The sequence below is a fragment of the Notamacropus eugenii genome, chromosome 7 (assembly GCF_028372415.1).
Source record: "Notamacropus eugenii isolate mMacEug1 chromosome 7, mMacEug1.pri_v2, whole genome shotgun sequence".
NCBI lineage: Eukaryota > Metazoa > Chordata > Mammalia > Diprotodontia > Macropodidae > Notamacropus > Notamacropus eugenii.
In genome coordinates this window covers 35,945,795-36,017,883 of record NC_092878.1, presented here as the reverse complement: position 1 = coordinate 36,017,883, position 72,089 = coordinate 35,945,795, and the positions used below count along the sequence as shown (strand labels likewise).

The 72,089-nt window shown below is 40.9% G+C and overlaps 1 long non-coding RNA gene and 1 pseudogene across 2 annotated transcripts; both read left to right on the top strand.

Moving 5' to 3' along the window:
• The first annotated feature begins 28,343 nt into the window (after positions 1–28,343).
• On the top strand, positions 28,344–56,862 carry LOC140513127 (uncharacterized). Of its 2 annotated transcripts, XR_011970080.1 has the most exons (5): positions 28,344–28,589; positions 31,638–31,789; positions 52,773–52,971; positions 55,083–55,182; positions 55,844–56,862. It is a non-coding gene; the product is annotated as an uncharacterized lncRNA (long non-coding RNA). The 2 variants fall into 2 exon arrangements; XR_011970079.1 differs by having other exon boundaries at positions 28,368–28,589; positions 52,773–55,182.
• Positions 37,238–51,390, top strand: LOC140513887 (TNFAIP3-interacting protein 1 pseudogene; annotated as a pseudogene).
• Positions 56,863–72,089: the final 15,227 nt, after the last annotated feature.

Sequence of the window (72,089 nt, the reverse complement as noted above, 5' to 3'; positions counted from 1 at the left end):
TCACCCTGAAAGTTCTGCTCTGAGGGCCTCTCTTCTGCATCCCTCTTCGGGGCCCTCACATTCTCCTCAAAACACAGGACCAAGAACTGACCATCTCATTGCAAGTAGAAAGCTCATCTAGTGATCAGAAGGTGCTGCAGTTTTCCATGTCTTAGTATATATCCTGTCTTACTCTGTAGGGAATTTTCAGGCAAAGAAACTTTCTACCAATGTAGGCTGGACCTTCCTTTGTAACAAATCAAAGAGAGTTGCCAAAAGAACTATAGATGTTAACCAACGTGACCAGAAGCACACAGTCAGTATGTGTGAGGAGAGCACTGAGCTTCGGTCTTTCTAATTCCAAGGCTGGTTCTCTTGTGGTTGACCTTTCCTTCTCAAAGAGAATGAGATCAAGAAGGTAATATTTTGACTTGCTCATGAATTGGATTTAAGTGAGGCAAAGCTGTGCAGAGTCATCAGCCTTACTCTTTTCTCATCAAAGTCCAATGGCAGGACAACTAGCGATGGCCCGGGGTGCAGTGGATGACCTTGATTTCTTCAATATCGAACCAAGCTTAGCTTTGAGAAAATGAATTGGAGTGGGGGGGGGTGGAGGGTGGTATTCCCATTTTCAATGCCAGGAACATAGTAGGTATTTAATAAATGCTTGTCAAGTGATTGACCATGATACTTATGTTGAAGGAAGTGTGAATGTTTAGAAAAGAGAAGAGGAAAAACTTGCAGGAACATGAGAGCTATCACTGAAGATTTGAAGGGCTGTCATGTGCTTAATCCCAAAGGAAAGAACTAGAATCAGTGGTTTAGAGATACAGGAAAACATATTTCATCTGAATATAAAAAAACCAAACAACAAAAATGTTTGCCAACAAATATGGGAGTATATAAAGTCAGGAAGCATTGAGCTTCCTGCCAACAGAAACATCAAAGAAAAGCAGATAAGTAGTGAAGTGAGGTGAACACTGGGCCCAGAGCCAGGAAGATCTGAGTTCCAATCCAGCTTCAAAATGATAGCTTTGTGACCATAGGCAAGTCACATAGTCTCTGTCTGCCTCAGTTTTTGTTGCTGTTCAGTAATTTTTCAGTCATGTCCAACTCTTCATTATCTTATTGGGATTTTCTTGGCAAAGATACTGGATGGGTTTGTCATTTCCTTCTCCAGTTCATTTTGTAGACAAGGAAACTGAAACAAACAGGGTTAAGTGACTTGTCCAGGGTCACAGAACTAGTGTCTGAGGCCAGATTTGAACTCATGAAGATGAATCTTCCTAACCTCAGACCTGGCACTCTATCCACATTACTACCTAGCTGCCTCAGTTTCCTCATTCGTAAAAGTGGGGTTAATAATAGCTCACACCTCCAGGGTTGTTGTAAGGATCAAATGAGATGACAAATAAAATGCTTTATAAACCTTGAAGCACCATACAAATGCTAATTATTACTACTGTAACATCCCCTATATTGTATGTGTGGGTCTAGTGTCAGCACTCTCTCAGTTCAGGTTTGACACTCAAAAGTCACAGAAATTTAACAAAGGAGAAGCTTGACTTTTTCTAACACTGCAAGGCCATGAAATAAGGATACACTTAACTTTTCTTGATTCCCTCACCCCCATCCTCTATCTTATCTCCATTTGGAAACCCATCTGATCACTCAGTCATCAGGATATGGTGACTCACTTGGACTCAGGCACCCACCAAGTCTGAGGCCCCAACTACCCAAGGTTGGAACCTGCTATGCCTCCAGACCAAGAATTCTTTCCCAAACCTCCTTTACTATTAGTGCTTTTCCTCTATTAATAATTTCCTATTTATCCTTTCTATATCTTATTTACCTGTCCTCTACCCAATATCCTGGAAGGGGATTGAGCGGGGACTGATTTCCGTCTTTGCTTGTTTCCCTAGCATTTAAGCACAGAGCCTGGCTAACAGTAGATGCTTAATAAATGCCAGATGACTGACATTGACAGGATACCCTCTTGTCAAGGATATTTTTGTGGGGATTCTGGATTCTGGCAGAGGTTGGAACCCCAAATTGCTGAGATCCTTTCCAATTCTAGTGGGTTCTGAATATGCTTCTGAATAGGACCTATTATGGTATTTGCTGAGAAATAACCATAGTGTCAAAACCAAAGAAAGCAAAATATTTTGAAGAAGTAACGCAAAAATCACCTGTAAAAGATGAGCTTCTAGCAGAATTTCCTCCACCAGAAAATGTTCCCAGGCAAGGCTCTCTTGACCTCAGAACCTTTAGAGCAATCAACAATAGACTACTTGGCAGGCTGAACCATACTGAATAAACAAACAATGGTGTTTGAGAGAGAGTTTAATAAGAACTATCAAGTACATGAATTTTCAGGGCTATTTCTAGTACAAGCAAACATACAAATCCAGTAAAATGACTTCACTAAGTTGAGAATATAATCTCAGAAACCCAGAGGAGACAAGACACATATGGGTTCCTGAAAGCAGGGTGGGGATGGGCTCTTTTGGGTTTGCTTGAGATGGAGGGAAAGAAGAAGGGACAAGAGGGCAGAAAGATGGGTGGGAACATATAGAGGGAAGGAGGAGGGAAGAGGGAAAGAAGAAGTAGAGACAAAGACAGAGGGGTGATGGCTTTTCTGCCACCAAGTAGGGACAACGTCATATCGACATGCTAGCCTCTTTGCATTCCCTCATACAAGATATTCCATCTTCCAACTCTAAGCATTTTCACTGGCTGCCCCATATGCTTGGAATTATTCCCCCCTGCTTCATCTCCACCTGCTGGCTTCCTTCTCTTCTTAGCCCAAGTCTCACCTTTTGCAAGAAGCCTTTCCTGATCCCACTTAATACTAGCAACTTCCCTCTGAGATTATCTCTAATTTATCCTGTCTCTGTCTTGTTTGCAAATAGTTGTTTGTGTGCTATATCCTCATTTTAACTATTTCCTGAAAGCAGGGACTGTCTTCTACCTTTATTTTTATCCCCATTGCTTAGCATGGCACATGGAATATGGTAGGAGATTAATAAATGCTTGTTGACTGACTGACAACCATCACTGTACTAACAGGGAAGGCTTCTGACAGAAAGAGTCAAAAACCTCTATTGTGTGGAAGGGAGAGGAGGGAAGGGATGAGGGGAGAGGGAGAGAGAAAGGGAAACGGAGAAGGAAAGGTAGGGAAGAAGAAGAAGAAGAAGAGAGAGAGAGATGAAGAGGGAGAAGGAAAAGGAGAAGGGAGAGAGTGACGAAGACAGAGAAAGAGAGGCAAAGGGGCAGGAATAAAGACTTCAGTGTGTGATCCACTCGGACTGGAAATAAAATTTAAAGACAAAAACCAAAAAACATTGATTTTAGGTTCAGAGGAATTCCAAGTATGGGAAAGTCAGTAAAAATGTACAGTCAGGAGATGGAGGGTCAGGTTTGAGGAACAGCAAAGGAGGCCAGGGACCCTGGATGGAAGAGGCTACTTATTTCCAGTGTGACCTTGAGTTAGTCACAACCTTTGTGAGATTCAACCTCCTCAGTTATAAAATGAGGGATCATTTCTAAGGTCCTTTGTAACTCAGTCAATCATCCTATTAGAAAAGGAGCTGTTATTGTCCCCTATGAGAAGTGAAAGAGGAGTTACAACACTAAAAGAAAGGCTGCCTATGGAGCTTGTGTAGATTAACCAAGGGGGTGGGGATGGGGTGGTCCTTTGAAGCATATAGAAATATCCCCTGCCTGTTTGCAATCCAACCATGTGGAAATTTTGGAGAGCTGCTTTCTGGACATAAGTGACTTAGGGGGTCAGTATCGTGTGGTGGCAGAAAATCAACTAATTGAATGAGAGTCAGAAGATCTAATGACTCATAAGTTGCTGAGCCAGAACTGAGCACAAAATGAGTACTTTGGAGTGGAAATGTCCAGGTATTGGCATTGTGAGCTTAAGAGATCCACAGACCACCCTCAGAGGTTTCAGCAACCAGGGGCAGTCAGGAGCAGAGATCCCTGGAGGTGATGGCAGCAGCAGCCACAACAGTAAGAAGATGACTGAGCAGCAACCTTGAGGTGGACGTGACCAGACAGTGACCTCGCAGACACTGCAAGCTCTGGAATGACTGCAGTTGAAAGAGGAGTCAGTACAGGTACCAGACAACAGCTGGCATCTTCCTCTTTCCTGATGCTCAAGTGTAAGGATTGCAGAGTACCCCAGATCAGCAGAGAATTGTCCCAGCCCACAGCAAATTTCACAAAGGACGTTCAGGAGCAGGAGCTGGGAGGCACCCAACACTGGCCACATGTGTTTTCTGCTAGTGTGCCTAGGACCATTGTCCTTTAAGCATTCTCTCCAGGGACCTCCAACATGCCAAGGGAGAATATACCTGACTGGTCAACTAGCATTATTAAACACCTACTATGTGCCAGGCACTGGGGATACAAAGAAAGGCAAAAAACAGCCCCTGCCCTGGAGCTCATGGTCTAACATGGAGGAGACAACAAGCAAACAATTATATATGAACAAGATGGGAGGGAGCTTGTCTCAAAGAGAAAATTAAGAAAGACTGAGAAAAGTTTCTTGCAGAAAGTGGGGTGAGAATTAAAGAAGGAAAGCAGAGATGAGGAGGCAGAGATGAGAAGTGAGAGAATGCCAGGCATAGGAGAGGCAGTAAAAATGTAGGGTCAGGTTATGGAATGTCAGGTTCAAGGAACAGCAAAGGAGGCCAGGGACCCAGGATGGAAGAATACATAGAGGAAAGTCAGATGTAAGAAAACTGGAAAGGTAGGAAGAGGGTAGTTTATGAAGGACTTTGAAAACCAAACAAAGGATTTTACCTTTGATCCTAGAGGTAATAGGGAACCACTAGAGATTACTGAATGAGGGAGAAGGGGTAATGCAGCTGGATCTGCATTTTAGGAAGATTCATTTGACAGTTTAATGGGGAATAGATCAGCATGGAAAAGAGTCTTCAGGAAAGAAGACCAAGCAAAAGCATATTACAATAGTCCAGGCATGAGGTGATGAGGGACTGCACCTGGGTGGTGGCACTGTCAAAGGAGAAAAGCAGAGCACACATAAGAGATGCTAGTTGGTAGATTCTACCAGGAAGAATTCTAGAAGAGTGAAATGATAAGATTTGACTCCTGGTAGATATGGGGGAGAGGAGGTGACAGAAAGGGAGAAGTTAAGAATGACAAATAAGTTTCTAGCCTGGGTGACTTGGGAGCAGTGGTGTTACTAATAAAAGTAGGGAAGTTAAGAAAAGGGGAACATTTGGGAAGAAAGGTAACGATTCAGTTTTTGACATGCTGAGTTTAAGATGCCTATGGGACATATAATTTGAGACGTCTAAAGGCAGTTGGAAATATAAGACAAGGTCAGGGGAGAGGGTAAGACTGGACAAGTAGATGTGAGACTCATCTGCATAGAGATGATTATTGAAACCATGGGTGTTGATATGATCACTAAGTGAAATAGTCTAAGAGGGAAAAGAGAAGAGAGCCCTAGCCAGAACTTTGGGGGACCATCATGGTTAGTGGGTATGATCTAATTAAGATCCAGTAAAGGAGACAGAGGAGTTCCATGTCATAAAAGCCTAGAGAAAAGAAAGCAAAGATCAGGTGACTGACAAGTCAACAGATGAAGAAAGATTGAGAAAGATGAGGACTGAGAAAAGACAATTAGTTTTGGTGATTAAGAGATCATTAGAAACTTGGGAGGGAGCAGTTTAAGCTGAATGGTAAGGTCAGAAGCGAAACTGCAAAGAGTTTGGAAGACAGTGAGAGAAAAGGAAATGGAAGCACCTTTTATAAATGGCAGCCATGAAAGGGAGGAGAAATATGGGACTATAGCTAGTGGGAATGGACACAACAAGTTAGGGTTTTTTGAGGACAGGAGAGATGTTTATAAGTAGTAGAGAAGGAGCCAACAGACAGGGAGTGATTAAAAATTTGCCATGATAGAGAGGGTAAACTTCTGGAAAAGACAGAATTAGATGAGATTGCTTATCCATGTAAGAGTTTTCCTTAACAAAAAGAGGAACCACCTCTTCACATGAAACATGAGTGAAGGAAGAGACAGTGATGGGAAGCACTTGAATGATGTGAGATGAGGAAGAGGGAAGAAGAGGGAGTTCTTGGGCAAATGACACCAATTTTTTCTTTCTATATCTTTTCAGTAAATCCCTTTTCTAAAAGCTAATGTGGTTTAGTTGGTTGACAATGGGGCTCACAACAGTGGGGGCTCAAGTAGCAAAACTAGAAACCAAAATCCTTCTAAGTTACCCCTGGAACTACGAAGAGAGAAGTACCCAGCCACCATCTGGGAACCTGTCTTGCCAGTAGAAACGAGAGTTGAGTGCTATACAAGAAGATCTGTTTTCTTTAAACTTTATTTACTTTATCAGGTTTGGTCAGATGGATAAAATGGAATCTTTACACTTGCTCCTCACTTTCCCTTGTGATAGTTAGAAGCAATATTATATTTTTTGCCTTCCAAATTCTTTGCCAGAACTGAACAGAGCCAACAAGGATTGTTTGGAACTATGTCTCAGATGCCAACATCCTTGGAGGGGAGATGTTTAATTATTCCCTAGGAAGAAAAACTTTATATCCCAAGCCCAACTTTGCAACTACAGACTCTGTCTTAAGCCCTGTGGCCACCATGCCCCTCTCATGGGAACTTTTCCCACCAGGGTGGAATAGATTGCACCTCCTTCCCTTCTCCCTGACTTAAAGTCCTCATGGTGGAACCTGAACTACATTGTCCCCCGAGGATCCTTACAATCAAAGTGGAACAAAATGAGGGGGTCAGTGTTGAAGGGAGAAATCTTCTGGCTTCTAGAGCTTTCTCTATCACTACCCCTCCCTGGAAGACTTAGACCTAGGTCTCTGCCAATAACTATATTCCTTTACCCTCTCCATCCATTGTACCCTCTAAGAATGTCCCTCTACTATATTGCAGTGGCAAAATCTTTGGATATAGAGGCAAAGAACATAAATTCAATTATGAACACTACCACCTGTGTGATAACTTCCTACCTGTGAGAAATTCATTTCATGTAACTGGGCCTCATTTTCCTTTTCTGTAGATTGAGGAGATTGGACAAGACAATTTTCCAAGGCCCTGGAAATCTCTGATCCTGTGATTCTTCCTCTCAAATTCCTTCTACCTTGTGGGACTCAATGTGATATAGGTTCCTCTTAAGGATACTACATCTTTTGGTCCTTTCTCCATGTCAATATGATCCTTCTATTATACCCTCTCTCTGATATATAGGATGATGAAGAGGAATTGGTATACTCTTAGTTATCCATTGATACCTTCAGACCCTCCTTCTGCCACCACCACTCAGCAACCACTTCTCATCCTTTGAAGTTGACCTGTCTAGATCAGATACTTATTTCTGTCATCTATATATTTCCATGTCCTTCTTCACCACTAATATAAGTCTTCTCCACCCCAACCTCTTGCATATTTTGAACATCTTGGCTCCTTAACTAACAAAAATACATCTCTCCTTCTCTTTCTCTCCTTTCCTCCCTGTCCCCCTCTCTCCCCCTCCCCTCCCTTATCTCTCCCCTTTCTTCTTTCCCTCTTTCTTCTGACTCCTCCCCTCTCTTCATTCCTTTCCTCCCCCCCTTCTCTCCTTGACTTGCCCCATTCTCTGTCATCAATCTACCAACATACTTCAAATACACTCAGGCATAGTTATACATTAGACCTTGCTCTCATTTTCTCCCTAATTCATCACCCCATCCCTCAGCTTAACTAAATTTGCCCCATGTACAAGAATTCCTAGTTGATGCTCTAGTTCCTTCAGGTTCCTTCACTGACCTGCAGTCTCTTTTTAAAGGACAAGTCAGATTTTGTTAAAATTCTTATTAATAACTATTGTTTTTCTATCACCTTAATTTTCAAATATATCCTTACCTCCTCCCCTCTAAAAAAAAAGAAAAAAAGAAAAGCTTAGTTCCACAAAAGTCACCAATGCATTAGCCTACTCTGATGGTAAATGCAATGATCCACATTCATGATTCCCCACCTCTGCAAAGAAGATGGGGAGGTGAGGGGCAGAGCCAAGTTGGTGGTTCAGAAGTATGAACCTACTCTTAGCTCTACCCTCAAAGCCCATAAAATACCTGTAAAAAAATGACTCTAAACAAATTCTAGAGTAGCAGAAGCCACAAAATGACAGAGGGAAAGAGATTTCCAGCCCAAGACAGCCTGGAAGGCCAACAGGAAAGGTCTATCACACTGGGCACAGAGCAGAGCAAAGCTCAGCCTTGGCTGCACAGCACTGCATGGACAGGACTAGAGCAGATGGAATCAGGGCAGCAGCTGTGGTTCCAAGATTTCTCACCCCACAAACACCAAAGACAACTTCAAAGGTCAGTGAGAAAGCTCTTTCATCTGGATGAGAAGGGAGCAGGGTCCAGCCCTAGCCTCAGGCCCTGGGCAGTGGAAGTCACTGCAGCACAGCATCCATTTTTGGAGCCCTCAGTCTAAAGACCCTGGGGCCGCTGATCGGAATCTCAGCCCCGAGTGGTGGTCCTGGGGTGAGGTGGAGCACTGATGTGGTGGAGTTGTAGGTGGTTGTGGAGAGGGTACTTGCAGATTTTGGGCAGAAAAGTCTGTGGATATTCCCAAACCAGAGTGCGGACCAGGAGTTTACTCCTCTCCTGGTTTGTGCCCTTGATTGTACCACTTTGGAGGAACTGAGAACTTATAGGTCCCTAGAGTATACCCAACTCTTGACAAAGGACCCAAACATCAAGTAACTGGTTGGGAAAATGGCCAGAAAAGGGAAAAAATGAGACTATAAAAGGTTACTTTCTTGGAGAACAGGTATTCTTTCCCTTCCTTTCAGAAGAGGAAGAACAATGTTTATCATAAGGAGAAGATATAAAAGTCAAGACTTCTGTTTCCCAAGTATCCAAAATAAATATGCAATGGGTTCATGTCATGGAAGAACTCAAAAAGGATTTTGAAAATCAAGTAAGAGAGGTGGAGGAAAAATTGGGAAGAGAAATGAGAGAGATGTAAGAAAATCATGAAAAGCAAGTCAACAGCTTGCTAAAGGAGACCCAAAAAATATTGAAGAAAATAGCACCTTTAAAAATAGGCTACCTCAATTGGCAAAAGAGGTTCAAAAAACCAATGAGGAGAAGAACGCTTTAAAAAGCAGAATTAGCCAAATGGAAAAGAAGGTTCAAAAGCTCACTGAAGAAAATAGTTCTTTAAAAATTAGAATGGAGCAGATGGAAACTAATGACTTTATGAGAAACCAAGAAATTATAAAACAAAACCAAAAGAATGAAAAAAATGGAAGATAATGTGAAATATTTCATTGGAAAAATAACTGACCTGGAAAACAGGTTCAGGAGAGACAATTTTAAAATTATGGGACTACCTGAAAGCCATGGTCAAAAAAAAAGGCCTAGACATCATCTTTCATGAAATTATCAAGGAAAACTGCCCTGAGATTCTAGAACCAGGGGGCAAAATAAATATAGAAAGAATCCACCAATCACCTCCTGAAAGAGATCCAAAAAGAGAAACTCCTAGAAATATTGTGGCCAAATTTCAGAGTTCCCAGGTCAAGGAGGAAATATTGCAAGCAGCTAGAAAGAAACAACTTGAGCATTATGGAAATACAGTCAGGATAACACAAGATGTAGCAGCTTCTACATTAAGGGATCAAAGGGCTTGGAATATGATATTCCAGAAGTCGAAGGAACTAGGACTAAAACCAAGAATCACCTACCCAGCAAAACTGAGTATAATACTTCAGGGGAAAAAAATGGTCATCCAATGAAAGAGAGGACTTTCAAGCATTCTTTTTTTTCTTTATTTGTTTGATGTTTTACAATCACTACCAAAAAGCTTAGATTTTTACCCCCCTGCCTATACCCCACCATACCCCTCCCTCCCCAAGGCACCATACAAGTCTATATATGATCTACATATATTTTCCTATTGAATACGTTTTCACTATAGTCATTCTGTATAGACGAACTAAAATAAATGGAAGAAATCATATAACAAATCAAAATATAATACACATACACATATATACAAACATGATCTGCTATATTCTGCAAATGCATTCCACAGTTCTTTCTCTGAGTGTGGGAAGTGTTTTGCCTTAGAAAACCATTGGGAATTATTATTATTATAATTATTATTATTAAAGTTTTTGTGTTATTATGAAGTTCCAAGTCTACCAGAAAAAACTCTCACACACTGTGGTTGTTGTTGTGCACAAACTTCTCCTGGTTCTGCTCCTTTCACTCAGCATCAGGTTATATAAGTCCTTCCAGGCCTCTCTGAAGTCTTCTTGTTCATCATTTCTTATGGCACAATAGCATTCCATTACATTCATTTACCACAACTTATTCAGCCATTCCCCAATTGATAGGCATCCCCTTGATTTCCAGTTTTTGGCAACTACAAAGAGAGCTGCTACAAATATTTTTGTACATGTGGGACCTTTTCCTGTTTTTATGATTTCTTGGGGATACAGTCCTTGAAGCAATATTGCTGGGTCAAAGGGTGTGCACATTTTTGTAGCCCTTTGGGCATAGTTCCAAATTGCTCTCCAGAATGGTTGGATCAGCTCACAGCTCCACCAACAATGAATTAGTGTTCCAACTCTCCCACATCCTCTCCAGCATTTATCATTTTCCTGTTCTGTCATGTTTGCCAATCTTATAGGTATGATGTGGTACCTGAGAGTTGTTTTGATTTGCATCTCTCTAATCAAAAGTGATTTAGAGCATTTTTTCATATGATCATAGATATCTTTAATTGCTTTAATTGCTTCCTCTGAAAATTGCCTATTCATATCCTTTGACCATTTATCAATTGGAGAATGACTTGTATTCTTGTACACTTGACTCAGTTCTCTATGTATTTTAGAAATGAGACCTTTATCACAGACACTAGTTGCACAAATTCTTTCCCAGTTTTCTGCTTCCCTCCTAATCTTGGTTGCATTGGGTTTGGTTGTGCAAAAACTTTTCAGTTTAATGTAATCAGTTATCCATCTTGCATTTCATAATGCTTTCTATCTCTTCTTTAGTAAAAGATTCTTCCCTTCTCCATAAATCTGATAAATACACTATTCCTTACTCCTCCAGTTTGTCCATGGTATCAATCTTTATACCTAGATCGTGTACCTATTTGGACTTTATTCTTCTGTAGGGTGTCAGGCATGGGTCTATGCCTAGTTTCGGCCACATTGTTATCCAGTTTTCCCAGCAATTTTTGTCAAACAGTGAGTTCTTATCCCAAGCATTCTTGATGAAAAGACCAGAGCTGAATAGAAAATTTGACTCTCAAGAAGGTAGGGAGACACATTTTCTCATCTATTTTCTGAGGCCCAGTTTAGTCCTAATTGCATAGAATGAAATTCTTAGGTTCTTTAGTGTTCACTTAGATTTTTTAGTGTTGTTCCTTCCATTTCCATCTTAGAAGTCGATGTGAATATTGTTTTTTGGTTCTTGCTTACTTCATTCTGCATCTGTTCATATAGATTTTCTCATATTTCACTGTATTCTTTAGGTTTATAACACAGAAATAGTTCATTACCTTCCCAGACTGCAGTTTGTTTCACTCTTCCACAATTGATGAGCTTCTACTTTGTTTCTAATGGGAAAGTCTTGTTATATTTAGGATCTTTATTTCTCTCTTTGATCTCCTTGGGACATACAATTAGCAGTGAAATCTTGTAGCTTTTTTGAACATTAAGAATCAGGGCTTTTTGGCATAATTTCAAATTGTTTTCCAGAATAATTAGACCAATTCTCAATTCTACTATTGTATATTATTAATGTGCCTCTCTTCCCCAAACCCAAACACTGAGCATTTCCATTTTTTTGGACCATCTTTGCCAATTTGTTGGGTGTGAGTCAGAACCTCAGAGATGTTTTGATTTGCATTTATTGTTAGTGATTTCTCTTCATAGAGTTGTTAATGGCTTGCAATTCTTTTTTTGACAACTGTCTGTTCATCCTTTTGGATCATTTATCTATCAGGAAATGGTTCTTGATCTTATACATGTACGTTGATTTCCTGCATATTTTGGGTTCCATGCCCTTGTCAGAGATAGTTGAAACACAGAGTTGTTGTTTTTTTTTAACCCCAATCCGCAGCTTCTCTTTTTGTCCTAGTTGCATTATGTTAGTACAGCAGCTTCCAATTTCATGTAATTTAAATTATTTATTATTTTTTATGATCACATATATCTTTTGTTTAGTTATGAACTCTCCCTCAGGCCATAATTGGGAAAGGTATCTGACCTTTTTCTCTTACAGAATAAGTCAGTTTTTCATCAAGGAGGCCATGCCCTTTTAAACCAAAAGCTATCTCCTCAATTCAGCTTCATTACTGATATTGGTATGCACTTTCCTGAGACCTATTGTTCTAGCTAGAAGTGAGGGAGGTAGGGATGGAGCCATTCTCTACTATCTAAACAATTGCAAGGTAATAGTGTCATCAGTGTAGTACAGATATAATTATCTACAAGAGTAGTTAAGCAGACAGGCTCCTAGTATCCTCTTTGTCCCTGAAGTCAATCTCTGGGTCTATTTAGCATCAAGTATTCACTTGGGAAAAAGATATTCGTTTCTCTAGGCCCTGCTGCATCTAAGGTTCCATTACTGATTTATGGATAGTGCTTAAAGACTTTTGACAATAAAAGTCTATGAGTCTCATTTCTATTCTACCAGAGACAATGTAATTCGGAGCCCTGATCATTACTTAACAACCCTTCCCCAAAAGGTCAAATGTGAAATCCTTTGGAGAAAAATAATGAGATCACAGAATTTCAGAGTCATCTGGTGTAACCCTTACCAAAATAATCCTGTCTAAATATACTCAACAGACAGCCATCTTGGTTCCACTTGAAATTCTCTAGTGATGGGTAACTCACTACTACCCAAGGAAGTCTGTTACACACTGGGACAGCTCTAGTGGTTAAGAATTTTTTTCTTTATATCAAAGCTAAGTCTGCCACACTGCAGCATTTTTGTATTGCTTCCAGTTCCACATAGTGTGGCCCAACAAAACAAATGTAATCCTTCTTTGGCACAACAAAGACTTTTTAAATGTTTAAATGCCTCTTCCCTCCCACACTTTCCTTCAAAGCTCCAAAACACTGAACTATGGCAATGTGTGCATCAATCTCATCATCTGAGTGGACATTCTGGGGAAGTATAATGCCAAAGTAAAGTGAACTTACCAAGCTGAAGGCTACAGAGCTGCTGTGCTGACCTCCTTGTTATATGCCTGTGAAACTTGGACAATGTACCAGGGCCATTCCAGGAAACTGAATCATTCCTATTTGAATTGTCTTAGGAATATTCTGAAGATCACCTACAAAATAAGGTACCAGAAAATGAGGTCCTGTCTTGGGGCTGCCAAGCATTCAAACTCTACTGCAGAGAGCACAATTCCAGGGGATAGTCTGGCTACGTTGCTTGAATGCCAAAAGTACATTTGCCTAAAAGACAATTTTACAGAGAACTCACACAAGGCAAGTGCTAATATGGAGGTCAGAAGTGATATAAGGATACTCTCAAGCTCTCTCTGAAGCACTTTAGAATCTGATTGTGAGAAAGGGGAGATCCTGGCATAGGACTTCTGTGCTCTATGAGCAAAGCAGAATTGCAGTAGCTCAATATAAACATGAGATGAACAAATTCAGAGAAATCTCCACTACAGATATTCATATGAACTATATGTGTCTAACCTATGGTAGACCTTCTGAACTCATATTGATCTGATCAGCCACAGTCTGACACACTGTACCTTGACCCCAACATAGTAATGTGATTTTTGTCCTCTTTGAGACAGAACAACGACCAACCAGATGCTTAACTACACTTATATTACTCCAAGTCTTAACCATCCCTCGTTGCTTGAAGACGAGTTCAAATCCTGTTATAGACACTATCTGTGCAATCTTGTACAATTCATTTAAACCCTCTTAGCCTCAATTTCCTGATATGAAAAATGGGGATAATCATAGCACCTACCTCACAGGGTTGTTGTGTGGATAAAATGAGATAACATATGTAAAGTGCTTTAAAAGCCTTAAAGTAAAATATAAACACCATCATCATCATCAATCCCACCATCATTGTTCAGTGAATCCTCAGATATAGTTATGTCTCTTAATGTAAACTTAGGAAGGTTTGGAATACAGTACAGTAAACATGGAGCTCATGTCAAGAGAGCAATGCAAGCTAGCTTTATTTTTTTTATTAATTTATTTAACTTTTAACATTCATTTTCACAAAATTTTGGGTTCCACATTTTCTCCCCTTTTGTCCCCTCCCCCCACCCCAAAACACCGAGCGTTCTAATTGCCCCCATCTGCGAATCTGCCCTCCCTCCCTCCCCACCCCTTCCCTTTGGAAGGCAAGCAATTCAATATCGGCCAGATCTGCGTAGTTTTGCAAATGACTTCCACAATAGTAGTGTTATGTAAGAACTAATTATATTTCCCTCCATCCTATCCTGTCCCCCATTACTTCTGTTCTCTCTTTTGATCCTGTCCCTCCCCATGAGTGTTGACCTCAAATTGCTCCCTCCTCCCCATGCCCTCCCTTCCATCATCCTCCCCACCCTGCTTATCCCCTTATCCCCCACTTTCCTGTATTGTAAGATAGGTTTTCATATCAAAATGAGTGTGCATTTTATTCCTTCCTTTAGTGGAATGTGATGAGAGTAAACTTCATGTTTTTCTCTCACCTCCCCTCTTTTTCCCTTCACTAAAAAGTCTTTTATGAGCGATAATTTGCCCCATTCCATTTCTCCCTTTCTCCTCCCAATATATTTCTCTCTCACTGCTTGATTTCATTTTTTTTTAAGATATGATCCCCTCCTCTTCAGTTCACTCTGTGCACTCTGTCTCTATGTGTGTGTGCGTGTGCGTGTGCATGTGTGTGTGTGTTATCCCACCCTGTACCCAGATGCTGAATAGTTTCAAGAGTTACAAATATTGTCTTTCCATGTAGGAATGTAAACAGTTCAACTTTTGTAAAGTCCCTTATGACTTCTCTTTGCTATTTACTTTTTCATGCTTCTCTTCATTTTTGTGTTTGAAAGTCAAATTTTCTTTTCAGCTCTGGTCTTTTCATCAAGAATGCTTGAAAGTCCTCTATTTCATTGAAAGACCAATTTTTCCCCTGAAATATTATATTCAGTTTTGCTGGGTAGGTGATTCTTGGTTTTAGTCCTAGTTCCTTTGACTTCTGGAATATCCTATTCCACGCCCTTCAATCCCTTAATGTGGAAACTGCTAGATCTTGTGTTATCCTGATTGTATTTCCACAATACTTGAATTGTTTCTTTCTAGCTGCTTGCAATATTTTCTCCTTGATCTGGGAACTCTGGAATTTGGCCACAATGTTCCTAGGAATTTCTCTTTTTGGATCTCTTTCAGGCGGTGATCTGTGGATTCCTTGAATACTTATTTTGCCCTCTGGTTCTAGAATCTCAGGGCAGTTTTCCTTGATAATTTCATGAAAAATGATGTCTAGGCTCTTTTTTTGATCCTGGCTTTCAGGTAGGCCCATAATTTTTAAATTGTCTCTCCTGGATTTATTCTCCAGGTCAGTTGTTTTTCCAATGAGATATTTCACATTATCTTCCATTTTTTCATTCTTTTGGTTTTGTTTTGTGATTTCTTGGTTTCTCATAAAGTCATTAGCCTCCATCTGTTCCATTCTAATTTTGAAAGAATTATTTTCTTCAGTGAGCTTTTGAATCTCCTTTTCCATTTGGCTAATTCTGCTTTTGAAAGCATTCTTCTCCTCCTTGGCTTCTTGAACCTCCTTTGCCAATTGAGTTAGCCTATTTTTCAAGGTGTTATTTTCTTCCTCATTTTTTTGGGTCTCCTTTAGCAGGGTGCTGATTTGTTGCTCATACTTTGCTTGCAAGTCTTTTATTACTCTTCCCAGTTTTTCCTCCACCTCTCTATCATGATTTTGAAAATTGTTTGGGCTCTTTAAGACCTTTTCCCAGAACTGATCCCATTGAGTGGGCTGGGATTTAAAAGCACTGACTTCCGTGTCTTCTCCTGATGGTGAGCACCACTCTTCCTCATCAGAAGGGAGGGGAGGAGAAACCTGCTCACCAAGAAAGTAACCCTCAATAGTCTTGGTTTTTTTCCCTTTTCTGGGCATTTTCCCAGCCAGTGACTTGAGCTCTGAATATTCTCCAAACACCCACCTCGCCTCTGGATCCTCCCAGCCCGCGGTTGGGGTCTGAGAATCAAATGCTGCTTCCCAGCTCAGTGCTTTGGGCGGGGGCAGGGCTGCTATTCAGTGTGAGATTAAGTTCAGGTGCTCAGGTTGGGGCAGTGCCGCCTCACGGGCTCAGTTCCCTCAGGGGGTTTATGCAGAGACCTTCAACAATGGATCCGGGCTCCTGCCTGCTTGGGGAGCCCCGGTCTGCTCCCGCCTCCGCTGTTGCCTTCCAAGGGGGCCTGAGTTATGGGGGCACCCCACTCCCCTCTCGACCTGCCAAAGAGACCCTCTCACTGACCCCTGTCACCTGTGGGTGGAGGGACCCGCGTGGCCGCTGGAGATCCTGTCTCTGAAGCCTGCTCGGATCTTTTCCTCTTGGTGCCGCGGCCACAGCAGGGCTGTACTCAGCTCCCAGTCCCGGTGCCCAGTCCATGACGCGAAGGACCTTTTGCGAGAGGTTTGCAGGTCTCTCTGGAACAGAAATCTCCCTCGCTCTAACGTTCTGTGGCCTCTGGGTGCAGAATTCGCCGTGAGTTACTTCTTTGTAGATGTTCTACGGGTTGTGGGTTTGGAGCTATGTGTATGTGTGTCTTTCTACTCAGCCATCTTGGCTCTGCCCCGCAAGCTAGCTTTATTGAGTGAAGATTGTTGTTAGTCCTTCATTTTTGTTTTGTTTTTTATTTTATTTTTATTTATTTTTTTATTTGTATTTAAATTTATTTATTTAAGTTTTCAACATTCATTTCCACAAAATTTTGGGTTCCAAATTTTCTCCCCATTTCTCCCCTCCCCCCACCCCAAAATGCCAAGCATTCTAATTACCCCTATCACCAATCTGTCCTTCCTTCTAATATCCCTCCCTTCCCTTATCCCCATCTTCTCTTTTGTCCTGTAGGGCAAAAATAAATTTCTGTACCCCATTACCTGCATTTCTTATTTCCTAGTTGCAATAACAATACTTAACAGTTGATCCTAAAACTTTGATTTCCAACTTCTCTTCATCCCTCCCTCCCCACCCATTCCCTTTGGGAAGGCAAGCAATTCAACATAGGCCATATCTGTGTAGTTTTGCAAATCACTTCCATAACAGTCGTGTTGTGTAAGACTAACTATATTTCCCTCCATCCTATCCTGCCCCCAATTTCTTCTATTCTCTCTTTTGATCCTATCCCTCCCCAAGAGTATTGACTTCTAATTGCTCCCTCCTCCCACTGCTCTCCCTTCCATTATCCTCCCCGACCCTGATTATCCATTTCTCCCCCACTTTCCTGTATTGTAAGATAGGTTTTCATACCAAAATGAGTGTGCATTTTACTCCTTCCTTTAGTTGAATGTGATGAGAGTAAGCTTCATGTTTTTTCTCTCACCTCCCCACTTTTTCACTCCACTGAAAAGTCTTTTACTTGCCTTTTTTAGGAGAGATAATTTGCCCCATTCCATTTCTCCCTTTCTCCTCCCAATATATTTTTCTCTCACTGCTTGATTTCATTTTTTTAAGATATGATCCCATCCTATTCAATTCACCCTGTGCTGTGTGTGTGTGTGTGTGTGTGTGTGTGTGTAATCCCACCAACTACCCAGATACTGAAAAGTTTCAAGAGTTATAAATATTGTCTTTCCCTGTAGGAATGTAAATAGTTCAACTTTAGTAAGTCTCTTATGAGTTCTCTTTGCTGTTTACCTTTTCATGCTTCTCTTCATTCTTGTGTTTGAAAGTCAATTTTTCTTTTCAACTCTGGTCTTTTCATCAAGAATGCTTGAAAGTCCTCTATTTCATTGAAAGACCATTTTTTCCCCTGAAATATTATACTCAGTTTTGCTGGGTAGGTGATTCTTGGTTTTAGTCCTAGTTCCTTTGACTTCTAGAATATCATATTCCATGCCCTTTGATCCCTTAATGTAGGAGCTGCTAGATCTTGTGTTATCCTAATTGTGTTTCCACAACACTCAAATTGTTTCTTTCTAGCTGCTTGAAATATTTTCTCCTTGACGAAGGAACTCTGGAATTTGGCCACAATGTTCCTAGGAGTGTCTCTTTTTGTATCTCTTTCAGGAGGTGATCGGTGGATTCTTTCAATATTTATTTTGCTGCCTGGTTCTAGAATATCAGTGCAGTTTTCCTTGATAATTTCATGAAAGATGATGTCTAGACTCTTTTTTTTGGTCATGGCTTTCAGGCAGTCCCATAATTTTTAAATTGTCTTTCCTGGATCTATTTTCCAGGTCAGTTGTTTTTCCAATGAGATATTTCACATTATCTTCTATTTTTTCATTCTTTTGGTTTTGTTTTGTGATTTCTTGGTTTCTCATAAAGTCATTAGCCTCCATCTGTTTCATTCTCATTTTTAAAGAACTATTTTCTTCAGTGAGCTTTTGAACCTCCTTTTCCATTTGACTAATTCTACTTTTTGAAGCATTCTTCTCCTCATTGGCTTTTTGGACCTCTTTTGCCAATTGAGTTAGCCTATTTTTCAAGGTGTTATTTTCTTCAGCATTTTTTTGGGTCTTCTTTAGCAAGGTGTTGACCCGCTTTTTATGCTTTTCTTGCATCTCTCTCATTTCTCTTCCCAGTTTTTCTTCCACCTCTCTTATTTGATTCTCAAAATCCTTTTTGAGCTCTTCCATGGCCTGAGCCCATTGAATATTTATTTTGGATGTTTGGGATACAGAAGCCTTGACTTTTATGGTAAGCATTTGATGGTAAGCATTGTTCTTCCTCATTTGAAAGGATGGGAGAAGATATCTGTTCACCAAGAAAGTAACCTTTTATGGTCTTATTTTTTTTCCCTTTTTGGGGCATTTTCCCCAACCAGTTACTTGACTTTTGGGTCCTTTGTCAAGAGTAGGGTATACTCTGGGAATCTGTAAGATCTCAGTTCCTCCAAGGTGGCACAATCAAGCATGTACTAGTCTGGGTGCAGAGAGGGATTTTTGTGCCCAGAATCTTAGCAGTTACCTCTCCGTAGCCACTTGGCTTCCAGTTCTGCCAAGTCAGCACTGGGAGCTGATTTTCAGATAAGCTGGATGGGCAGGGCCACCACTCAGTGTGAGATAAAGACCAGCACCCCCAGCGCCTCCACACAGGGCTGAGGCAAGAATCAGCTCCTCAGTGCCCCCAGGGTTTTTACACTCCAACAATGGATGAGGCTGCTGCCCCTGCTAATGTAGCCTCTGTGGTGGCTGCCTGTTGCCAGAGCTATGGGAAGGCCCTTCTCCCTTCCCAGCCAGCTGAAAAAACCCTGTCACTGACCTTTGGTGACTGTGGGTTGAGGGATCTGAGAACCTGCTGCTGCTGCTGCAACTGGAGATTCCACCTCTGAGGGCTATTTGCGAGAGCCCCACACCATGGCCAAGGCTGAGCTGGGCTCTGCTCCATGTCCTACGCAACAGATGTTTCCCATGGGCCTTTCAGGTCACCCTGGGCTGGAAATCTCCTCCACTCTGTTGTTCTCCACTTCTGCTGCTTCAGAATTTGTTGAGAATACCTCTCTACAGGTATTTTATGGGCTATGTGGGGAGAGCCTCCATATCTGTGTCTTTCTACTCCGCCATCTTGGCTCCGCCACAGCCTTTCATTTTTGAAGAGGACCAAAGATGTCATGATGTTGAGGTAAAATAGTGGATGATGGATGATGTATTGACTTGTGTGTAAATTGGATTTAAGTGAGCCAGAATTGTACAAAGTCAACAGCCTCACTCTCTCTTCCAGTGTCATGAAGTCCAGTGGCCAGGCAAAAGTTAGGATGAATGCTGATGACCTGGGATGTAGTGGATGACCTTAGTGTCTTCGATGTCTAGACAAGCTCTCAGCACTCCACAGTGTCTATTTTAGCAGCTTTCATGGCACATGGAGCAAATTGTTCTTCTCTGCTCTTTCCACCTGGGGAAGTCTTTACATGCTTGAGGTAGACAACCCCAACCTCATTGATGGGTTTGAAGCCTGTTGGCTATTTCAACCTGATTTGGCTCATTTTCTGACATCAGTTTTACCAAGGTGTGCCTATTTTACTTGCTACAGCTTCTTGGAGCCACAGATGAGAGTTGGGTGGTAGGTGAACTCCCAAGGTGGATGAGAAGCCCTGAAAAGGGTCTAGCAAGCCCTCAAAACAGAGGTGCTAGTTCTCCCTGAATACCCTGTACACTCCATTGAGTGATGATACTCACAAAATAAAGGAAGGATGAATACATGGTAGTCCACTGGGTCCTTTTAGAGTTAGGGCACCTTTTCCCAAACCAGTAAATTCTGTTGAATTTTATAGAGTTCTTATCCTGCTCTAGGCATTGAGGAAAGGAAATAAGGAAACTAGACTTGAGGACTAGGACTAATTGGTGCTAGTTAGTAAGGGAATGGTAGAGAAAGACTCCAGGGGAAATGGTGGTTAGTAGATATTTTAACATCCCATTGGAGGAGCAAGGACTTTGAGTCATTAGGGTTGGTCTTACCCTGACAAGGCAACTTGGTGATTTTTGAACTTTCCTGGGACCTTTTCCTTTAGCTGGATGGGGAGGCTCCTGGGTTCGTTATAGTATGATATCCAGTACTCTCACCTTCCTGATGAGATTATTGATATGGAAATAATATGAGTTGATAAAATGAGGATGGCAAACAAGATGAGTTGGGAAAGAATGAGAGTTTGGGGAAAGGGAGAAAAGAGGAAGTAGATTTTACTTATGATCAGAGTAAGGAGAAGTCTCAAGGTACAAGGGAGAAGGAGGTCAGAATTCAAAAACCATAAGATGGGGTATCAGTCAGTCCAAGGATAATGGTAATAAAGAAGTCTCTTTAAAAAAATCAACTCCCTCCCAGCTACCTTGTGTATCAGACACCACTTAAAGCCATTTAATCTGGCAACTTTATGTTTCACTGGCAGACAGAGGAACTGCTAAGTTTGTGTAGTCATGTTCTCACTATAGATGAAGAAATTTCTTTAAAGCAAAAGAGAATCTTCTGGTACAGAGAGCAATTCTTGGGTTTGAGAGGGGGTAATTTGGAATTCAGGACTAAGGTAGGACCTTAGCATCATAGAAGTCAACTGAAGTATACACTGGGCTTGTGGTAACTCAGAGAAGGTCTGAAACAAACTTGCCATATTCAGTTGTTTTCTCTGAGTTAGATTTTGGCATATACTTTAAGCATGAAAGTTCAGTTACTGCCTCAGGGGCCCAGGAAATGCAATCCCATTCAACAGGCTCTTTTTGCTCCCAGAAAGAAGTATGTAGGTAGGTGTTCTTTCTCTGAGAGATAGAACATGACCCTGACCTGAAAGTCTAAGGAAACTGAATTCTCCTCCCAGTTCTCCCTCCAACTATTGACCTTAGCAAGTCACATCCATCCTCAAGGTCTCATTGTCCTCCTCTTTAAAATGTTGTGATTGGACTAGGTGGCTTTTAATATCCCTTTCCACTGTGAAAGTCTATGACTCAGTTACATGGAATAAACATTTATTATATGCAAGGAGTAGTGTACCATTGTAGACTGAAGACAGGCCCCAGAATTGGGAGAAAGTGGTTTTACTCCCAACTCTGACCTGTAATATTTGTGTGATCCTGGTCAAGTTATTTAATCTCTTATTGACTTCAAATTTTATACTAGGTGTTGACAAGTATCTTTACTGGAAGTTCATCATACCCATTGAAATAATAAAAAATTAATTTTTCAAACTTTCAAAGAATAATCTTGGCTACAAAGAGAGATATAAAAATATCTCTCTCCTCATTCCATTGCAGAGTGGGTGAGGACATCCCTGGAACATTTCATATAATGTAAATCATTTTTTGTTCTGTTTTGTTGATTTTTCTCTTTGGGGGAAGATTCTTTTCTAATTTATTTTTTGCTCATTTTCCAGTCTATATCCTGACTTGTGACTTGATTTTAGGGTTGGACTCTGTGACACCCAAGGAGGGAAAGTCTGGGCTGGTCCTGCTGTTGCTTTCTTGAGGTATTGAGTGTGGTGTTATTCTAGGATCTCAAGGTCAAGCTGCGAACCTGCAATCTTCAAATGCTCCCAGAGTAGTCTGATCCAGGGAAAAGACTGTTTGCTGCCTTCCTGGTCTGAGCTCTACAAGTTGCTGACCTGGATTTGGATCTGAGCAAGAGTAGATTGCTGGTGGACTCGACCTCTATCAGATAGAAAGCTCTCTTGGTTCAGAGTGGCAGAATTTTAGGTTCCCCTTTGATCTGGGATTCCTGTCCTGGTTATTCTTTTGTAGCATCATTTAGAAAGGCCAAGGTCACCCACTGCTTCCTGCACCATTGCCCGTCTTGCTATTGGACCCCCATGATTCTGGAGGAGATGTTGAGACTGACAACTCTATGCAACTCTACCTCATTGAAATACGATTCACTCGTAAGTCAAGACATCATGTTCTTTATGTCATTGGTCCTCTTTGAGAACGGAGGACAAGTAACAATATTCTTCTGCAGGCTGAGCTAGGTGCTAGAAATGAAACTCTACTCTGCCTGGGAAATTACAGCTGTCATCATGGCTGCTGGGTTTGGAACTTGCTCCTTTCTTGGCATACCACCCAGACCCTCCCAAAAGGGGAAAAACCGCACTGTGCCCAGGTCTCCTTCCCAGTCTACTTTGGATCTTTGACCTAGTTAGTAAGTGGCAAAGATGCCAGTTCACACCTGTGCCTGTCACAGTGCCCTGGTATGTGTCTGTGGCGCCAAGTTATTGGTGGAACCTCCTCTTTCTCTGGTGCATAGACTTTCCCTGGGCACTTGAATATTCCACTCACAGCATCCTCTGACCCTGACCCCAGTCTCCAGTGTCTGAAAGTCCCCCCGCCTGTATCACTATGCTTAGAAGGACTGGACAAATGACTCATTGTAAGTTATCCTTTTTCTTTTCCTTTCCTTTCCTTCTTCCTTCTTTCCTGGAGGTACAGTAACCCCACTGCTGATCAACATGAAAGCTCTGACCTGCTCCATTTCCTACCTGGCCAGTTCACTCCTTTGGCAACTTAGTCATCTTCTGCTCTCACCTTGGCACTCTCCCCTTCACTGCCCCTGCTTCACCATATTAGTGGCAGACTTAGCTCGGACACTGTTGCATACCTTCATGCTTGCGCATAGGTTTTCCTGCACCTTGGAATGCATTCCCTATGCCCCGCCATCTCTTAGGAGCTTCCTTACGGGCTCAATTAGATTTCCACCTTTTCTGTGAAGCCTTTCTTGATCCCCCTACTTGTTAGTGCCATTTCCTTTCTCAGATGATCTTTATTTACTTCTCTGTGCAATGTTTTATTAACCAAAAGGATGTAATCTCTTTGAGAGCCAGAAGTTTTTTTCGTTTTATTTTATTTTTGTATCCCCAGGACCAGCACAATGTCTTGTACAACTCGTTGAATTGAACCACCTCATTTTCCTCTAGAAAATACAATATGATACTTATAGGATCATAGATTTTAGAACTGGAAGGGACCTTAGAGTCCATCAAGTTAACTGCTTGAAACTCAAGCTTAGCGATTTCCCCATCATCACAACTAAAAAGAACCTGAGGCAGGTATATGTGCTTGAATAAGGAGACAAAATATAAGCCTCTAGGTGGGAAGATAGAGCCAGTGCAGTAGTCTACTCTGCCCACCCAGGTCAACGTGGAGTCATGATGCTTCTTCCAGAGATGCGACTAAACCTAAAGTGAAGGAGTATTGCAGCTGGAACAGACTAAGCTGCAGCCCTGTGAATTTCAAAGGTAAATCAGAGGTCTAGGACCTGGAATCCATGCTGGAGTGACCAAGACTCAATCCAACAGTAGACTGGCCCTGCAACCAAGATGTCAGGTCCCATATGACTGTCCACTGGTCATGCTGCTTGGCGGACCTAATGCTTTGTAAAAAACGTCCTAAGTTTGAACCCACTCATCCTAGTAACTGAGATGGTAAGAGGAAAAGTCTTGCCTTTAAGTGTTGGGAGGGGGGAAAGTTTGTATTTTTGCTATATCTTCTCAGGAAATATTCCTTTGTAAAAGCTAAGAGAAGAAAAGGAGCCTGAGACAAGAGTCTACCTTCAGTCTTCCTTAATCCATGTTCACTGCTCTGTCTACATATAAACTACCTCTTCTATTTTAGTTTGAGTCTCCTTTTCTACAATTCTAGAATTTATAAACCCAATACTTTTTAAAGTCTTGGTTCCAGGATAGGTGAGAAGATCTAGGCCATTTGGTAATATCATGCTTTGCTCCCTTTTCTATCCTTCCTGAAAACCGAAAGTTCCTGGAACTCAGGTTCAAATCCTTGATTCCTTTTGAGTTTCAGTTCAGATGAAATTCAGCAGCCTTCCCTTGTGTTCCCTTGTATACACCAGGCATTTTCTGAAAATGTTGCAAATTAAAATATAATTGAAAAATGAGCCTGTAACTAAGGCATAAAGGGTAACAGGGATCCAGAGCTGCTGACTTAATAAGGGAAGCTTAATAGCATTACATCTGTATTAATAACAAGACCAGTCAGCCATTAGCAAGAGAAGTTCATTCATTGTAGCTCTGACACTTTCCAGCCTACTTTTTTTTCGTGGTAAATGACTGCTGTTTAGGCTCATTCCTGCATTCAGCCAAATCCTTGTAGCAGTATAAACATTTGGGCAGAAAAGAAAGATTTTCCAACCTTATCCTAAAAACCATCAGTGAGCAAAGGCATAAAAAGTGACTATGGGTATTCTCGCTGCCCATCAGTGATGCCTGTTTTATTTCAGGCATTGGCTTCAAGGTCCCCTTTCTGGCTCTGGCCTATTGGCAAAGTGGTTCTTTCCAATAGCTCTAAGAGGCAGGGACAATGCTGTCCCTGTTGATCACACTGTGCTTATGATTTGTTGATTAACAAAAAAAAAAAAACACCCTAAAAATTAAACAAATGAAAATCACATTTGATTGAGCAGATGAAAAGATAACCTTAAGCACTTTATAAATATCTCACTTGATCCTCACAACAACCTTGAGAGGCTGTTATTATCTCTATGTTACAGTTAAGGAAATGGAGGCAGGGAGCAGTTAAGTGACTTGACTAGGGGTCACACAGCTAGGGTCTAAGTGACTGAAGCTGAAGTTGAACTCATATTTTCCTGAGTCCAGCCTAATGCTCTGTCCCCTACAGCATCTAGCTTCTTCTAAAAAGACGGATGCCATGTATATAGCTCAAAATCACACACTGTGGAAATAACTTGGCTCAATATTTTCAGATAATCAATCTCCATTATATTATATGTTCCTTTAGGACAGGAATGTGTCTTTTGATTGTTTTCTTGTATCCTCAGTGCTTAGCCTAGTGCCTGGTGCACAGTAACCACTTAATAAATATGGATTGATTCATCAAAGTGGAAGGGGAGGACAGGGAATAAGCATTTATATAGTGTCTATTATGTGCCAGGCACTGTGTTAAGCAGTTTACAAATATTATCTCATTGGATCCTTGCAGCAACCCTGCAAGGTAGGTGCCATTATTATCCCCATTTTACAGCTGAAGAAATTGAGGCAAATACAGGTTAAGTGACTTTCCCAGAGTCACACAGCTAATAAGTGTTTGAGGATGGATTTGAACTCAGGTCTTTCTGATCCTACCACTCTAGCCACTGTGCCACCTAATTGCCTCTGAGAGGCATAAAATAGGTGTTTGCCACAACCATGGAAGATGCCCAGAGCAGAGTAGGAATGAAAGAAAGATTATTTATAGATGACTCTCATATTGTCTTATTATCTTGAATAAATCATTTCACTGGGCCACAGTTTCCTCTTCTCCAAAGTGAAGGGATGCAGAATTCCAGAGAATAGCAGAGAGATAAGAGGGAAGGAGGGAAAAATAATAATCTAAGTTTTATGGTAGTAATTGTAGAACACTGAAAATAACTAAAATTAATTAATTAAAAAATAAAATTAAAAAAAAGAAATGGCTCATTGAGTGAAGGGACAGAGTGATATACTCAGAAATGACAGTGATGCAAGAACAAAAGATATCAAAAAAATTTTAAATAATAATAACTGTACCATCTACCTCACATAGTAGAGTGGAAAGAGTGCTGAGATTGAATTAAAGAACTCCGGTTCAAATCTTACTTATTCTCGGAATGATCTTGGGCAAACCATTTAATCTCTCTAGGTCTCTAGATCTTAGTTTCCTCAATTATAAATTAAGGAGGTTAGACTGGAAAGATGTTAAGGTCCTTTCCATCTCTAAATCTATGAACCTATGACCATGTTTATGGTGAAAATTAAATAACAAAATGACATTTTAAAGTGTTTGAACAACAATAGCTTGCATTTGTAAAGTGCTTTAGAGTTTACAAAGTACTTTACAAATATTAACTCATTCTGTCTTCAAAATAATCTTGGGAGCTAGGTGCTATTGTTATTCCCATTTTACAGATAAAAAAACTGAGGCAGACAGAGGTTAAGTGATTTGTTCAGGGTCACACAGCTAATAAGTGTTTGAGTCTGGAGTCTTCCGGACTCCAAGCCTAGCATTCTATCTACTATGCCACCTACAGGACTATGCTAATGTGTTAATGAGGCATAATGGAAGGAATACTGGATTAAAGTTTAGAATCTTTTGAGAAGTTCTAGGTAGAATTTTTCTATCTCTTTATTGTCTTCATCACATGCTGTCATCCAAGCTACAACCATTTTTATGGTGACTCTTTTAATTATGGTCACCATGACCAGAGCAAAGCAAGGAAGATGTATACCATGAATTAAACTTCCTTGTTCTTGGACATATATGAAAACCAATAACCTTACTATCTCTGCTGAGAACATGTAAGTAATCCTTTAACTTGGGTATGACTTCTTTAGGTCTTTAGGTTTCATTTATAGCAAGTATGATGTAATTTAGTGGCATCAAACTCAAATTGAAACAGGGCCACTAAACTATAAGTAAGGATTTCTATGGATGCCTATTGGTTTACAAAACCACACATTAACACCATTTATTGACTATTGTATTTTGATTTGTTTTGTTCAATATGTCCCAACGACATTTTAATCTGTTTCGGGCTACACTTGGGAGTGCAGGGATGGGAGGAGGGGAGAGATGTGACCGGACTGTTTGACCCTTCTGATGTAGTTAGTAGATAATAATCTTGTTTGAGATTCAGGAAGTCCCAGAGTTTAAGTCTCACCTTTAATATTAGGTTCCTGGCTGTATGAACCTGTATCTCTTCCGGTCCTAACATTCCATGTTCTGGGTTCTTTGCTCTAAGGTCCCTTCCAACCAGTGGCAAGCCAGTAAATGTTTAATGACCAGCTCACTAGGGGTGGGGAAGAAATGTGCCTTTGACACACTGTTAAGTCTAATCAGCATTATATCTATATCTCTCTATATACATATATGCATATATGTGTATATATGCATTTTATCTTCCCCAAAACACATATAAAAGCATTTTTAACATTTTTTTAAAGTTTTGAGTTCCAAATTCTATCCCTCCGTCCATCCCCTATCCCCTCCCTGAGATAATAAGCAATCTGACATAGGTTAACCATGTGCAATCATGTACTATCACTTTCTTAAGTTTCAACAATCATCTGGTTTTTAGTGTTGCCAATTTCTGACAAACACAAGTTTAACCATCAGCTCTCCTGAGGTGGTTCAAGGTGGTTCTAACTGACCCCTGCTTACAGCCCTAACATTCTATGTTCTAGATTCATTTTTTGCTGTAAGGTCTCATCTAACTTTGATATTCTATGTCCTGTGATTCTAATGCCTCTTTATGACCCGTAATACCAAGCACAGTGCCAGCATGTAGCATAAAAATATGACTTGACATTAGATTGACTTGAGTGACTATGAAAATATAGGAAGCAGTGAGGGTAGAAATATTGCTAGAGACTTAAAAAACCCCAACAAGACAGGAAATGTGGGAAACCTAAGGAGAGGGGTGTTCCTGTGATTTAGGACTGGCCAGATCTGGCCGCTCTGGGCCGCCCCACTGTCACAAACACCCAGACAATGGATTGGTGGAGCACCTGCCTCATACTGTCATGTGTGGTTAGCTTCAGATGAATGGTCACTTATTCTGTCAGGGTCAGGGAGAGATTGGCTTCCTACCAGACAGAAGATGGAAAGGAAAACAGAAATGTCCTCAATAAGGAAGCTAAAAATAGCCATCATGACTCATGACCTGAGATATAAATACCTTGCGGCCCTGGCGGAATGTTTATATACAGTACAACTTTAGTCCTTGGTTAACAAGAGCCTTCAGGAAAATGTGTGGGGTGAGGAATGAGAGAAGTAGATGTCAGATTCCTCAGGTTTCTCTCTGGACCAACACCCCGGAGTTCTATTCCAAGGCAAGATGTCTCCTTTTCTATTTCTTTTAAAGAAGAAGGGAGATAAAACAACTTTCCAGGACAGGTTCATTGTGAGCTTTCCTGGAGGAGGGGGTAAGTACTAGATGACCCCAGGGAGTTCCCTTCTGGCTTAAGAAAAGGGGATTCTGGGATGCTGTGGTTTGCTCAGTCATCTTGAACAAATCTGTGCTTTCTTGCACTTCTTGCATTTCTTAATGGCACCCATCCAGGATGGGGGAGACCTGGCTTTCCAGAGGGTCACATGAGAAAATCTGGGGAATTTACTGACTTGCAATGTTATGTGGCTGCCAAAATAAAACTAATGCAATCTTGGGCTGCATTGATAGAAGCCAAGTGCCCAGAGCCAGGGAGAGGATAGTCCTACTGTACTTTGCCCTGATCACGCCACCCCTGGAATATTATGTTCATTTCTTGACACCACATTTTAGGAGAAACATTAGCAAATTAGAGTAGGAAAGAGATGGGAAAGCAGAATGAAATGCCAGGAAATCATGTTGGACAAGGCAGATTTTAGGGGACTCTATTTGTTTAGCCCAGCTAAAAAGATTTAGAGGGGGGGACTTCTCAGATCCTACAAAGCACTTTGTTCTGTGATTCTGTAATGTATTATCACACAATATGTATTGTAGATATCTGTGTTTGCATCTTATCCCCAAATTAGACCATAAGCTGCATGGAGGGCAAGAATTATATCTTATTAAAACTGTATATCTCACTCAGTACCTAGCACAATGTTCTGCCAATGGCAAGTATTTGTTGAACAGATGGATCTATGACCACACAAAGGCCTTTTTAGAAAAAAATACAATACAACACAGATAATATTAATTTGTGGTTTTCTAAGTCAATATGAGGTCCACAGCGTTCTATTCCTATTTGAATTTGATACCACTGATCTAGTTCCAACTGCATTATTGTACAGATGAGGGAATTGAGGCTCTAAGAGAAATTATCTGCCCAGGGTTATACAGACAGGAAGTAACTTGCTTAAAGTGTTATCCATAATGCTTCTGAGGAGTTAACAGGAAAGCCTCTAAAGCAGCTTTTCCCAAACAAATTAGGCCATAGAGAAGAGGAAAGAGGGCACATTTCAGTTATATGACAGCAAGTCATTAAAACTCTAAATGCTCTGAGCAACCTCTTAAGGCTATTAGCTACAGAGGAGTTGCTAATCTCCATTGGATGGAGAGTTTCTGGACCAGAAATTCCCTTTTGTTATTGCTGAGCCATTTCTTAGTTGTGTCTTCATGACCCCATTTGGGATTTTCTTGGCAAAGATACTAGAATAGTTTGCCATCCTTTCTCCAGCTCATTTTACAGATGAAGAAACAGAGGCAATCAGGGTTAAATGACTTGCCTGGGGTCACACAGCTAGCAAGTGTTTAAGGTCAGATTTGAACTCAGGGAGATGAGTCTTCCTGACTCTATCCACTGTGCCATCCTAGCTGCCCCAGAAATTCTCTACATCAATGAAATTACAGGTCCAGAACCACAACAAGAAGCTCTCAGGTGGCATTAAGAAATACATTGTGCCTAGGACTAAGGAGGTTATAGTCCTGTTCTATTCTGGCTCGGTGAGTCTTGTGGAGTACTTTGTTTTGTTCTGGGTATCACAGTTTAGCATCAATAAACTGTAGTTATGCAGATGAGGTACTGAGAGACGTCAACATTATATATTATAGTCAGTGCAGAATCAAGACTAGAACTCAATTGATCAATTTAATTCAACAATTTAATTGAACAATTCAATATTAAGGCACAAAAAATCAAAATGAAACAGTTCCTGTTGTTGAGGAGTTTGTATTCTACAAGAGAAGAACAAGATTGTCAAATAAGACAGCTAGCAGAAGGAGAACTGGGAAGGGAGAGAGAAGGGCTTCGTGTAGGGTGGGGCACCTAATCTTATGTTTGAAGAAAACATGGTTCTGAGAGACAAGGGGGAGGAGGGAGGTCATTCCTGGCAAGGGAGACGTTTATGAGACTGCATGAGGATGAGAGGGCAGAAATATGGTGAACAAACATGCAGTTTGACTGAGAGTTCATGAAGGGGACTAGTACAAAATAAAGCCAGAAAGGTAAGTGGAAGAATGATTATGAAGGGCTTTAAACACTAGGCGCAGCTAGGTGGCACAGTGGATAGAATAGTGGGCCTAAAGTCAAGAGGACTCCTTTTGGGGAATTCAAATCTGGCCTCAGATACTAACTAGTTGTGTGATCCTGGGCAAGTAATTTAACCCTGTTTGTTTGTATAATGAGCCAGCAAAGGAAAAGTTAAAGCACTCCAGTATCTCTGTCAAGAAAACCCCAAATGAAGTCATGAAGGATCACACACAACTTGACAACAACAAAGGAGTTTGTATTTTATCCTAGAGGCAATAGGCAATCATTGAAGGGTTTTACTGGTTAAAGATTAGGTGACTTGCCCAAGATCACACAACTACCCTATGTAAGATGTTAATACAAAACCCTTGATTGCAACTATGGTGCTCTTTCCATTTTACCTGTAGCTATAAACTCTGCATATTTATATATGGGTATTAAATTGTCCAGACGAAGAATAGTTTGGAATGGGTCATCAGAAAATGTTTGTTTTAAATCAATGAAATTACTTAGGTGTGAGAAGTTAACAGTGAAGAGTATGGAGTCAGAGAATCTTAATTTGCCTCCTAGTTCTTTCATTCCCTTCCTGTGTGACGTTGGGCAATTCACTTAAGATTTCTAGGTCTTAGTTCTTCATCCGTAGAATGAAGGAATTAGATGAGATGACTTCTAATGTCCTTTTTGGCTCTAAATCTACAAACTTAACTCTACCATGCCACACATCTACTCAGCAAGTTCTGGTGGCTCTTTCTCAATTCTAGGATGCCCTTTGAGTCTCTAAATTCCAACTCATGACATCTCACAGTGACACTGTGTCAAAACAGCTGAATTCAGCTATCTCACTGACTTCTCACTAGATCAAAGTCATCAGGTGGAGAAAAGCTAGAACCTTGATGATGGAAGACTGTCTTGCTGCCATAGGTTTTCACATAGCATACAATACAATAATTCCTTAAGTTTCCTTTCAAGTCCATGACCAATCAATTAAAAATTATTTCTTAAGTGCTTACTATATTCCAGGTACTGTGTTAAACGCTGAAGATACAAGGAGAAGACTGAAATAATCCCTGACCTCAAGGAACTCACATTCTAACTGAGGAGACAACATGTGCATAAATGATGACAAGGGAGTTTGGGGAGGGAGAACTCAAGAAGCTCCAGAAGAGGATCAGGTAAGACACCATGAAAGAGGCAATTGAACTGAGCTTTGAAGGAAACTAGGGATTCCAAGAATTGGAGGTAAGGAAGGAATGCATTCCAGGCATGGAGGACAGACCAAAAAAAATGGGACAGAGATGAGAGATTGATTATCAAATAGGTCAACGTGTCAAGGAGGAGAGTAAAGTGTAAGAAGACCTAGGAAGGTAACATAGGAACAAGTTTTGAAGAAACTTAAGTGTCAAGCCAAGGAATTTATCTTTAATTCTTCAGACAATAGGGAGCCACTGCAGTTTGTTGAGTAGGGGTGTGTGACATGATCTAATCTGAGGTCCTAGAATTATCTGATTTCCTCTTTATCACTATCATTCCCTTAAGAAAAACACTCCTGTTAGAAACAGGAAAAAATCACAAATATAGATGCCAGACACAATGAATATTTATCATTTACTTAGAGGTGCTGCTGTCTTAAAGCAAAGTTTTCCAAAGAGAAGCTGGCTCAGATTCCTTAGGGATTTTAGGTGTGGGGTTGGGTTTTAGGTGTTTCTGTGAAATTTGTCATTTTCATGTTTTAAATGTGAGTGAGATTATTTTTGAATCCAGCCTCTTTGTCATCTAGTTCTTGTGTCTTCTCTTCTCCCTTGGGTTCCCATCTTTGGCTGCTTGCTGCCAGTGGTATTTACTTCGGGCTTTGGTTTGCTGCTCAGATTACTAGGTTGGTTTTTTTTTTTGTCCTTTCCATGCAATGCAATTTACTAATCAATCAATCAAGAAGCATTTATTAATGCCACCCACTGTACTCAACAATCGGGAGCAGAGACAAAATTGGGAAAATTCCTGCCCTTGAGGACCTTATAGGGGAAGACAATTTGCATACTTATGATTATATGTAAAATATAGATAAAATAAAAGCTATACAAGCTAATTTTATAGGGATTTGGGGAGGAAAGAGAGACACTAGTAGTCTGGAGTAGCAAGGGATGAATTAAGAAAAGTCTTATATAGGAACTGAAAGTTTAGAAAGAAGCTAGGGATGTTGAAATTGAAATGAAAAAGGATTACATGTCAGACATGACAAAGTCTGAGCAAAAGGACAGAGGTGGTAGATGGAATAGCATATGAGAGTCATGGCAAGAAGACCAGTTTGGAGGGATCATTGACTATTTGTAGGGATTGTAAGGTTTGTTGTGAATGATTGTAAATGCCAAACAGGGAAGTTGGTATTTGATCCCTGAGATGAGAAGGAGCCACCAGAACTTGCTGAGTAGGTATATGGCATGGTAAGACCTGTACTTTAGGAATGTCACTTTGGTGGCTGTTTAAAACATTAGAGAGGGAAGAGAATGAAGGCAAGGAGAGCCATTAAGAGGATATTGTGGTGACTTCCAACTAACATGTCAACATGAAAGGCATTGGAGGATTTCAGATCTCCCACAAACACTCTGGCAAAGTTCTCAGAATGTATCAGAAGGAATAATGATAAAGAAAATCACAGAGGCATGGAATAAGCTTCTCCATCTAGTCCAGTACTGCATAAGAAGGCTGCCAGAAGCCTGCAAGTGTTTTCAGAGGAGACAAGATAGGGGAGGAGACAACTCCAGTTAGACCTTAAAGATGGCAGGATCTCAGCCCTGGCCTGTTGTAGCAAAAAAGATAGAGCCTGTCCCTGTGCCCACTGCTTTGGGAGACAGGGCCAGGAAGGATACAGGACCTGAAGACAACGTCCCAGCAACCTGTACATAAGCCAAAGCTGATGACAGGGTCACTGCAGCACCTGAGCAGTCTTCCCTGGAGCCAAAGCAAAAGACAAAGCCAGAACAGGGCCAACACCAGGACCACAATGGGAGAAAGGACCAGTGAAAGGGAGGGACATCTCAGCATCCAGGAAACTTGTGCAGGTTGAAGAGCAAGATATAGGACTATAACAACAACTAGATGGTCCTAACGCAGAAGTCCTGAAGGAGGCCTGTACCACTGTACTCTATAACTAAGCAAAAAAACCAGGATGCTATATTTCAAGATATAGAAAAAACCTGTCCCAAAATTTTACAACTGGAGACAACACAAAAATATGAAGTCAACTGATCTCTTCCTGAAATTGCAAATTGCAAGCCTCCATAAATATCATAGCTAAAATATGGTGCTTCCAAAGCAAAGAAAAACGATACTGCCAGCATCCAGGAAGAATTCAAGCAAGAACGCACCACAGTCAAGACCACACAAAGTTCTGCTGCAACTGCCATAAAGAAGAGAAAAAATTGTAATACAGTATTCCAAAAGACAAAAAAGAAAGGTCTACATCTCAAAACAACTTACCCTGAAAAAAATAGTATAATACTTAAAGGGGGGAGGGTGGAGAATGGACTTTTAATAGGATTTAGAATTTTGCAATATTTCTGATTAAATATAAAGATATTGAAATAAAAAATTGAAATTCAGAGCTAGGTAGAGTCTTTGAAATCCAAACACAGGAGACAAGAGAAACTTAGAATACATTTGAGCAATTTAAAGGGGATAAATCATATTTACAATGTATGTGGAGGAGATGAGACAAATGTAGCTTCAGAATTCTGCTGCTTCTAGGATCACAGAGAGAATTAAAATAAAATAAGCTGATGGTCTAGGGATGGTTTTCTTCCATATTATAGGCTTTTAGAGGGGAACAAAAAGGTAGACAAAAGGAATCTACTGAGGAAGAAATGAGGGTACTTAATATTTTCACATAATTAAAAATGGGGGTTTGTGTGAGAAGAATATAAAAAGATGGAGGATGGGATGGGGAGAGAGAATGCTTTCTGAACCTCACTCTTCAAAAAAGCAACAATAGAAATTGCATTTAAATTGTGTTAAAAGAGAGATAAATAGGGAAATTACATTAATTTCAGCCCATGATAGATAATAAAATCAGAGCTAATGAAATAATACCAATACTATGTACTCATATAAAGGCACAGCATCCAAATACCTAAAGAAAAAGTTAATACAGTTACAAAGAGAAATAGATAGCAAAATAATAATGTTAGGAATACTTAGTGGGCCCTTTTCAGAACTAGAAAAAGCTAACAAAAATATAAAGAAGGAAAAAGTTAAGAACATGAATAAAATTTTAGATATATTAGATATTTGACAATTACTAAATGGAAATTAAAGGAGAACACATATCTACGCACATATCTCAGTTCATTAAAATCTTACAAGCAAATATATGAAAATAGAATTATTAAATACACACTATGTTCTCACCATCGATTGCTGCCCTCACTCTTATTTGCGTATTGGTAATCTTAGGAAGAAAATCGCGAAACCATACCTGGGCCTACTATAAATTTAAGTAAGGTTATCTCACTTATACCTTCATTGTAGCTATGCAATCTTTTCATATACACTCACCACAATGACTTCTCCAAACACACACACACACATATACACACACACATATACATATATGTATGTATGTATACAATGTATATACATAACACACACACACATATACACACACATATACATATATGTATGTATGTATACAATGTATATACATACATATATACAAATTTTATATCCATATATGTCTATATATGCATATAACATATAGCTTTAAGTATATATTTAAAATATCTAAAAGAATACATATTTTTATTGCATACGACTTTGAATAAATATTACTTATTTCTCTGAAAATATTTTAGATATGAAAATGTCCATGTTGGTTGACGATTTTAGTTCAAAGTAACCATCTTTTAAAAGTATATTGAAATAATCCGGATGAAGGGCAATGGAAACCTGAACTAGGGTGGTAACTGTGTGAGAAAAGATAAGGTTGGATGCAAGAGATATTGTGGTGGTAGAATCAGAAAGATTTGGCAGCTGAATGAAATGGTGAGGTGAGGGAGAATGAAGAGCGCTTATTAAATGACTATTACGTACAAAGGCGCTGCATTATGCATTTAGATTGCAAAGACAAAATGACTTAAATGACTTGAAATTGTTACTTCCTCCCCACACTCACCTCACCTTACTCAGTATAGGATTCCTGGCTATAGTTCCTGGCAGATCGTCCCCTTGGCCCTATTCCAGCCCAAGACCAAGAGGAACAGTACAGTCTTTTGGAGAACCTAGGAAACAACCTTGATTCGTCACCTCCTGCTTAGTTCATTCTTGGCAAGTAGCTGAGGAATCTAAAATAGGTAATGAAACTATGATGAGACCTCCTCTGAAATTGGGCAAAGGCAACCATTTTTTAATTTGATACAACCTCAGCAAATGTTGAGTGCTTGCAAATGTAAAGGCTAATCTGCCTATCACCTGGGCTCTCAATCGCTCCTCCAATAAGCATGATTAATTGCCTATTAAAGTATCAGACATTGTTCTACAGAGGGGAGATAAAGAGATAGTTCTTGACTTCAAGGATCTTACATTCTATTAGGAAAGCAGTTTGTACTAATACAAGCAAATATAAAATCTAATAGGAGACTCTGGATGAATTCTACAATATATGTATGTACATATATATATATAGATGTATATGTATAATCAATATTTCATCTAGGTTACCTCCTGAATAGACCTCTCCTGAGACTGTTCTTCCTTATTCTATGTCCCAACCAGTTAGCTAATGAAGAGTACATCTGTGAGTGCTTGAACCAAGCACCCACCAAAGATCACCACCAAAAAAAAGCCATATCACTGTTTAACCCATGAGTTTCTTCTACTACTGCTTCTTAGCAGAACACAGTTAATAGAGAGAAGCTAACATTAATTGCTATGTGAAATATGCCCAAAAATCATTGACAAGGTTCCTACAGGATGAGAAGAAATAGAGTAGTAGAAAACAGCACTTGTGGGCATTGGTGAAGGGGGTACCCACATAGGTGAGATCATGAGAGCCATTGAACCATCAAAGGATACAAGCCTGAAATGGATATTTACATTCACGTCTCATTCCAGGACCAGGACATTGTTGAATGTTTCCTTCAAATTATAACAATTGTCTAATGATTTATTTTTCCATTTAGACTTTCCTTTTCATCTTTCCCTTCTCTGTCTCAGAGAACAGTGTCTACCATCCATTATGATTCTGGGAGAGACCACTAAATCTTGGAACAATAGGATCTAATGAAGACCAACTCCCTGCTTGAAAGTAATCAAATCATAGGTGTTGTTGAAAAGAACTCATAAGTTACTATCTGCAAAAGCTCCTCAAAGCAGAAATATCCACTACGACATCCTCAACAGGTAGATATCTAGGAGCATAGCTGAGATACTGAGGTTGCAGACTCCCACAGAGGGGCTTGGCTTGGTCAGGTAGGCACGAGGTCTGGTGGCTAAGCTGCCCCCATGAAAGTTGAGGAGCATATTGGATCTACGACTTCAGTGGTGAGGGCAAGCAAGGAGAGGCACCTGCAGCTTTTGAGCATCTAGTGGAGGAGAATTCCTGACTGAAGGAAAAAATGCAAGGGATAAAGATGTTAGGGGAACTGTTGAAAGAGTTCCAGATGGAGGCATCCAAGCTTCGCCAAAAGGTAGACGAGCTGGCCAAGGACAATGAACTTCTCCAGCCATCTCCTCCCTCCTCTTTCTTTGACCACCTAGTTGAGGTCACAGGAGGAACTACAAACCATGAGTTAACTCCAGTCAGCCCAGTTGGTTCCAGGAATGAACAGGCACCTGCAGCTCAGAAGATTCTACCCAATGGTACCTCATATGAATTTGAAGTTGTCTCCTCAGAGAAACAAAAAGCTTGAGTGAGCTTCTGGAGGTGAACAAGCAGTGGGACCAGCATTTTTGTTCTATGAAGCAGCAGAATGAACAGAAGATCACAGAACGATGACAGAAACTGACTGATTCTCAGATGCTGGTGAGCAAACTGGAGGCTGACCGAGAGCAGAAGCAACAAGACAGACAGAAAGCTTCTCCTGGCCAAGTCCAAGATTGAAATGGAGGAGGCTGAGAAAGAGAGATGAACAGCAGAAGGCAAGGACCTGAGACAGAGGGCTAAGTACCTCCAGGATCAATCAGCTGGCTCCCCTTACCCAACAACAGGATTACCAGGAGAAGGAGATCTAGCATCTGAACAAGGCCCTGGAGGAAGCCTTGAATATTCAGGCCTCTCCATCCCCTACACCCACTTTGGAAGTCCTGAGGAACCAAGAGGGCTCCTGCAGAAACAAGAGTTGCTCACCTGGAATGAATTATTGAAGCAACAAGTTAAGAACTTTGAAGAGGGCTTTCAAAGAGAACAGAGTGATTGTGAACAAATGAATGAAGAAAAGAAAGAGTTGAAAAAGCAGTTGGAGAAGCTTCTGGCCCAGGTTACCCTGTCTAATGCCCAACTAAAGGCTTTCAAGGAGGAAGAGAAAGCCAGGGAAGCCCTCAGGCAGCAAAAGTGGAAGATGAAGGCCCCAGGAGAGAGATACCACATGGACTCCTCCAGGAGCCTATCTGTGGGGCCTATCCCTACGCATACCGACCAGTACCCCCATTCCTGCACCACCATGGCTTTGAGGACTGCTCAGAAATCTGATATCCACTACCAGCAACGTCCACGGAGCATCTACCTCCAATCCCAACTCCCACCTGTTCCATCTGCCAGAATTTTCTTGGTGCCCCCCATGTGGTGTGATGAGGAACCGGAGCTCCCAGGTTGATGTCCTGGTCCAGACTTCAGAGCCTGAACCAACAGATTACCAGAGAACTAGAGGCCAATCTAACCGTATGACCAGAGCTGCTATTGAAACAAAATTGATGGGACAGTAGGCCTTGTGTCTATCCTTCTCTTCATCTTACCTCCATCTGAACCCTTCACAGACCACTGGGCTTTCTGCTTATTAGGAGCTCTTTGTTTTCCAGTGGGAATGCCCATGGAAGACTTTTGTTTCCCATCTAGAAATAGGAAAAGTGGGATGAGAGAGGAGCTGGGGTCTAGATCTAGAGAAAAGGAGAATGGAGTTACATGGCTCTGATACTCCACAGTGGGTCAGAATACTCTAGGGAACATTATCAAGAGCTATTGACTGTATTTTTCCCTTCTGTAACCCTCTTACCAAAATGAACATATCCTTTTTTGGTCCAGTGTAACATGTGTTGGTCAAGGTATTGGTATTTGTTTTCAGACTTTAAATGTCACTTCTCAGCATCCCCTCTTGAATAAATGCTGCACAGAGCACTGTTTAGGTATAGGAGAAGAGCTGACAAGATGATAATGTTTCTGATTAAGAGAAGCCCCAGTTTTGAGCCTTAACTTTTCTTCCAACACTTGGTCTTTTTTCCTCCAGCCACATTGGCTGGATACGTTGTAGGGTCTCCTGTGCTTCAGTGGTGTGGCAAGAGGGCTTGGGTTCTCTGCTTGTGGTTACCATGGTCTTTCCCTCAAGCTTGTAGTTCCCAAAATTTGAGATGGACTTAGCTGTGTGGCTTTGGAATGAGAAGGAAAAGAAGCGCCCAGGCCAGCTTCTGGGACAATTCTGAGACAGAAAGCAAAGCTGAAGTTTTTACCCAGTTTTTCTTCACATCTTTTTTCTTACCTCAAGGAGGACTAGAGTATGGTGCTCTGTGGTCTCTGACTTCCTAAGTCATTCCTTAGCCTGTCCACTTTTGTCACTTGGCTCTTTTCTGTGGTCCCATGTCTCAGTTCTCCTTCCCTTTCAAGAATGAGCCTGGGGCTGAGCTTTCCCATTCCCTTCACCTTTGATAAGAACCCACCGGGGATTTTATGGAACCAGCCAAGTTCCCACTATCTGTTCTCTGAGACTCCTACCCTACCCCCACCATAGCCACACACTCTGGCAGCTTTTCCTTCCTACTTTTCCAGATGAATTCTCTGGACCCAAGCTAGTGAAACACCTTGGGGACTCAGACTCTGGAAGTCAGCACATAGGAAAATGAAAAAATAAAGCCTTGACCTCTCACCATGGCAGCATATTATGATTTTCATCACTCAGAGTCATAACGCACTACTTGTTCGGGGCTGAAGGGCTACCTATGTGCTCTCCTCAGACTCACTGGCCAATCTACCCCTGATTTCTCCCCTCTGAGGTCAGGGACTGTTGTTTGCCACATCTATTTTCTCTTCCTAGGACTCTGTACATAGTAGGTCCTCAATAAAGAGCTGTTGAATGAATAAAAAACAAGTGTATATCTAGCTTCCTCTTGAATACTTTCACCTCTGAAGAGTTCACCAACTACAAGAAGCAGCTCATTATCCTGTTAGACAATACAAATTATTAGGAAAGTGTTCTTATTAAGTGGAGTAATATATATATATGAAAGTGCTTCGCAAACATCAAAGCACTATGCAAATTTAACCTATTATTAGATTCTTTGAATGAAGTGTAACTGTCTCTCTATGATTTCTATCCATTGTTCCTACTTCTGCATTTTGGGGCCAAGTTAGATCAAGACTAATGTCTCTTCATCTTCTTGACAATGAAGATGTCTTTGTACTCTCAATGTACATTACAGGTATTTACTAAAAGTTGGTTGAATTGACTTGAATCCCAGCATGGTATAAAGGAAGATCGTGAATGTAGAATCAAAGGGTCTGGGTCTAAGTTCAGTCTTTAGTATGTGTACCCTGTGTGATCGTGGACAAATCACTTAGTATCTCTGGTCCTCAGTTTCCTCACTTATCAAATAAAAGGACTGAATTCTATGATCTAAAATATCCTCCAGTTCTAAATATATGATCTTTCATATACTCAAAGAGATGTTTAACCTTAGTGCATTGCCTGGCACTGTAAGTAAGTAAATAAGTAAGTAAGCATTTCATAAATACTTGCTGACTGACATCTGACATGTGGACTAGTCCTCACTTTCCCAGGCTAAATGTTCCCAAGTTTTCCAACCAGTCCTCATATGGCATGATTTTGGGTTGTTTCACCATCTTGTTTGTCTTCTTCTGGATATGCTACAACTTGTCATGGCAGCTAGGTGGTACAGTGGATAGAGCACGAGTGCAGGAGTCAGGAGGACCTGAGTTCAAATCTCACCTCAGACACTTGACACTCACTAGCTGTGTGACCTTGGGCAAGTCACTTAACCCCAATTGACTTATCCTGGGTCATCTCCAGTCATCCTGATGAATATCTGGTCACTGAATTCAGATGGCTCTGGAGGCGAAGTGAGGCTGGTGACCTGCACAGCCCTCCCTCACTCAAAACAAAGTCAAGTGCAAGTCATGTCATCATTTCTCTGATGGCATGGTCTTCTTTGGCAATGAAGGATGAACACACACAACTTGTCAATGTACATCCTCAAGTGTGTTGCTCAGAACAGTATTGTAAATGCTAATTTACAATTATTATTGTAATTGTATTGTAAATACAGTATTGTAAATAGCCAAGACAATGAACAGAACAACTATTGCTACCCTTCTTCTGGACACCTTGCTTCTATTATTGAGCCTAAAATAACATTAGTTAGGGTTTTGGCGGGGGGGGGGGGCGGGGGTTGGCAGTCACTTCACGATGACAACTAAAGCTGAGTTTTCTATTCACTTAGATTTCTAGCTCCTTTTTCATGACTTTGAGACATCCTCCAATCTGTATGTGTACAGTATATTGTTATTCTCTAAACATTGATCAAAGGTTGCTTCCCAGTAAACATATTGGTATTTTGAAAGAGGGCCCGCTATGGCAATTGGCAAAAGAATGTAAGCCCAGCCCCCAAACCTCTTGACATAAAACTTTCTTCTCACTGATGGCAGTTAATGCCCCATTCCTGTGTGAAGGGCAAGGCAAGGTGATCTCCACCAATGAGGAGAAAGTCCCATGCCAAAGGACTTTGGGGCTCAGGTAACAGGGATGAAGAGCCACAAAACCCAGCAGGGCATGAGACAAAGAATGATACGAAAGCCTGCCTTGACTGATCAGGCTGCCTTGGGTAATGAAATTATGGGGGAATACATGAAAATCATCAACTTTGCAAGTCAACAGGGTGAAGATGATCAAAGCATTGTGGTATTTGCTGGAAATTATGACAATTCATGGTAGTTTCTGTATCTGCCCGCCATCAAGTAGGCTATTAGTAATGGAGGAAGGTTTAAAAACACTAGGGAATGTCCAATAAATTGTTCAAGCTGCAGTATGATAGAATATTGCAAGCATTTGTGCCCAGTTATCATGTAACATGTCATTATGGATAGGTTATGTCATGGGCCTGAGGCTTCTGATTGCCAGAGTTCCTCAAGATCTATCAAGGCTACACTCAAGAGGAAAAGGAAATATTTGGTGTGTTGAAGACACACATGTCACTGATATTGTCACAGTCATTATTGCTTGACCCTTTCGTGTATCCTGTGTTTAAGCCATCAAGAGACTTGGAGCACAAATTGAAGGCAGAGTTTTCCCCAAGGACACACACAAATCTCAAAGAATCACCACTGCAGACACAGAGGGAAATCTAGCGATGTAACCAGACTCCCCAGAGAGGTACAGCTATGCCAGTGAGCTCTCCCTGGGCTCTCCTTCAGTCTCTTACTCAACAAAATAGCATCCTCTGCAGTTGCAGTACAATATCTGGCCTTTCTCTGCTTTTGTAGATTGACTACAAGTTACAATGGAACCAGAGAGAGTGGCTGGTGCCTTCCTTCAGGATACAGGCAGGAACAACTGTTTCCTTCTTGCTCTAACAAAGAAACTGACCTGCCTCCCCACCCACCCTTTGCCAAGGTCAAATGAGACTTGACCAAGGTTCCATTTTCTTTGGGGGGGCAACAAGCCCAGAATGAATCAAAGCATGACTCTACATTTCATGACTCTACAAGTTACCCATTTCCAAGGGGGCATCCACCCTTTCCTCCTGTGTACACTCTCCTCTCTGGCTTTTCATCTCACCTGTCTGACCTCACATTCTCAGTCTCCATTCCCAACCGAATATTCCCCAAGACTCTATTCTGGGCATTCTTCTCTCTCTACACTCTCTTGATGACCTTATCAACTCTCATGGGTTCAGTAAACAATGGGAGCTTTGAAGAAGAGGTAATTTCCCTCAAACATAGGTGAGGAATGGTATTTCTATGTGTTATGTCTACGTAGATTTTGTGTCCAAATAGGTTTCTCTCGATGTGACTCACAAGGAGGCACGAATAGATATTTCCAGAATCTTCACTACCCACCCTTCGGCAGCACCAAAGTACCAAAGACTGGCTACTGTGCTTTCTTCAGAGAAAGGGTATGAGACTAAAATTATACTTATCTGCCCACCTGAATATTATAAACCTAGAGAGAACAATTTTAGGTTCAAGCTAAGCTATTGATCATTTTTTCTTAATGGGGAAGGAGTGCCCCAAGCTATATATCCAAGGTTTGACCCCTTTCCCAACAAATGACAGTTCCACAATGAATATACATGACAAATAGCAAATAAACTCACTTATCCATTCCAATTACAAACAGAAATCAGAGAAGATATACAGAAGAGAATATACCAGAAAATATGAAGAGTGAATAAACTTTCCTGTTAGAAGCACGATAACTCAGCTGAAGAGAGAGTTCTCTATCTCACTCAAAGGGGAAATTCTTTGAAGTCTAGTGTCATAAACTGGGGATAAGAAAGTGATTGAGGTGCTTGCTCCACTACATATAGATTTCTTCCTAGACTCTTTATCCCTTTTCAGGGATCTAAAGAAAACTTTCAAAGTTAGAAGCCAGAAAGCCAAAGATCTCTTCTTTCAAGCTGATGCCAACTCTGCCCCTCATGCAGACACAGAGCATCAAGCAATCAATCTTCCCAAAAAAGGAGAGCTCCAGGCAATGGGACTTTAAGTTAAGGGTCTTTAAGTTAAGGGTTACAAAGAGATTGTGCATGTGCGTGTATGTGTCTATGTGTGTGTGTTGGGTGGTGAGAGCAGAAATTCTTTATGTCAAAGCTGAGTTCAACTAGGGTTTTAGCCTTGTGGCCTAGTACCATTCTTCTCTCTCTAAGAATAGACAGTCCCCCAAATACACATACAGAATAGTAGATCAGTATGCAATACTTACCTATCTTCTAGTCTTAGGCCATACCACTACAGACCCCCTAAGAGCATCGAATGACGTGTCTCAGGCTTTGTAAGCTGATTTCATCAGTTAACTGAAACCATTGTCCAAATATACCAATAATTACTTAATTGCCAAATTTGGTGGTCTTTTCCATCTTAATTCTCTCTGCAGTCTTTGATTCTCTTGACTGCTCTTTCCTCCTGTGTGCACTCTCCTCTCTGGCTTTTTATCCCACCTGTCTGACCTCACATTCTCAGTCTCCATCTCCCATATGGGTATACCCCAAGACTATTCTGGGTATTCTCTCTCTACACTCTCTTGATAACCTTATCAAGTCTTATGGATAGAATAAGTGAATAAAGCACTAGACTTGGAGCCAGAAAGACCTGAGTTTGAATCTAGACTCTAAAATTCTGTGGTGTAATTGGGGAAAGAGGGTAGAAGCTGCAGAGGGGCAGATTCAGGATTAAAATAAGTAGGAACTTCCTGACAAAGTTATCCAAAACTGGGTGACTCAGGAAGGAATGATGGCTGTCCCTGGACTTCTTCCAGGGAAAGCTAAATGACCACCTGTTAGAGACTCTGTGGATGGGAATGCTTCTCTAGATAAAGATTCAACCATATCACCTCCAAGTCCCTCCCAACTTGAAGGTTTCATGGATTATTCTTACAATTGGGCAGTACATAGCAATAAATTATAAATCAATTTAGAGGATTTTGTTGTAATGATCCAGTCAGTAAGGAAAGGATTCTGAGCCACAATACCTTAGAATTCTTACAGGATTGGATAATTATATCTTACTTCAGCAAGAAGATCAAGTCTTCTACCCTGCCTCTTCCCCTCCTCCCATCCTCTAAGATTTAGGCCATTATTTTTTCCCATGTCTAAGAGTAGGGACTTTTTTTAGTTTTCTTTGTATTTCTACTGCTTGCCACAGTGCCAAGCATACACTAAGTGTTCAATAAATGCCAGTTGACCAACTGAGCAATTTTAACATACTAAGGTGTTTCAACTCTGGCATTCTGCAATTAAGGCTTTTAATTTCACAGCTGTAGGACAGCATCGAGGAGCTAGATGGCAAAGTGGATAGAGTGCGGGCCCTGGACTCAGGAAGATCTGAGTTCATATCCAGCCTCAGACACATATTAGCCGTGTGACCCTGGTCAAGTCACTTAACTCAGTTTGCCTCAGTTTCTTCATCTGTAAAATGAGGTGAAGAAGGAAATGGCAAATTAATCCAGTATATTTGCCAAGAAAACCCCAAATGGGGTCATGAAGAGCTGAACAAGACTGAAACGACTGAACAACAAAAAGTACAACGTCATGGTTATACAACTTGAGTTCAAATCCAACCTCTTTCACTTCTTACCAATGTGACCCTGAATAGTCCACTCAACCTCTCTGGAATGGTTTCCTCGCTTGTAAAATGCCTTTGAGATATTTTCCAGTCCTAAATCTACGATCCTGTGGTACAAGGTAATTCTCAGAAGAATCCCAATATAGCAGAGTAAACATGGTATAGCCTAAAGATCCGTGAACCTGGTTTGGAATCCCATGTCTAAAACTGACTAGCTATGTGACAACAGGCAAATCATTTAGCCTCTCTGCTACTCAGTTTCCATCTGTAAAACTGGGATTTTAGAATTTATCCGTGTTGCTATTAAAATGCAGTTAAGTATTGTTCTTGGTGCTTGAATATTTGCTAGGCATCCACAACATACTGGGTGCTGTGCAAAGCCATGGCACTATAGAAGCTAGTGGAGGGGTGAGGATTTAACGGACCATCATATGGCTAGTCATTCTCTTCATAGTCCTGTTCCTGAGTCTCCCCCGCCCCTCCCCACTGCAAAACCATGCTTTCTCATCCTGGAACTTCCCTCAGTACCTGGGGCATTCTCACCGTGGAACATCCAACCACTCTAATAGGCTTCTTAACCTAGAACATCCCTCTGTAACCCACCCCTACCTCACTCTTTCCATTGGTAAGTTCTTCCTGGAGTATTCATTTTGTGGGTTCTTTCCCATTGTCCTGCCTGCTCTGTTCTTGGCTTCCAGATTTCAAAGCCATCTCTCATACTGGGTACCTTCCCTCCCCACAAACAGGTTTTTCAGTTCTTTTTCAGTGTGTTGTCTATCCCTAGTAGAATATAAGTCTCTAGAGGTCAGGGATAGTCTTCCTTTGTGCTTATATTTTTATGCCAAGAGCTTTGCACAGTGCCTGATACATAGTAAATACTTAATAAGTACTTCCTTTGTCCCTTCCTGCCCTCCTTCCCTCTCTCTCTCCTTCCCTTCCTTCCTTCCTTCCTTCCTTCCTTCCTTCCTTCCTTCCTTCCTTCCTTCCTTCCTTCCTTCCTTCCTTCCTTCCTTCTTTCCTTCCTTCCTAGATACACAGTCAGGATTTTGTCTCTTACTAGGTCTTTTGACCACAACTATAGTGCTTGTTACATTACCACCAAACAGTCTTCCTATTAACATCTTATTTATCTTCTTCCCTATCCTTTGTCTAACTATTACAAGAGACTGTCTTCAGATTCTATCCAGTAGCAAAATGGAACTATCAAAGGCTAGAGGATCACAATGTCAGAACTGCAAGGGATCTCTGAGACAATCTGGCCCAACCACATTTTATGGACAAAGAAGCTCAGATCGGAGAAGGGGAGATTCTGATATTCAGCCTTATCTAGCTCTTTCTATCATGCCACTCACTTTACACTATTTGGTTCATCTGCCCTTCACAACAACCTGACAAGGTAAGTGCCTGCTACTATCATGTACATTTTTCAGATGAGGAAACCTGTTCCGAGAGTGAATAGCTTATCCAAGATCACCCAGCTAGGAAGTACCTGAGGTGGAATTTAAACCCAGGCCTTTTTGACTTTGAAATCCAGCATGATCTTTTCTATATAACGCCTTTGGAAATGACTTACCCAGGTTCATACTACTACTAGGGGCAGAGCTGGGCTTGAAACCTACTTGTGATTCAGAAAGCAGGGCTCTTTTCACTACACCCCACTCCCTCATCTTAGGCCCAGTCAAGCTCTTGGAGCTCCATTTGGGCATTGTGTAAATAACAATTCTTTTAGAAGCCTTTCCATGCTGTTAAATCATATAGAACTCCAAGGTGGGAACACCTTCATAATTTTTTTCAACTGGAGGCAGCAAGGTGGCATAGTGAATAGAGTGCTGGGCCTGGAGTTAGAAGGACCTGAGTTAAAATCTGAACTCAGATAGTTACTGTGTGACTCAGGACAAGTCACTCTTGCTTGCCTCAGTTTCCACATCTGGGAAATGAAGTGGAGAAGGATATGACAAACTACTCTAGTATCTTTGCCAAGAAAACCCCAAATAAGGTCATGAAGAGTCAGACACAACTAACTGACTAAACAACAACTACCTCCCAGGATTTTTGTAAGAGTAAAAAAGATATTTGCAAAACTTCAAGCACTGTATAAAGGGCTAGATATGTTCATTGTTGTTACTGCTTATTTGTAAGACTGCTGTAGAAAATTTGATGGGTACCAGAAGTCCCACCCTTGGAGCATTAAAGGAGATATTCTCAAGCATAAAAAATGAAAATGGCAATAATGGAACTCATATTTCTACAAGATATTCACAGTGCCTTATGAAATAGACAGTCCAAGTATGATTGTCCTCCTTTTATACATGAAGAAACTGAGGCAATGAGATGAAGTTATTTGCCCTCCATAACTGTGCCAGTAAGGGACAGTATGTATCACTTGACTCAAGTTGGGTCGCCTTTTCTTACACTGATTGTTGATTCTCAAAGCCTCAGGAAACCCCCAAAAAGACACGCAGGCCAAAGTGGAAACATGGGAGGGCAAGGAACAGCAAATGGAGGAAGAACAAGAAGCAAACTAAGGCTGTGGAAAGAATCCTGATTTGGGAGTCAGCAGACCTAGGCTTGAATCCCATCTCTACAACTTATTACCTGTGTACCTTAAGCAAGTCACCCCTCTGAGTCTCAGTTTATGCATCTAAATGTTTAAAGGGCTAACCTAAAGGAACTGGAAATTGAGAGGAGGATGACCATCAATTGAGGAATGGCTGGATAAGTTGTGGTACATGACTGTGATAAAATATCCTTGTGCTATAAGAAATGACAAGCCTGATGCTTTCAGAAAAACCTTGGAAAGACTGATATGAACTGATACAAAGAAAGTGAGCAGAGTCAGGGAGAACAGTGTACATGGTAACAGCAATGATCAACTGCAAGTGACTTAGCTCTTCTCATCAATGCCATGATCTAAGACAATCCCACAGGATTTGTGATGAAAAATGCTATCCACCTCCAGAGAAAGAACTGATGGAGTCTGAATGCAAACCAAATCATACTATTTTTTACTTTCTTTATTTTTCTTGGGTTGTTGTCTTTTTGTCTGTGTTTTCTTTCTCAACATGACTAATATGGAAATATGTTTTGCGTGACTGCACATGGTGGAACCTATATCAAATTGCTTGCTTCCTCAATGAAGGGAAAAGGGAGGAAAAGAGGGAAAGAATTTGGAGCTCAACATTTTTTAAAAGGAATGTTAAAAATTGCTTTACGATTGAATTGACTAATTGAAAAAAATATTTAAAAATAATTTTTTAAAATGAAATTTTACAAGAAAAAAAAAAGAGCTGGCCTAGATGACTTCTAAGGCCCTTCCTAGCTCTAAATCTATGAATTATGTTCCAGATTAATAGATTAAAAGGTCCTTATGTGGTAAGGACTCTGATTTTTATCTTTGTATCCTAGTTCAATGTTGGCCACATAACAGGTTCTTAATAAATACTTGCTGATAGTGAATTGATCAGTAGAGAGATAAAAGAACAGTTGACTACTGTGGGTCCAACCAACTTTTCCTCTGACTCGAACCATAGTAACTATTCACAAAATCCCAAACCTCTAGCTGGTGCATAGATAACTTGTTAAAATTCAACCATAAGCTTTTGGGTGAGATTGTACTATGGTATCAGTTGCAGGAGTGTCCTAGTAAATGGTTAGCAACCAGTTCTCTGAAACCATGACAAACTTCTAAGTTTCATTTGCATTATTAATATTTTCATCTGTTTCTTAAGTCCAGACAATAAGCAAAAGAGTAAATCAAGTCCCAATTTGTACCTTTTGTCAATTTCCAAGGTGTAAATGATCACACTGAAAAAAATACTTGAACACTCAGTTCTTGGCTTTTTTTTCTTTTCCTATGATATTAACACATTTATTTCACAGAACTGCAGAATTTTGGAGTTGCAAGAAGAGGTGAAGATTTAAAAACCAGCCTTCTGTGAAAACAATGTACACAGGACATATTTTTAAGTTTAATCTGAATTAACACATTCTCCATCACTTTTTTGAGCCTAGAAATCAACAAAACAATCTATCAAGCCCTGATTTGTAGCACTGTTTTGTTTTTTAGGTATAAATACTCACGTAGAAAAATTTAACCATCACCTGTCAATTGGTTCTTTTGAGCTGAGCTGGTATTTGTTGACTTCAGAATGTCCCTGGTTAGTGACAAGAGCACTGGACCAGGGTTCAAATTTCATCCCTGCTACCAACTACCTGAGAGTCCTTAGCGCCTTCCATCTTTTACATTTTACTGATTTGTCTCAGTTTGCCCCTCCATGAAGTTGAGTAGGGGTAGATTAAAGGGTCTCTGAAGTCTCTTCCATCTCACAATCTGACGGCTGAACACTCTCTATCCAGGCTGTTGTTATATATTTCAATAAGCAATTAGATGGTTGGTTAACCTCTTGGAGTAGCTGAAAAAGGGAAAGCTCATAGTGCTCCCTACTGGTTACTAAACAGATACAGGAACTTTAGAGGGAATATAAAAAAAAAAATAGAAATGATCCTTGTGGTTGGCCTCATGTAGAAGCAGGGGGCAAAGTGTTATTGAGGTGAGACCTTGATTCAGGAGTCCTGGGTTCAAGTGTCACTGTCACTTACGAGGTATGAGACCCAGCAAGTTGTTTAACTTCTTAGAGTCTCAGTTTTCTTGTGTGATAAAACTGGCACTACCTGCCTCCTAGTACTTTTGAAGCCATCAAGGATGATAATTGTCAGCCCGCTAAGCTTTACAAAAAATGCATACTACTCTGATAGCCTACTGGAGGTGTATGGTGGGCAGCAGGTGGGCACAATTACAGTATCAAGGTAGTCTTTCATTTTAGAAGAAGGTGGATTTGTAAACACTAGGTATTTCCTTTCAGCAATAAACAGATTAACTTTGGAACTGATTGTGTGACATGGGAGACGCTGGCACAAGACTGCTCAGCATGGCATACCCATATCATGCTCCATGACAATAGCCATGACACTGAGCAAGGGTCTGTCTGCATGGGAATGCACCAGAGCTTTTCTATACTGATAAAATTGCAGGTTTGGATCAAAAAAAAAATTTTTTAATGGAGGTCCTTAAAGCCCTCCTCTTTAGACAAGAAGAGAAATAATCTTGCCTGCAGGACATTGTCATCAGTTATAATTTGCCTCCTAAATCTGAAACCCAGTTTCCATCGAGAGACACAAATAAACAGGGTGCTGACCCAAGATCTTTGCTCTCTAGGAACCCAAAGATGAAACACTGAGTCCTGGGGCCCCTTACCAGAAGGGTCAGTTTCTGTGGGAGCAGCACTGATGCATACAAGCTGGCTTGAGGAGGATTCCCGGGGTTGTTGGCAAGGAAGTTCCAGACTCCCTCAGTCCTAAAAGCATTCTTCTTGAGGAACTCATATTCTCTCAATATTCCCTTAAGTGGAGTGAACAGAGGACAAGTGGCCAAGTCAGATTATAAAAGCACAGAACATGAGAGTTGGCAGGGGCCTCGGTAACCAATCCATATGATGCTCTCCCTCTGTAAGTCCATATTCTGGCATCTTCAAGTTTCAGCTAAAATCTCACCTTCTACAGGAAGTCTTTCCCAATCTCCCTTAATGCTACTGCCATCCCTCTGTTGGTTAGTTTCTGTTTATCTGTATATACCTTGTTTGTACATAGTTTTTTGCATGTTGTACTACTATTGGATTGTAATCTCCTTGAGAACAGGGGCTCTTTTACTTCTTTTTAGATCCCTAGCACTTACCCCAGTGCCTAGCACATAGTAGGCATCTGATTATGTTGTGTTTGTTCTTTGTTTTTGAAGAGGACCATGACATCAGAGAAATGATGACATGACTTGCACTTGACTTTGTTTTGAGTGAGGGAGGGCTGTGCAAGGTCACCAGCCTCACTTTCTCCTCCTGAGTCTTCTGGATCCAGTGACCAGATTCATTAGGATGACTAGAGATGACCCAGGATTCAATGGGAGATCTTGGCCTTTTAGGCTAAGGCCTTTTCAGGTACTCACTGAAAGTGAGGTAAAGTCCATTCAGTGAATAGGCCTCTTTAAAAAGTAGTCAGGGGGATGACCCCTTTAATAGAAAAAGAAAAAAAAAATAGACAAATCATGCTGGGAGAGGCAAGAGCCTCAGGGTTGTTGTTTTGAAGAGAAATTTTTACTATTGACCTTCACTTTAAGCCAGGAGGGTCCAAAACAGTCATTGAGTGGATGTTGCACACGGACCCTTCCTTGTTCTATCCTTGGGCTTCAGAGTGCAGGGGGTCTAAGGTTTTAGGGGAGATGAGAAGTGAAGGGAAGGGAAGGGAAGGAAAAGAAAGGGAAGGGAAGGGAAGGGAAGGGAAGGGAAGGGAAGGGAAGGAAAGGAAAGGAAAGGAAAGGAAAGGAAAGGAAAGGAAAGGAAAGGAAAGGAAAGGAAAGGAAAGGAAAGGAAAGGAAAGGAAAGGAAAGGAAAGGAAAGGAAAGGAAAGGAAAGGAAAGGAAAGGAAAGGAAAGGAAAGGAAAGGAAAGGAAAGGAAATCTGATAAATGTTTACTGATCGACTGATTTGTAGACTGTGAGCTGTTCAGAGTAGGACTGTCTTTTGCCTTTCTTTGTATCCCTAACACTTAGCACGGTGCCTGTCATGTAGTTGACACTTAATAAATGTCTATTTACTGACTGATTTTTAGATTGTAAGCCCTGGAGAGTGGGACTTTCTTTGTATCCCCAGAACTTAGCACAATGCCTGGTACATAGTAAGCACTTAATAAATGTTCCATAACTGACTGAGTAGTCAGATTATTCTTAACCACTGCAGCCCTTCAGAGGCTGATGGTAGAAGAGAAAAACTAGTCAGGTAGGTGGTACAGTGGCGGGCCTGGAGTCAGGAAGACACATTTTCCTGAGTTCAAATATGGCCTCAGACTCATGCTGGCTGTATGACCTTGGGCAAGTCACTTAATCCTTTCTGCCTCAATTTCCTCATCTGTAAAATGAACTGGAAAAGGAAATAGAAAACCACCCTAGTATCTTTGCCAAGAAATTTTGAAATGGGGTCACGAAGAGTCAGATACAACTGAAAATGATTCAACAACAAGGAAGAGATCATCACCCCCAGCTGGGGTTTTCTTCCCTGAGTTTGTGCACTCCTGCTTTCACTGTCCTGATTTAGGCTCATATGATTACATAGATAATAGGTTCTACCACAGAAATTATCTAGTAAAACCTCTTAATTTTACGATAAAAGAAAGAGATGTTCAGGGGGTGGGGTGGAGTGGCCTAAGTTATTAGTAAATTAAATATACGTCAGTGACAGAGACAAAGGGTCCGGTACAATATGTTTTTACTATACCAGAATGCCTCCGGGAGGAAGGAGCATGTGGATGTGAGTGGGCACCCGTGGTTACCCTGTACACCAGTGATGGAGTGAGCTCATTTGGAGAATAGCATTTCATCGTCAGAGGCAGCTTGTCTATTGTTATGATTCTGAAGAAAGCGTAATCCTGGCCATGATGTTAAGATTACGCTTTATTAATCCAAGAGTAAAATAACCTTCCTGGTCCCAACGTTAGATACCAAATGAAAACGTTGGCAACTATACGAAGTGGAAGACATTGTTTTCAGCACTAACTCTTCTTGGAGCATGGTGATTGTCTTCATATTTCACTAACTTTCCTTTCTATTTTTACTCTATTAGACATGATAAAGACATGCCTCTCCTTGGCATTTAAGGACTCCAAGTGACTCAGAGACATCGAAAGTGAAGGAAGAGAAAAAAAAGAAAGGATCTTTCTCAGGACCAGCTGCCCAGCTGGCACAGAATAGAAAGGAGCCTTCCTTCTCAAAAGACCAAGTCATCGAATCACAGAATCTCAGACTTGGGAAGGACCTGAAAGGTTTTAGAATCATTTTGTCATTTAGTCATGTCAGTCATGTCTGACTCTTTGTGACCCCATGGACCATGACATTTTCCTGACAAAGATACTGGAGTGGTTTGCCATTTTCTTCTCTCACGGATTAAGCAAACAGAGATGATATGACTTGTCCATGGTCACATAGCTATTAAGTGTCTGACAGCAGATTTGAACTCAGGTCTTTCTGATTCCAGGCCCAGTGCTCGATTCACCAAGCCACCTAGCTGACTCCTAGGCAAACTGATTTGCCCAGTGTCACATAGCTAATAAGTGTCTGAGGCCAGATTTGAATCAGGAAGTCTTCCTGATTCTAGACCTGGCACTCTATCCACTGTGCCACCTAGCTGCTTATATACATACAAACACACATACACCCTCCCGTGTGTGTGTGTGTATTACTCATACAGATACACACACATTTATATATACATACATGCATATGTATATGTACATATACACACACATACAGGGTGTATATATACATACATACACATATGTATATACATATACATATATATACATATATATATATAATTGGAGATAATCTTACAGGGAAAACACATTAGAGGGAGGCAATAAAAGGCTTCTTATAGAAGGAGGAATTTTAGTTGAAGCCAGAGAAGTCAAGAAGTGGAGTTGAGGAGAGAATATGAGTAAAAATGCAGAGTCAGAAGATGGAGCATCTTGTGAAAGAAGCATCAAGGAATCCAGTGTCACCAAATTGTAAAGTCAATTAAAGGTTGTAAAGTATAAGACAACTAGAAAAGTAGGAGGGATCCACTTTATTAAGGGCTTTAAAACCAAACAGATGGTTATGTCTTCCCAGAGTCTTTTCCTTCAGCAACTTGAAGGGGTGTTGACCTCTTCCACCTTCTCTCCAGAAGTTGAAAGTCAGAAGTGCCTGAAGCAACTTGAAGTTTGAAAAGTCCAGAAGGGGAATGGCCCATGAAGAGTCCAGAAGAGAACTAGAGAAGATGAAAGCTATTCCACTCTAACCACCTCCATTGTATCTCTCACACAGGACAGGGCGTTCACCTCCACCAATAAGGAGAGAATCCCATACCAATGGACCTTAGGGTTAGAATTTCATTGAGTTCTGGCAATTAATAGAAAGTCACTGGAGTTTGTTGAATGAGAGTGAAGGGGTGGGAAGATATGGTCAGACCTGAACTTTAAAAGGATTACCTTGATATTTGAGTAGATGGACTGGTGTAGGAAAAGATGAGTCAGAGACCAACCAGCAGGTTATTGCCATAGTTGAGGTGTGAAGTGATTAGGACCTAAACTAGAACTGTGATGGAATCATAGGAGAGATTCTTGAGGCCCTTATACCCTCCCCCTCCAGTAGGGGACCAGCCCTCAAGGGGGGATGGGCAGTGGCATTTGCAGCTACCTTTTTGAGAGAGACAGAGATTTGAGACAGAGATGAAGAGAGAAAGACAGAGAGCAAACAAAAAAAGTCAGGAAAAAACAAAAGGTGGTTTTTGGTGTCCCGTGTACTTCCTTCTTTTCTGGAGGCAACCAGGTGGCTCAATGGATAGAGTACTGAACCTAGAGAGAAGACCTGTGTTCATATCCAGCCTCACACACTTACTAGCTGTATGACCCTGATCAGGTCACTTAACCTTGTTTGCCTGAGTTTCCTCATCTGTGAAATGCGCTGGAGAAAGAAATGGAAAACCACTTCCGTATCTTTGTCAAGAAAATCCCAAGGATAGTATTGGCATGCTATGGTCCACAGGGTTACAAAGAGTCAGACACGCCTGAACAACAACAGCACAGGAGAGAAGCAGGCATATAGAATAGAAGTTATGCGTAGACATAGAATTGACAAGATTTGGCAAATGACAGGGGGATGAGAGAGAGTGAAGAGCTAAGGATGACAGTTATGTGTCAATAAAAGGTGAAAGGACGGTGGTGCTCTTGACAGTAACAGGTAGAGGGGAAGGTTTGGAAGGAAATATAATGAGTTCACTTTTGGACATGTTGAGTTTAAGATGTCTATAGTAATCCAGCTGAGATGGATATTTGAGATGGGAGGTCAAGAGAAAGGTTAGAGCTAAATAAATAAATCTGAGAATCATTATTACAAGGAGTCCAGCAGAAAACTAAACCTCAGGAGATCAGGAGATCTTGATGACCCCATGAAAAGGAGAAAAGAACTTGGAGCTAATGAACTTCCAGGATCTGTGAGTAAGTCTTCTTTCCCCTGCACTCATGAGAGACCCCTGTATTCATGAGAGCATAAGACTCGCATTTGGGGGTATATTTTGTATCCTATATTCTTACGTTACCACCTTAGTAAATCAATATTTATGAAAAACTGTTTCTATGGCAATAGTTCTAAGTTTGAGTAATTTATCTCAATCTGTAATCAATGAAAGAAGAGCAGTAGTAAGATAACAGAAATATTAGAGATTTCTCTGAACCCCTCAGGGTGACCCTTGAGGGGAGACGTTGCCAGGTGCCTTCTACAGATCTGACCTGCCTGAGTGAATAGGGCATAGGATAGCAACCTCAGAGTGTATCTTCTACATAATTATGAAGACAAATTCTGAATGTCTGAAACTATTGCTTGTCCTGCACCTCAGGTCAAACAGACCAAATCTAATCCCCTCTTCCTTTCAGTTTTCATTATGTGCTGGGCAGTGCAATCTTTAATATGTATCTGTTTAGAAAAAGAATTAGAGATGAAGTACTTGGAGACAAAATCATTGAACATTAGAGTTGGAAGGACCCTTTGAGCATGTCTTATATGGCCCCTTCATACAACCAGCTAACTCCTGGCGGGGAGGGGGAAGATAATCCTATCTTATCAGCTAATCATTATCTTTTTTTTACCATCTTTTTACAGTGCCAGAGCACTCTGCTATCCATCATCCCCTTTGATCCTCATAATAACTATGTATAGCAGATAACACCAGGATTATTATTGTCATTTCTTATGTGAGAAAACTGAAGCTCATAGCAAGGAATCCAAAGGTCATCTATCTAGCAAATGGTGAAACTGGAACTCACACCCAGATCATCTGATATCAGACAGAATTAAGGCTGTACAGAATAAAGATCTGAAGAAAGATGGCAAAGTATGATGGGAAAACCACAGAAAGAAGAACTGAGACCCAGGTTCTAACACTAATTCTACCACTAACCGTGCGCCTTTGGGCAAGTCACTTCACTTGAACCTCAGTTTCCCTGTCTATAAGATGAGAAGGCTAAGCAGTAAGGAGTTATAATTTTAGCATGACACACAAGGAATGGACTAAAGGAGCAGCTAGGTAGCACAGTGGAAAAAGTCAGGAAGAGTCATCTTCCTAAGTTCAAATCTGGCCTCAGGCACTTACTGGCTCTGTGACCCAGGGCAAGTCACTTAACACTGTTTGCCTCCATTTCCTCATTTATAAAATGAACTGGAGAAGAAAATAGAAAACCATTCCAGTATCTTTGCCAAGAAAACCCAAATGGAGTCACAAAGAGTTGCACACAATTGGAAAACAATTGAATAACAACAATGGACTAAACGTACACAGTGAGACATTACTCTACATTTTCATACAAGGTCAATGTGTTGATGCATTTTGCGTGAATATTTTGCTTCAGAAGATATCTTTTTCTTAGAAGAGTGAGTTATTGGGAAATAAGATGAAAAAAGAAAGAAAGAAAAGGAGCATCAATGAAACAAATGCACAGAAGGAAAAATCAAAAGGAGACACAAACAGGACAATTTTGTTAATGTATTACATTTAATATACATTAGAAACAAACTATGCAACAGAAGATGGGCTTCACATATGGTCATTTCTGTTCTTTACTTATCAGAACGTGGTTGTTACTTATGTTTATAATAAAGAAAATTAAAGAATAAAATAAAAAGGTTATACTAATTATCCTCTAATAGCTTACTACCCTTTGTATTCTTTGTTCTATGTCTTACTACGTTAAGTCTGAAGTCTCTACCAGTCTGTGTTTGGGATCCTTTCCTGTCCTAATGTCTTGTGTCTATGAGACAGAGCAAAGGCAAAGGAGCAAGGCCTGACAGTGAGAGAAGGGAGAAGTCCTGATGATGGGGGCTGCACATTCTGGCCTCAGGAGCACAGAGCAGGCAGTAAAAGGACAATCCCTGACTGCTCCAGCCAGATGTGGAATTCAAAAGCGCCTTGAGAATCTAAAGAGGTGCTCAGAGTGCCCTCTAGTGGCACTATTGATAGCACAACACCGTGAGAAGAAAAGACTCCTGAATGGGTTAGATTTCATGGAAAGTTAAGTATTAGAGCATCCGTAGGGGAAAGGGTAGAATTTACTATATTCCACTTCTATGTAATCATGTGAAGCATCTATCTGGTGACTTTCAGTAATCAGAGCTAACTGCTTTAAAAAGGAACCCATTCCACCTTGGGACAGCTTTTAAGACATTTTTCTTTTTATTAGTTCAAAATGTGAATGTCTAACTTCCATTCATTGCTTCTAATTCTACCAATTATAGTTGTTATTCAGTCATGTCTGACACTTTGTGATTCCATTTGGGGGTTTCTTAGCAAAGATATTGGAGTGGTTTGCCATTTTCTTTGCCAGTTCATTTCATAGATGAGGAAACTGAGGCAAGCGGAGTTAAATGACTTGCCTAGGGTCACACAGCTAGTAAGTGTCTGAGGTTGCATTTGAACTCATGATGCTAAGCCCAGTGCTCTGTCCTCTGGGCCACCTAACTGCCTCCTAATTCTGTCACTTCCATCTTCTAGTTCTTCCCTCTATGTCTAGAATGTACTTCCTGCTCATCTCCATTTTTCAATATCCTCCTTTTCCTTTGAGAGCAAGCTTAGCTACTTCTTCCATGAGCCTCCTTGGATTGCCCCAAATTTTGTTGTAGTACTCTGCCTGGACCTCTTCTTTAGCCCTATCACATTCTAGTCTATATTGTTGTTATTTCCATATGCTATACAGTGCTTGCACATAGTAAGTACGTAATAAATACTTTTCCATTCATTCATTTGTATCCCCCGTTTTCCATTGTAAATAAGGAGGAACCATTTCACTTTTCATCTTGCTACAGGGTCCAACACATGGTAGGTGCTTAATAATTGTTTGCTTAATTATACTGAATTGTTGGAGTTGGAATCAAGGGCTTTTCCAGAAGACACAAGGTGACCCAGTGACGTTATTAGTCTGACCAGGAGGTTTCTGATTTCCCATGTTGTCTGGTAAGTAAGCAAAGGTAACGTTATGAATTTCCTCATGCTCTCTATACCTTAGAGTCCACATTTATGAAACAGGAATAATAACACCTGTGCTGTCTACCTTGTAAAGTTGTTTGGGGGGGAGCAGAGCCAGGATGGCAGAGTAGAAAGATGCACCTACTCTAGCTCTTCCCCCACAGCCCATAAAATACCTATAAAATGACTCTAAACAAATTCTAGAGCAGCAGAAGCCACAAAATGACAGAGTGAAAGAGATTTCAAACCCAAAGTAGCCTGGAAGGCCAACAAAAAAGGCCTATCACATGGGGCAAGGAGTGGAGCACAGCTCACGGAGCCCAGCCCAGTCTTGACCATGCAGCACTGGCAGGAACAGGACAACAGGAGCAGGTCTCAGAGGAAGAATCCCTGGCAGCAGCTGTGGTTCTCAGATCCCTCAACTCACAAACACCAAAGACAGCTTCAAAGGTCAGTGAGAAAGCTTTTTCACCTGGGTGAGAAGGGAACCAGTCCCAGTCCCAGGTTGCAGCAGTGGTGGCAGCAGCAGCAACATCCATTTTTGGAGCCCTTAGCCTAAAGCCACTGGGAGAATTGAGCTGCTGATCTGAATCTCAGCCCTGAGTGGCAGTCCTGGGGTGAGGAAGAGTGCTGGCGTGGTGGAGCTGGTAGAGGCTCTGGAAAGGGAATTCTACTTGCAGATACTGGGCAGAAATGTTTTAGCAGCTCCCAGACCAGAACAGAGGCCAGGAGAGGAGTAAATTCCTCTCCTTTGATATCGCCACCTTGGAGTAACTGAGAACTTACAGGTTACCAGAGTATACCCTCTTTTTGACAAAGGACTCAAAAGTCAAGTAACTGGCTGGGGAAAAGCCCAAAACAGAGGGAAAAAATAAGACTATAGAAGGTTACTTCCTTGGTGAACAGGTATTTTCTTCCATCCTTTCAGATGAGAAAGAACAATACTTACCATCAAAGGAAGACATGAAAGTCAAAGCTTCTGCATCCAAAACCTTTAAAATAAATATGCAATGGTCTCAGGCCATGGAAGAGCTCAAAAAGGATTTTGAAGGTTGTTTTGATGATCAAATGATAAGGAAGCACTTTGAAAAATGGAAAACGTTGGATGGGGAATGACTGACAAATTATTATACATGAACAAAATAGAATATTACAACATTATAAGGAAGATGGATTCAAAGGAGTATGGGAAGACATATGAAATGATGTTAAGTGTAGTAGTAAGCAGAATCAAGTAACAATATGTGTAATAACTATAATAATGTGAACAGAAAGAGAAATGGAATGGAGCATTATATAATTATAATGACCAGGTTTAGCCTTGAAGAAGGGTTCAGAAAATGTATGTCCCATGCAGAAATGGCAGTTCTTCCTTTGAAAGAATCCACAGTCATATGCTGTGGATATTACATATAGGTGAATAAGTATAGTGTCAATTAAATTGTTCCTCCTGTTCATACCTGGAGTGCTTTACTATTGACCATCAATCAACAATCATTTATCATACCTTTTTACCCAGAGATCCTGTTTATTTGCTATACCCCAAGAAGGTCAAAGTTTGAAAAAACAAAAGGTTCTACAACCACTAAAATATTTAAAGCAGTACTTTTTAAGTAGGAAAGACGTGGAAAGAAAGTAGATATCTAGTGACTACAAACTGGATAAATAAATTATGGTAGTGTAAGATAGATTTTCATACCAAATTGAGTGAGCATGTTATTCCCTCCTTAAGCCAAATGTGAAGAGAGTAAGCTTCACTTTTTTCCTCTCACCTCCTCCCTTTTCTCCATTGAAAAAGCTTTTTCTTGCCCCTTCTATGAGAGATAATTGGCCCCATTCCATTTCTCCCTTTCTCCCCCCAATATATACCTTTCTCACCCCTTAATTTTATTTTTTAGATATCATCCCTTCTTATTCAACTCACCCTGTGCTCTCTGTCTATATGTGTGAGTGTGTGTGTGTGTGTGTGTGTGTGTGTGCATGTGTGTAATCCTTCCAACTACCCAGACACTGAGAAAAGTTTCAGGAGTTACAAATATTATCTTTCCATGTAGGAATGTAAACAGTTCAACTTTAGAAAGTCCTTTAGGATTCTCTTTCCTGTTTACCTCTTCACGCTTCTCTTGAATCTTGTGTTTGAAAATTAAATTTTCTTTTCAGTTCTGATCTTTTCACCAAGAATGCTTGAAAGTCCTCTATTTCACTGAATGACCATTTTTTTTTCCTGAGGTATTACACTCAGTTTTGCTGGGTAAGTGATGCTAATTCCTTTGATTTCTGGAATATCATATTCCAAGCCCTTCAGTCCCTTAATGTAGAAGCTGTTAGATCTTGTGTTATCCTAATTGTATTTCCATAATACTAGAATTGTTTCCTTCTAACTGTTTGCAATATTTTCTCCTTCAACTCTGGGAACTCTGGAATTTGGTTACAATATTCATAGGAGTTTCTCTTTTCAGATCTCTTTCAGGAGGTGATTAGTGGATTCTTTCAATATTTATTTTGCCCTCTGGTTCTAGAATCTCAGAGCAGTTTTCCTTGATAATTTCATGAAAGATGATGTCTAGGCTCTTTTTTTGATCATGGCTTTCAGGTAGTCCCATAATTTCAAAATTGTCTCTCCTGGATCTATTCTCCAGGTCAGTTGTTTTTCCAATGAGATATTTTACATTATCTTCTATTTTTTTATTCTTTTGGTTTTGTTTTGTAATTTCTTGGCTTCTCATAAAGTCATTAGCTTCCATCTGTTCCATTCTAATTTTTAAAGAACTATTTTCTTCAGTGAGCTTTTGAACCTCCTTTTCCATTTGGCTAATTCTGCTTTTTAAAGCATTCTTCTCCTCATTGGCTTTTTGGACCTCTTTTGCCAACTGAGTTAGCCTATTTTTAAAGGTGTTATTTTCTTCAACATTTTTTAAAGTCTCCTTTAGCAAGTTATTGACTCGCTTTTCATGATTTTCTTGCATTGCTCTCATTTTTCTTCCCAATTTTTCTTCCACCTCTATTACTTCATTTTCAAAACCCTTTTTGAGCATGTCCATGGCCTGAGACCATTGCATATTTATTTTATAGGTTTTGGATGCAGAAACCTTGTCTTCCTCTCTGCATTGTTCTTCCTCATCCAAAAGGACGGAAAAAAATACTTGTTCACCAAGGAAGGAACCTTCTATAGTCTTATTTTTTTCTCCCTTTTTGGGGCATTTTCCCAGACAGTTACTTAACTTTTGAGTCTTTTGTTAAGAAGAGGGTATACTCTGGGGACCTGTAAGTTCTCAGTTCTTCCAAGGTGGCACAATCAAGTGATGTGCACACTGGACCGGGAGCAACCAAAAACTTTTCTGCCCAGAATCTTTGCATAGAATTCCCTCCCAACAATGGCCTCCAGCTCCACCCCACCAGCACTCCTCCTCACCCCAGGGCCTGGCTCAGGGCTGAGATTCTGATCAGCTACTCAATTCTCCCAGGGGCTCCAGACACAGGGCTCAAAAAATGGACCATGCCATTTATTCTATTCTCTCTTTTGACCTTGTTCCTCCCCAAAAGTGTTTACCTCTAATTATTTCCTCCTCTCATTTGCCCTTCCTTCTGTCATCCTCTTCACCATCTTGTCCCCTTCTCCCATAATTTCTTGTAGTGTAAGATAGATTTTCATACCAAATTGAGTGAGCATGTTATTCCCTCCTTAAGCCAAATGTGAAGAGAGTTAGCTTCACATTTTCCCTCTCACCTCCTCCCCTGTCCTAGGTGAAGGAGCCCTCCCACTGACCTTTGAAGCTGTCTGTGGCATTTGTGGGTTGAGCGATCTGTTGCTGCCAGTGGTGCCCTGAAGCCTATTCTGAGTCCTGTCTCTGCCACGCTGTGCATCCCACACTGGGCTGCTCTCTGCTCTGAGCCTGCTGTGATAGACCCTTCCTGTCAGCCTTCCAGGCTGTCCTGGACTAGGCTTCTTCACTCTGTCGTTTTGTGGCCTCTGCTGCTCTAGAATTTGTTTAGAGACAATATTTACAGGTATTTTATGGCCTATGTGGGGGAGCTTCTACAGGTCCATCTTTCTACTCTGCCATCTTGTCTCTGCCCCCCTTTTCTTTTTTAAAAGATGAGAGATGACTTTTTATAGGAATGAGAGAAGGAATATATTTAGAAATAAAAGTATAAAATAAATAAAATAAAATAAAGATATAAAAACAATAGACATTGAACATTTTATTTTTAAAACAATCATTTATTTGGTGTCTACCAGGGGCTAGGCACAAGGAGTACAAATAAAAAGAAACAAAGACAGTCTCTGCCTTCAAAGAGTTTACATTCTAGTGGAAGATACAATGGATATGGGAGAGAGGTGGCAAGGGAAGGTAGTTTTTGGTCTAGGTAGTCACAGGGATTGAAGGTGGACCCACAGAATAATAGCTTGCCATGTCCTTTCCTTTAGTCACAGTACTATTGATCTGCTTATCATTTCTAGAACAAGAACAAAAGGTGGGGAGAAAGGTCAGGGCAGAGGTTATGTGTACAGAAGGCAAGATGCTCACACTGAGTAGCCCTTGGTGTCTTCGTGGATGACTGGGTGAGATTAGAAGGATGATCTGCAATGGACAACATATAAAGAATTAAGTGAATTTTCATTCAGTCACCCACCCATCAGGACGGCTTAATCATAGTACAAATATCCACAACTAAATAGAGCATTACCTGCAGTCGTGGTGCAAAAGAAGACTAGAGAAATTGGAATTCATGTCAATTAGTTAACACTAAATAAAAGAAGAAATATGGATGAATAAACATGCTATGAGTTCAGAATGCTGTAAATTACCTTCTGGACAGTCAGTGGTTTGCTATGTTAGACCTGTACAAAAGCTATTACCAAATTTCTATATCAGAGAAAGGTCATGAGAAGATAGTCTTCATTTATCTAGTGGAGATCAGCCAATTTGAACACATACAAGGGATATCTGGGACACAAGTCTTTTTCATCAGCTAAGGAATGGACTATCCAAATTGTGGTGGTACAAGTTTATCCAGATTATCTCATTGTGCCTGGAAAGTTATTGAAAGAACACAAGAAGAAATTGTTATCTCTCTGCCTCCGCAAATTCTCTTGTGTTTACATAGTGGTGTATGCTTTATATTATCTCCCTCTCCCCCAAAGAAAGTAAGCTCTTTGAGAAGTACTGTTTTGTATGTCTTGATATCCCCAGCACCTAGGACAGTGCTTTCCCAGAGAAGGCATTTAATACATGTTTATTAAATTGAATTGCATGCGCAGGTGAAAATCACAGACTTTCGGTAACAGTAAGGAAGGGACTTCAGAGGTCACCTAGCCTCATCTAAACAGAATACTATCTACAGCATCCTTGACAAGTGGTCATTTGGCCTCTGCTCAAAAACATCCAACAGTTAGAAGCCATCTACAGAAGAGAAACAGCCATGCATTTGAACTATACGCAGGGAGGACCTGTGACTCCCCATCTGACAAGGAAAATCTGAAGTCCTCTCCTCTGTAATACTACTAATACTGCAATACTACAATCAGAGGAAGAAAAGAGCCTTTTCCTCCAGAAAAAGGTTTAATGATGCCACCTTCTGGACACTCTGGGAATTGTGGAAGATTCTTTTATCTGGAAGAATAAAAAGAATGATATCAGTTGTGTTGGCTGGGAATTCTTGAGATCTTCTGGAAGAAGAAAGGTAAAAGGAACCTGTTAAAAGCAGTCAAAAGTCACAGTCTGCTCCATATGCTACAGTACTATGAGGAATAATGCCTACAAACGACTGAGGCAATCATTCAGGTCTCTGGAGAAGGGTGGCTCATTGGCAGGGCTGGATATTATTTCTTTTTGCTCTCTTGGAAGTGTGGTTCAAGGGATCAAAGGCTGAACTTGAAACTTGAACCATTACCTCTATGACCATAGGCAATTTCCTTAATGTCTTTCGGTCTCAGTTTCCTCAACTGGAAACAGAGGAGATTAGACTGGGTGATGTCTAAGCTCCCTTCAGTTCTTTTATATTTTTTTAGGCAATCACGGTTAAGTGACTTGCCCAGGGTCACACAGTAAGTGTCAAGTATTTGAGGCCAGATTTCAACTCAGGTCCTCCTGACTCCAGGGCTGGTGTTCTATTCAACACCCCATCTAGCTGCCCTTCCCTTCAGTTCTGAATCAATTAACTTAGATAACCTTTTTCCTTCCTTGAGCTTCATCAATTGTTTTTCACCAAGAGTTGGTAACAATAAAATGTCTATTTTTTTTCTCTGTGAAGTTTCCAATTTTTCCATTTGAGGCAATAAGTCAGAGAACAAATCTCCTAAAGTCTACCTGGTCTCTTTGTGTCATGTGCTAATCTCTAATGAAAGGGTTACACAAATATGTGAAAGGAAAAACATTTGAGAGACAAAGATGGCAACAATTTTTTAAAATACCATAAAAAATTCTATGGCTCCTTAGATAGAGTGCTAACCCTGGAGTCAGGAAGACCTGAGTTCAAATCTGGCCTCAGATACTCACAAACTGTGTGACCTTGAGCAAGTCATTTGAACTCTGTTTGCGGGTTAATCCACTGAAGGAGGAAATGGAAAATCACTCTAGTATCTTGCCAAGAAAACCCCAAATGGGTCATGAGGAGTCAGATATGACTGAACAATCAAACAATGAGATGGATATTGTTAAACGTAGACAATGTTTTATGGGGCTTCTAAGTGGTGCAGTGGATAGAGCACTGGACCTGGAGTGAAGAAAACTCTTCTCCCTATGCTGGGGTTGGAAGCTCAATTCCATGTGGACAGTCTCGGGCGGGTAAAGGTGGGACCTTCTAAATCTTAGAGTTCTCACGAGGCCCCCCAGGAAACGACTGGGAATCGAGGTGAACCGAGCTATCTCGTGTATTTCCGCCTCTTCCCGTGAGAAACGTGATGGGAGAGAGCTCTCCCCGCCCTCGAGATTGTCCCGGATCTGGGCACACCCATTGTTACCTAACAGGCATGGTATTCAGATGCAAACTACGGGGCTGGAGAGTTTTAATTGGAGTCAGGAAAGCCTGAAAGCTCTCTTGGGCGGAGGGGCCACGTGTGAGGACAGAAGGCCACGTGTGAGGACAGAAGGCTCCGCTTTTCCTCTCTCCTCTCTTCCCTCCCCCTCTCTCCCCACTTACACTTCTGCTTCCAATCTCTTATCGTAAGATCTTTGCCTCCTTGGGAGATTCCTCGCTCCCTCCTAAGGAAGAGCTTCCCCTGCACTTGTAACCAGGACCCTGAATAAAGCTTAACCCTTGTTCGACTCCGGAAAGTCTCTTCTCTCATACGTTTATCCGGTTTGGCCAGCCAAAGACCTGCGATAGAGGTAAGGTAAGACTCAGGTAGCCCTCAGGCCTCTAGGCCTGGCATCCCTAAGTTCAAATCTGGCCCAGATACTTAGTAGCTATGTGACCCCTGGGCAAATCATGTAACCCTGTTTTCCTCAGTTTTGTCATCTATAAAATGAATTGGAGAAGGAAATGGCAAACCACTCCAGTATCTTTGGCAAGAAAACCCTAAATGGGGTCATGAAGAATGAGACTTTACTGAAATGACTCAACAACAAAGAAATTTGAGGATGAAGAGATCATCTGTAGCTAGGTTGGGTCATGCAAGGCTTGGTAGAGGAGTTGGCACCTGAAGGAAGGAAAGGAATCAGAAATGAAGACGGTTGTTTTTCAGGCATTGAGGAGGGGGTAGTCTGTTGTTGTGGGTGTTATTTATCCTTTATTCTCGAAGAAGACTATGATATCAGGAAGATGACACCATGACTTGCAAATGAATTGGATTTGAGTGAGGCAGGGCTGGGCAAAGTCACCAGCCTCATTTTCTCCTCCAGAGCCATCTGGGTCTAGTGGCCAGACTAACTGGAGATGACTCCCAGAGGGTAATCTGAATCAATACATAGAGAGAGGGTCAGCACAAAGTTGACAAACGCCTAATGGTCCAGTTTGGGTAAGATATAGAACGTATGAAGGAAAGCAGTGGTTTGTACAGGTGTTAAGATAGATTGGAGCCAGACTGTAAAAGGCCCTAAATAACAAGCTCAGGAGTTTGCCTTTTCTACCCTATACAATCAAAGATTTGTGGAGGCAGGAGTAGCATTGTCAGAATTGTACCTCAATCAATTCAACAAACGTTAAGATTATATTTACATTCTAAGGTTCTGTGGAGCGTGTTTGTTCAATCTCCTTGTAAGAGTGAAGAGAGTGAGACCATGACATCCCCATATCCACCCAGAGGCCATGGGCTGCCTGCCTCAGAAGGAATATTTCTTAGCCTGCCACTAAAAATAGAAGCAACTCTGTAGGCAGATTACACATTTTGGAGAAAGACAAGATTTATTTGCAAAAGTCTCTCCCTAGCACCATGATCTGGAGAATATTTAACATCATCCTGGAGCTCTTTACAAAACAAATTGAAATATTTTTGGAGACTTTTCAAAGGCCAGGAATTTCATAGTAAGACCATAGCCTTATTTTTTTTTCTTGCCTTTGGTGCGTTGGAATCCTCTCTCACTGTCATTTAAATATATGATAGAATGGAAAAATGTTGATGAATGTGCCTTTTTTTATATTCAGTACTTATTCCTACTGATCGTGGATTAGTGGTATCATGTTGTAATAGGGAAAGACTCTTCCTTGGAAAGAGAGAAAAAGAGCTCTGGGAATTTTGCAGTAAAAGACATTTTGATCTGCATTAAAGAACTATTTGGAAATGAAATGCCAATATTCAATCATACTCCATCCATAGCTCTTTCCAGCTCCTCTTTATGTATTATCTTCACCTTTTAGACTATAAGCTCCTTGAGGACAAGGATTGCCTTGTTTGCTTATGTTTAGGTCAAGAAACCCGATTTAGAGTCAGAAGGTATTTTAGAGGCTTTTTCAAATGAGGATGTGAGGTTCAAAGGATTTAATTCACTTGCTCAATGTCACAAAGGTATAAGCAGCAAAGCATTTGAACTCACAGCCTCTCTTTCCACTCCAGTCTTCTTTCTACTGGACCATGTTGTCTCCCATAAGATAAAGAATAGAGGATTAAGAAACTAAGTCTTCATCAAAATTCAAAATACAATTTAGAATTGGGTGTGGGCTTTTTTGTGGGATAGGATGCTTTGAATATCTGTAATAATATATATGTATATATATATATATATATAAAATTTATTTTTTAGTTTTCAGCATTCACTTCCACAAGAATTTGAATTCAAAATTTTTCCTCCATTTCTTCCCATGCCCCGTGCCAGGACAGCATGTACCCCATCCTTCCTGCACTATATCCTCCCATCTATTAATCTCCCCTTCTTCAATCCCCCTCCTCCCGATTTTCATGTAGGGCAAAATAGATCCCTATACCCCATTGCCTGTACATCTTATTTCCCAGTTGCATGCAAAAACAATTTTTAACATATATTATTAAAGCTTTGAATTCCATATTCTCTCCCTCCATCCCTCCCCACTCACCCTCATTGAGAAAGCAAGCAATTCAATTTGGGTCATACATGTGTAACCATAACATTTCCATGATAGGTATGTTGTGAAAGACTAACCACATTTCCCTCTGTCCTATCCTGCCCTCAGTTTATTCCATTCTCTCTGTCCTCCCAAAACAGTGTTTGCTTCTGATTATCTCTTTCCCTAATTTGCTGTCCCTTTTATTATTTTCCCTCTCCTCTCGCCTTCCCCCTTGCCTTCCTGCAGGGTAAAATAGATTTCCATATCCAATTGAGTGTGTGTTATTCCCTCCTTAAGCCAAATCCCATGAGAGTAAGGCTCACTTATTCCCTTCCACCTCCCCTTTCTTCCTCTCCATTGTGAAGGCTCTTTCTTGCCTCATCTATGCGAGATGATTTGTTACATTCTAACTCTTCCTTTCTCTTACTCCTAGTACATTCCACTCAACAGTAAATTTTATTTTTTAGGTGTTCTCCCTTCATATTCAGCTCACCTTGTGTCCTCTGTCTGTGTATATATCTATACATATACACATACACCCATGTACATATACATACCTGCACATATATAATATACACATACATACATACCCATATACACCTACATATATGTGTGTATGTGTATATTTCCTCTAACTACCCTAATACTGAAAAAGGTCTCATGAGTTACAAATATCATCTTTCCATGTAGGAATGTAAATAGTTCAACTTTAATAAGTCCCTTATGGGCTTATCTTTCTTGTTTATCTTGTCATGTTTCTCTTAATTCTTGTATTTGAAAGTCAAATTTTCTATTCAACTCTGGTCTTTTCAACAAGAATGCTTAGAAGTTCTCTACTTCATTGAAATTCCATTTTCTCCCCTGAAGTATTATGCTCAGTTTTGCTGGGTAAGTGATTCTTTGTTTTAATCCTAGCTCTTTTGATTTCTGGAGTATCATATTCCAAGTCCTGCAATCCCTTAATGTAGAAGCTGCTAGATCTTGTGTTATCCTGATTGTATTTCCACAATACTGGAAATGTTTCTTTCTGGGTGCTTGCAATATTCTCTCCTTGATCTGGGAACTCTGGAATTTGGCTACAATATTCCTAGGAGTTTTCCTTTGCAGATCTCTTTCAGGAGGTGATCAGTGGATTGTTTCAATATTTATTTTACCTTCTGGTTCTAGAATATCAGGACAGTTTTCCTTGATAATTTCTTGGAAGATGAGATGGCTCTCTTTTTGATCATGGCTTTCAGGTAGTCCAATAACTTTTACATTATCTCTCCTGGATCCATTTTCCAGGTCAGTTCTTTTTCCAATGAAATATTTCATGTTGTCTTCTATTATTCATTCTTTTGGTTTTGTTTTAGCATTCCTTGATTTCTCATAAAATCATTAGCTTCCATTTGTTCCATTCTAATTTTTAAAGAACTATTTTCTTCAGTGAGCTTTTGGACCTCCTCTTTCATTTGGCCAATTCTGCTTTTTAAGGCATTCTTCTCCTCATTGGTTTTTTGGACCTATTTTGCCATTTGGGTTAGTCTATTTTTAAAGGTATTATTTTCTTCAGCATTTTTGGGTCTCCTTTAGCAAGCTGCTGATTCACTTTTTGCCGGGGATGGAAGCTCAATTCCAGGTGGACAGTCTCGGGCGGGTAAAGGTGGGAACTTCTAAATCTTAGAGTTCTCACGAGACCCCCCAGGAAACGACTGGGAATCGAGGTGAACCGAGCTATCTCATGTATTTCCACCTCTTCCCATGAGAAACGTGATGGGAGAGAGCTCTCCCCGCCCTCGAGATTGTCCCGGATCTGGGCACACTATTGTTATCTAACAGCACGGTATTCAGATGCAAACTATGCTGCTGGAGAGTTTAAGTAGGATCAGGAAAGCCTGAAAGTTCTCTTGGGCAGAGGGGCGCGGAGCGGACAGGACAACAAGGCTCCGCTTTTCCTCTCTCCTCTCTCCCCTCCCCCTCTCTCCCCTCTTATACTTCTACTTCCAATCTCTTATTGTAAGATCTTTGCCTCCTTGGGAGATTCTTCGCTCCCTCCTAAGGAAGAATTCCCCTGCACTTGTAACTAGACCCTGAAATAAAGCTCAACCCTTGTTAGACTCTGGAACGTCCTTTCTCTCATACGAACATCCAGTTTGGCCAACCGAAGACCTCCGATAGAGGTAAGGGAAGACTCGGGTAGCCCTCAGGCCTCTAGGCCTGGCAACTTTTCATGATTCCCTTGCATTGCTCTCATTTCTCTGCCCAATTTTTCCTCTACCTCTCCTACTTGACTTTCAAAATCCTTTTTGAGCTCTTCCATGGCCTGAGACCATTGCATTTTTTTTTGGAGACTTTGGACATGGGAACCTTGATCTTGCTATCTTCCTCTAGTTGCATGCTTTTTTCTTCCTCTGATTGTATGCTTTGTTCTTCTTTATCTGAAAGAATAGATGAAAACACCTTTTCGTCAAGAAAGGAATCTTCTGTAGTCTTATTTTCCCCCTTTCGGGACATTTTGCCAGCCAATTACTTGATGTTTGAGTCCTTTGTCAAGTAGAAGGTATACTACCCCAGCTTCCGGAATTTTTGTGCAGTTGTTCTCTGAGATATCTCTAGAGACCTGTAAATTCTCAGTTCTTCCAAAGTGGCATAGTCAAGGGAGAGGTGTTTACTCCTCTCCTGGCCTGTGCTCTGGTCTGTGAGCAACCACAAGGACTCTTTTCAGCCCTGGAACTGTGAGTAGGATTCCCTCTCCACAGCTACCACCAGCTCTGTTATGTCAGGACTGCTACTTCACCTCAGGACTGCTACTCAGGACTGAGACCCAGATCAGTCACTCAGTTCCCCCAGGCAGGGCAGACAGCTCCAGAATCGACTGCTGATGCAGTAGTATCTGCTACAGCCCTGGGCTGGGGCCCAACCAACCTCCCCTCTCACCCAGGTGAAAGAGCTTTCTCACTGACCTTTGAAGTTATCTTTGGTGTTTATGGGTTGAGAAATCTGGAAACTCTCAGCAGCTGCCTGTGATTCAGTGCATGGAAGCCTGCTCCAGTCCTCTTTGTGCTGATGTGGCCTATGCTGGGACTCTGCTCTGAGCCAGTGCAATAGACCCTTCCTGTCAGACTTCCAGGATGTCTTGGGCTGGAAATGTTTTACTCTGTCATTTTGTGGTTTCTGCTGCTCTAGAATTTGTTTAGAGCCATTTTTTACGGGCATTTTAAGGACTATAGGGGGATAGCTCCAGCAGGTTTGTGCTTCTACTCCACTATCTTGGTTTTGCCCCCTGTAATAAACTCTTACCACAGGTGATATCTTCTGGCCCTTCACTATGCTGTGGACTTTTCAGCCTAAGTGTCAGGAAGAATCAATGTGATTAGCACAAAAACAATATGAATCAAGTCCACTTTTCAGGGCAGTCTGGAAGCTAGTGTACACTATCCCTGAGGACAGTCTCTGGGATGGTTCATAAAAGGTTGAAAGATGATGTCTAATAGCGTAAACATACAAGAAGCAGGCTGCTCCCTCTCAATCCTGGGAAGGTGCTGGGACAAGATAAGTCCACCCTGAGGACATCAGATCTTGCCTTTAATGCTTGTGTTTGAGACAGGTGGAAGGGCTAACCTTCTCAAGGAAAAAGACACCCTACAAACAGAAAGCTATTTTTTAAAATGTGGGAATTGTGGTCTTGATTAGAGATGGTAGAAATTGGTATATGGTGGAAAATGCCCTGGCTCCTGAATTAGAGGACCTAGGTTTACATCCCATCTCTAATATTTACTATCTTAGGCAAGTCACTTAACCTCCCTGGATCTCAGTTGCCTTAATTGTAAAATCAGCAGGTTGATGATCTTTGATGCCCTAACAACCATAGATCTATGCTCTTATGGTCCTATGTACCTCTACCCACCATAGCCCAAAGTCATGATCACTTGGACAATGTATATGGTAGCATTTACTGAATCTCAAGATCTCAGAGGCCATCTAGTCTAACTTTATTTTGTTTTTGCTTTTTACTAAGAATCCACTCTACAAAATTCCCTAGCACAGTCCTGGTATCTCTAGAGCCTGGCACAGAACAGGTGCTTAATCTATGTTTGTGGAATTATATTATGAATTAAAATAGAAAATAATTTGATTTTTCCTGAGTTTCAGACTGCTTTGGGGAAATTATCCTGAGGACAGAAGGAAAAAGAGAGGTTGCATATTGTGAAAGATAGGCTAGCTGAGGGAAGGGTGAAATGTTGTTCACCCAAACCTTGAAGGTAGGGTGTTAGACATGCCCTATCCATCATGTAGGAATATCTATTATTCTACAGCCTGGAAGACCAATGTACCAGATTGAGGAAAAGGGGGAAGATGGGAGCACAAGATCATAGGACAATAGGTGGTTATTGTGTTCATCTTTCATTTTCGAAGAAGACTATGACATCAGAGAAATGATGACATGAT